This window comes from Emys orbicularis, chromosome 16, assembly GCF_028017835.1.
Source record: "Emys orbicularis isolate rEmyOrb1 chromosome 16, rEmyOrb1.hap1, whole genome shotgun sequence".
Lineage (NCBI taxonomy): Eukaryota > Metazoa > Chordata > Testudines > Emydidae > Emys > Emys orbicularis.
Window position 1 is genome coordinate 751784 of NC_088698.1, and position 69140 is coordinate 820923.

Here is a 69140-nt window from a genome sequence, read left to right on the forward strand (position 1 = left end):
TCTAATGTGAAGTGGCAATGACCAGAAGTAGTTTTATTTTACTGGGATCTTTCGGCAGAATTGGGAAACAATTCTGTATCTGCCTATTGTATTTTTATGGCCTCCATTACTGTAATATCTGAGCACCTCTCTCCCTTTTATGTATTCCTGCAAGTGCAGTAACTAGGGCCAGTTACTGCTAGAGAGCAGACAAACCCACATTCTCATTCACACAGCTTTTGGGGATTCCTACCGTAACTCCACTCCACAGACTGGGCAGATGCTCCTGCTTTGTAGTGTTGGCACGAGAAGTTTACTGTCTGGCTTTGACTCTCCATAGCATTTCTGTCACTCTGCTAGAGACGCTCGTTCTCCTGACTTGATGTAAATGGTGGATCCTTAGAGTTTTGTGGCCTCTAGTTCCGCTGCAGGATTGGGGTGGGCAGGCTGGGGCTATGCTTGTTTTTTGAGCAGAGAATGTGTGGATGGGGAGGAGTAGACAGGGGTCTTCAGGTCATTCAGTTCCTGGTGCTCTTCTATGGCTGCAGGACCCAAACAGGAAGCTACAGGCTGCATCCACGCTCCAGCATGAACTTGCGCGATCCAGCCTCGAGGTGCTTCCCCTGGGGCTAGTCTCTCATGAGGAAGAGCAGCCCCGCTGCAAAATAGTAAGTCCTGTGTCCACACCGTATGTGGCTCCAGGAATGCAGGGAGCACATAGCGGCAGCGTCTGTCCCCGGGAGCACCCTGCAAAGCTCAATTCCAGGGCCCTTAGCTGTGCCTTACACACACCAGGTGTGCGCCGCATAGAGGGTGGCATCTTCCAGGTAGGGTGTGTTCCAGCTCCACAACAGTGTTTGTCCCCATGGGATAAGTGATGTCACTCAGGGGTGTGAATAAGCCACACACACTCCCAGCAACATAAGTTACAGAGAGCTTCTCCCGCTGACAGGGGAAGAGTGGGATGCAGGAGCAAGGCCTCCGGGCGGAGTGTGGGTAGACCCACAGCCCCGGCACCCTTTTTGCAGCAGCGCTCCAAAGGCATCAGGCCTGCGGCATGCTGCCAAAGGGAGGGGCGCTGCGTCCTGTTTGGGGAGGCTGAGCTCCCCTGGCCTATTCTACCCCATGCCCATGGGCTGGAGTGATTGCGTGGCCAGGAGAGCTCTCTCCAGTCAGCTTAGAGTGTCTGCACTAACTTTTTGTGGGCCCAGTGCCAAACATATTTGTGGGCCCCCATGGGGCAAGGTGCAGGGGAGCGGGGTGGTCAGTGTCCAGAGTGAAGGGCGGGCTGGAGGCAATGAGGCACAGCTGGCAGGAGCAGCCCCGCTCTGCGCAGCCCAGCAGGAGGGCACTGTTTACAAACCTGCAGCTGCCAGACGCACACTGACCTGCCCAGCCCTCTGCTGCCAGCATGCTACTTCCCCTTGAGGGCGGGCCCGCACCACACCGCCCCCCTGCCCAGTGCCCCACCCTTATGCCCAGTGCCCCCTTGCCCAGAGACCTCCACCACAGATCTCTATGCCCAGCCCCCACCCCTCCCAGAGACCTCCCCCGCAGGCCTCCCACTACAGCTGCACAGCACCCTGCACCCCACACCGCTCTCCCAGCGCCCCCTGCCCATAGACCTCCCCACTGCCCACCACCTTCCTCACAGTCCCACCATCACAGCTGCACAGCACCCCATATTCCTGAGGGGATTCTGCACCAAAAAATTAAAAATTCTGTGCACAATATTTTAAAATTCTGCAAATATTATTTGTCAATAAATAAATGTGGAGACTCCAACATGGCAGTGGGGAGCACAGGCCACTGGTTGCATGGAGGTGGGAGATTACCCTGCAGCCTCCCCCCACCCCACCCCGGGACAGGGACTCAGCAGTGAGGCTGCACCTGACCCTGACACAGTGCAAGGGCCAGGCCTGCCCCAGAAACACCCTGGGGCCCTGCCCCCCTGTGCCAGGCGCACCAGGTGTGGGTGAGCAGGCTCAGCCCGGCAGCAGGATCCCAGTGCAGAGGGACTTAGTGTGGGGGGAGCCAGGTGGGGGTAGGAGAGTTCTCTGTGGGGCAGTCTGGGTGCAGATGGCTCAGTGGGAGATCTGGATGCACAGAAGCTCATTGGGGGGTTCCAAGTGCAGGGGAAATGGGACTCTGCAGGGATCCAGGTGAAGGTGTTTGGGGCTCAGCGGGGGGGTCTAGGTGCAGGGGAGGTGGGGTTCATTTGGGTGGGGGTCCAGGTGCAGGTGGTTGGGGCTCAGTGGGGAGGGTGTCTGGGGGGGGGCTCATCGGGGTGGTACATATGCAGGGGAGGTGGGGCTTGTCAGGGTGGGGGTTCAATGGGCCTGCTTAACAGGGGAGCCCCAGCTTCTGCCAAGGGGATGCCACATGCTGGGCTCCAGCTTCCCCCCTGCCCCCACTTCCCCCATCCCCTTCTCCTCCCCATCCCACCCCCTTTGTCCCCACTGCCTCTTTCCCCCAACCCCTGCTTCCCCCATCCCCTTCTCTTCCCCATCCCATGCCCTTCCCCACTGCCCCATCTCCTCCCCAGACTTGGGGGGAAGGGGGGAAAGCGCCCCCAGCACGAGCCGGCGGAGCAGGTTGGGGCTGGGTCGCTCCACTTCCTGCCGCCCAGTGAGTGCAGGGCATCCGACCCCTGCTGCAGTTCCCCAGGACGTGTAGCTCAGGGGAGGGGGTTTAGGGAGAAGGGGTGGAGTGGGGCGGGGCTAGGGCAGAGCAGGGGTGGGAAGAGGCAGGATGGGGGTGGAGGCAGCTTTCCTGGCTGGCTCAGCCAGCCGGGGGATCGGGCTGGCTCTGGCCCCTTCTGACTCTGGGCCTGGCGCCATGGTAAACCCGGTACTGAGTGCAGCTGCGCCTCCATGAACTCTAGTGTAGCCATAGCCCCCGTCTCATGCACCTCTGCAATTGTGTATAGGGCAAACAGCTGGTAGATGGCATCCATTAACTCCTTCCAACACTGCAGTGCCCCTGCTCATCCGCCCAACAGAATTTCATGTGTTGACACCGTGAATGACTTGTATCACCAGGCAGAATGAAGAAGAATGGGCAGGGCAGGGGGAATGGACATAGCCCTTGACATGGAGGTGGCACGGCAGTAGCATAGCTAGTTAGGTGCAGGGGAAGCAGCCGCTTCCCCTCATCACATTTTTCAAAAGCGGTGCCTGAGCAGGGCCGGCCGTGCCTAAAAGGGCCCCGCAGCTGTCCACCCCTCCCCTAGCTCACTTCCCCCTCCTCCCCTCCCCTGAACGCTCCGCCCCCCCCTGCTCCTCCCCCTCCCCTGCTTCCCGCGAATCAGATGTTCGCGGGAAGTCTGAAAACAAGCAGGGGCAGGCCGGCAGCAGCAGGTAAACTAGGGCGGGGGGGGAACGCGAGGAGGAGGGCTCCGGGGAGGCGCGGCACGGCGCGGCCCTGGCTGAGCGGCTCCCTCCGGCCCCGGCCCCGGTCCCGGCCCCGGCCAAGCGGCTCCGGCCCCGGACAGCCCCAGCGGCGCCAGCTCGGCTCGGGACCTGGGGCGCCGGCCCCGGCTGAGCATGCCGGCCCCGGCCCCAGCGGCTCCGGCCTGGCTCGGGCCCCAGGGCGCTGGCCCCGGCCCCAGCCCCAGCGGCTCCGGCCTGGCTCGGGCCCCAGGGCGCCGGCCCCGGTTCCGGCCGAGCGCACCGGCCCGGTCCCGGCGGTTCTGTCCTGGCTCGGGCCCCGGGGCACCGGCACCGGCCCCGGCCCCAGCGGCTCCGTCCTGGCTCGGGCCCCGGCCCCAGCGGCTCCGGCTGAGCGTGCCGGCCCCGGCCCTAGCAGCTCTGGCCGAGCGTGCCGGCCCGGTCCCGGCCGTGGCCGAGCGGCGCCGGCCGAGAATCCCCGCCCCCGGCGGCTCCAGCCCCAGTGGCTCCGGCCCGGCTCGGGCCCCAGGGCGGCGGCCCCGGTTCCCGGAACGCGGCCGGAGCCATGCGGCTCTCCCCCCACCTCTGCCATGAGGAGCCCTCCAGCCTCCCCGAAGGCTGTGCCTGCTGCTCCGCCGGGGGGAGCTGCCAGCCCCAGCTAGCCCTCGCCCTGGACCGCCCCGGCCCCCTCCCCCCGGACCGAGCCCCTCCGAGGGGGGGGGGCACAGCATGGCCGCAGCGTGGCTGGAGGAGCCAAGGGGAGGGGGCGCGGCGCGGCCGCAGGAGCCAGTGGGGGGGGCGTGAAGCGGCCGGAGGAGGAGCCAAGGGGAGGGGAGGGGCCAGAGGAGGAGCCAAGGGTGGGCGCCTTTTTTAGGTTTGCTCCCCCTGCACTTAGGACCTGGCTACGCCACTGTGGCACGGGGGTCCCTGGTATAGGGAAAGGGGGGAATAGGACACACAGAACCCCTAACCTGGAGGAAGGGTGGGAATGGGGGACAGAAAGAGCCTCTGACATGGGGGGAGAATGGGGGACCAAGCTATGTAGGGAGAGGGCAAGGGGAGAACACAGAACCCCTGAGAGGGGATAGGGGGGACCTGGCTGGAATGGGGATATGTGGTAAAGAGGGGAATAGGGGTGTACACAGAGCCCCTGGCATGGGAGAAAATGGGGGACCCTGGCTTTTGGGGATTGGGGGCACACAGAGCCCCTGCCATGGAGGGCATGGGGGAGGTGGGAATGGGTGTGCACACAGAACCATTGGTTTGGGGGGAGGATGAGGGACCCTGATACGGGAGGAGGGGAAAAGACGGTTACTCACCGTTGTAACTGTTGTTCTTCGAGATGTGTTGCTCATATCCATTCCAGTTAGGTGTGCGCGCGCCGCGTGCACGATCGTCGGAGAAATTTCTACCCTAGCAACACCCGGTGGGTCGGCTGTGGAGCCCCCTGGAGTGGCGCCTTCATGGCGCCCCAGCCGACCCAGCGCCCCCTCAGTTCCTTCTTGCCGGCTACTCCGACAGTGGGGAAGGGGGGCGGGTGTGGAATGGATATGAGCAACACATCTCGAAGAACAACAGTTACAACGGTGAGTAACCGTCTTTTCTTCTTCGAGTGCTTGCTCATATCCATTCCAGTTAGGTGACTCCCAAGCCCTACCTAGGTGGCGGGGTCGGAGTGAGACATCGCTGTGTGCAGAACCGCTGACCCGAAAGCAGCATCGTCTCTGGATTGTTGCACCAGCGCATAGTGAGTAGCGAATGTGTGTACGGAAGACCAAACTGCAGCTCTACAAATGTCCTGGATCGGGACTTGAGCCAGGAAGGCAGTCGAGGAGGCCTGGGCCCTCGTGGAGTGAGCGGTGAGGCGCGGAGTCGGGACACCGGCTAGGTCGTAACAAGCACGAATACAGGACGTGATCCAAGAGGACAGGCACTGCGAGGAGACCGGTGAGCCTTTCATCCGGTCGGCTACCGCAACGAAGAGTTGTGTCGTCTTCCTAAATGGCTTTGTACGGTCAATATAGAAAGCCAGGGCCCTGCGTACGTCCAAAGAATGCAAACGCTGGTCTTGACGAGTAGCGTGTGGCTTTGGATGGAAGACCGGGAGAAATATATCCTGGTTCACATGGAAAGGAGAGACCACCTTTGGAAGAAAGGCAGCGTGGGGGCGAAGCTGCACCTTGTCCTTGTGGAACACCGTGTATGGGGGTTCGGACGTGAGCGCTCTGAGCTCAGAAACGCGCCGTGCTGAGGTGATGGCTACGAGGAAGGCTGTCTTCCAGGATAAGTACGGGAGTGAACAGGTCGCCAATGGTTCAAACGGAGGCCCTGTGAGCCTGGAGAGAACGAGGTTGAGGTCCCACGTCGGAACCGGCTGGCGTTGCTGTGGGTACAGCCGGTCTAAGCCCTTGAGGAATCTAACGACCATCGGGTTAGAGAAGACCGAGGACGCGAGTTCTCCTGGGTGGAACGCCGAAATAGCGGCGAGGTGAACCCTGATTGAAGATATCGCCAAGTCCTGCTGTCTTAGGGACAGGAGATATTCCAGTATGAGAGGAATAGGCGCCTGCAAGGGGGACGTAGCTCGTTGCTCACACCAACAGGAGAAACGCTTCCACTTGGCTAAGTAAGTGGACCGTGTAGAGGGCTTTCTACTTCCCAGCAGAATCTGCTGGACAGATTGCGAGCATTGCCGCTCTGTCCGATTCAGCCATGGAGCATCCACGCTGTGAGGTGGAGCGATTGCAGGTCTGGGTGACACAGCCGGCCGTGGTCCTGAGAGATGAGGGCGGGGCACAAGGGAAGCGTGATCGGTGCTTGAACCGAGAGCTCCAACAGTGTGGTGTACCAGTGCTGTCTCGGCCAAGCTGGAGCGACGAGAATTACCCGTGCCTGGTCTCTGCGGATCTTGAGCAGCACTCTGTGGACCAGTGGAAATGGAGGGAAAGCATAACACAGGTGGCCTTTCCAGGTTAGTAGGAACGCGTCCGATAGAGAGCCCAGCGCTCGCCCTTGTAGGGAGCAGAATGCGTGGCACTTCCTGTTGGCTCGAGATGCAAACAGGTCGACCTGGGGAAATCCCCACCTCTGGAAGATGGAACGGATGACGTCTGGACGAATTGACCACTCGTGCGTCTGGAAGGACCTGCTGAGACGGTCCGCTAGCGTATTCTGGACTCCAGGAAGGAACGATGCCGTGAGATGTATCGAGTGGGCGATGCAGAAATCCCACAGGCGAATGGCCTCTTGGCATAGGAGAGATGAGTGGGCTCCGCCTTGCTTGTTGATGTAAAACATGGCCGTGGTGTTGTCCGTGAGAACCAACACGCAACGGCCCTGCAGGAGGTTGAGAAAGGCCTGGCAAGCCAGGCGCACCGCCATCAGCTCGCGAACGTTGATGTGCAGGGCGAGTTGGGGTGCAGTCCACAGGCCCTGGGTATGGTGCTCCCCTAGGTGAGCGCCCCATCCTAGAGAGGAAGCGTCCGTGACCAGGTGTAGGGAGGGCTGCGGGGCGTGAAATGGCACTCCTGCGCAAACCACCTGGCGATCCAACCACCAGGTGAGGGAGGCCAGGACCGAGTTCGGAACCGTGACCACCATGTTTAGGTTGTCTCGATGAGGACGGTATACCGATGATACCCAGGCCTGAAGTGGGCGAAGTCGCAGTCTGGCATGCCTGGTTACGTAAGTGCAGGAGGCCATGTGACCCAGCAGGGCGAGGCATGACCGTATTGTGGTAATCGGAAAGGTCCTGAGCCCTTGAACGACGCTTGTGATGGTATGAAAGCGGTTGTCTGGTAGAATGGCTCGGGCACATCTGGAGTCTAGGATTGCTCCGATAAATTCTATCCTCTGGGTTGGCACTAGCGTGGACTTCTCTCTGTTGAGTAGAATGCCCAGCTCGTGGAAAGTTTGTGTCACTATGTGGACATGAGCTTGCACTTGGTCTCTGGTGCGGCCACGTACCAGCCAGTCGTCTAAATACGGGAACACCTGTATCCCTTGTCGACGAAGGTATGCCGCGACGACCGCCACACACTTTGTGAACACCCTGGGAGCCGAGGACAAGCCGAAGGGAAGGACTGCGAATTGGTAGTGCACCATGTTTACTACAAATCGCAGAAAACGCCTGTGAGGCGGATAGATTGCTATATGGAAATATGCGTCCTTCATGTCGAGGGCGGCGAACCAGTCTCCAGGATCCAGAGAAGGGATAATGGTCCCCAAAGAAACCATGCGGAACTTCAACTTTACTATGAATTTGTTGAGTCCGCGCAAGTCTAAGATAGGCCGTAGACCCCCTTTTGACTTGGGGATCAGGAAGTAGCGGGAATAAAACCCCCTGCCCCTTAACTCTGGTGGAACCTCCTCTATGGCCCCCATAGAGAGGAGCCCAAAAACCTCCTGTGTAAGGAGTTGCTCGTGAGAAGGGTCCCTGAAGAGGGACGGGGAGGGGGAGTGGGAGGGGGGGGGGCGAGGAAAACTGGAGAGCGTATCCCCTCTCCACTGTGCGAAGGACCCAACGGTCCGAGGTTATAAGGGACCAAGCACGGTGGAAACGGGAGAGGCGATCCCGAAAGGGGGGAGTTGAATCCTGGGTACTGGTTGTGGTGCCGTCCTCGACCGCACCTTCAAAAGTTCTGCCTAGGGCCTGAAGGTGGCCTAGGCGGTCCCTGGTTTTGGGCCGGTTGAGGGCCAGTCGACCTACGCCTACCACCCCGACCCCGCCTTCTGGCAAAGTCCTGTCTCAGATGAGGCGGGGGAGGGTAGAACCTCTGAGGCTGTGGTCTAAAGGGCCTGCGCTGGGGCCCTGGGACATGCATCCCCAGGGAGCGCATAATCGTCCTTGAGTCCTTAAGGCTCTGGAGCCGAGAGTCAGTCTTTTCTGAAAACAGGCCCTGGCCCTCAAAGGGTAAGTCCTGCAGGGTTTGCTGCAGTTCTGGCGGCAAGCCCGACACCTGGAGCCAGGAGATTCGCCGCATGGCTATGCCCGAGGCCAAAGTTCTAGCGGCCGAGTCCGCGATATCCAAGGAGGCCTGTAAGGAGGTACGTGCCACCTTCTTACCCTCCTCTACCAGGGCCCCGAACTCCTCCCTGGAATCTTGGGGAACCAGTTCTTTAAACTTCCCCATCGATGCCCATGAGTTGTAATTATATCGGCTTAAGAGCGCCTGTTGGTTGGCCGCTCTAAGTTGTAACCCCCCAGCCGAATAGACCTTGCGTCCAAACAAATCGAAGCGCTTAGCGTCCTTCGATTTGGGCGCTGCAGCCTGCTGGCCGTGGCGCTCCCGTGCGTTCACTGACGATACGACCAGTGAGCATGGCTGGGGATGGGTATACAGGTACTCATGGTCCTTAGAAGGAACAAAGTACTTTCTTTCCACCCCTCTGGCTGTGGGTGGAATGGAGGCCGGAGTTTGCCAGATCGTATTGACATTGTTCTGGATAGTCCGTATGAGTGGTAACGCCACTCTGGATGGGGCATCCGCGGAGAGGATGTTTACTATCGGGTCGTGCACCTCCACAATCTCCTCCACCTGGAGGTCCATATTGCGAGCCAGCCGGCGCAACAGGTCCTGGTGGGCCCGAAGATCTATAGGAGGCGGGCCCATGGCGGATGTACCCGCCACCGCCTCATCGGGGGAGGAGGAGGAGGATGCCTCCGGTGGCAAGGGGTCCAATGGCGGATCCTGCTCCAGGTGTTCGTGGAGCTGGGCATCGCCTGTCCCCGGGTCCAGGGCCTCCGCCGGTGCGGGCACTGGAGCCTCCATGCCCCCAGGGGGGGGGCGGGAGACGGTGGCCTCCGGGGCCCTGGGCTCGGAACGTGCCGAGCGGGAGGCAGATGGTGGAGCCCCCTGTGCTTGATGGTAGGCCCAGGGAGTCCAAAAGGACCAGTGTGCAGGTCCTTGTGCAGGGTCCTCGGTCGTCTCCTGCCAGTGGCCGAAAGCCGCCGAAGCCACCTGCCCCTGAGGAGGGTAGGCCGATCTAGAGGCCCCCTCAGAGGAGCGAGATGCTGATCTCGACGGCCACGGCGGTGCTGAGTGCGATGCAACCGGCTCCTGATGGGACGGTGCCGATCGGTGCCGGTCATAAGGGGATCGGTCCCTGTGCGGTGCCGGCGAGCGGTACCGGGATCGAGATCGGTGCCGGTAGTCGCGTCGGTGCCGAGACCCGGATCGTGAGCGGGACGACGACCGCGACGAAATCTGGTACCGGGAGCGGCCCCTGGAGGTCGAGCGGCGCTCATACCGGTGCCGAGAACTCCGCCGGGATCCCGATCGGTACCGGTGGCCGCGCCGGTGCCGAGAGGTAGACCGGTGCCGCGACGAAGATCTTGGCCGCGAGTACGACCGGTGCCGAGGTGATAGTCGGCGCCGGGACTGCGAGCGGCGTCGGGAGCCACTCCGGGACCTGGAGCGGTGCCGAGAGTCCACGGCCGGAGACGGTGGGCGCACCAGGGCAGGCTTGCCCCTGGATTGCACTGGGCGGGGTGCCGGCGGTGCCGGAAGTAGAGGCGGTGCCGACTCCGTGAGGGCAATAAGGTCCCTCGCCATTGCGAACGTCTCCGGGGTGGAAGGCAGACAAGGCTCCACCACCAACCGAGGTGGAGATTCAATCCGCACCGGACTCAACGGCCTCGGTGCCGGAGTCGACGGTGCTGTTGGCCCTTGCTTTGGGCGGTCCAAAGGTGGACGCGGCTCTACCCCCGGCACCGGGGGAGCCGGCGTCTTCAGGGCAGCAGTGTCCTGAGCCTTACGGGCTTTCTTGTGGCCCGGAGAAAGAGACCGGCGCCGAGTCCCTTGAGACGGCCGCGGTGCCGAAGTCGGCCGGTGCCGTGCGGACTTGTCTGCAGTGCCGGTAGGCGCCGCCGGGGCGCTGCGTACCGAGGCGCTCGGCCCCGGGGCTGGGCGCGCCGAGGGAGGTACCGGGCTAAGTGCCGCCTCCATCAGGAGCTGCCGAAGCCTGAAGTCCCGCTCCTTTCGAGTTCTAGGTTTAAAGGCCTTGCAGATCTGGCACTTATCTGCCTGGTGGGATTCTCCGAGGCACTTTAAACAGGAGCTGTGCGGGTCACTGGTCGGCATAGGCTTCGCGCAGGACGCGCACTGCTTAAAGCCAGGAGCCTTGGGCATGAGCCCGGCTGTGCGCCGGGGGGAAAAAGGGGGGAACAACCCCCTTCACCCCCGCTAACTACTTACAACTACAACAAAGTAAAATAAATCACTATCTACAGAATCTAACACTATAATACAACTATCTACACGTAACTTCAGAAGGGTAAGCTAGGGAGAGTGGAGAACAGCTATGCCGCGCTCCACAGTTCCAACGACCGTCAGGGGCGGTAAGAAGGAACTGAGGGGGCGCTGGGTCGGCTGGGGTATATATCCAGCGCCATGAAGGCGCCACTCCAGGGGGCTCCACAGCCGACCCACCGGGTGTTGCTAGGGTAGAAATTTCTCCGACGATCGTGCACACGGCGTGCGCACACCTAACTGGAATGGATATGAGCAAGCACTCGAAGAAGAACATTGAGGTACACAGAGCCCCTGGCATGGGGGAGTTCCAGTGAAGGAAGCTGGGAAGGTGGCCAGGGAGCTGGGGGGGTGGGAGCAGGGGAATGGAGGCAGGGCCGGCTCCAGGGTTTAGGCCGCCCCAAGCAGCCAAAATAAAATAAAATAAAAAAAAAGCCGCGATTGCGATCTGCGGCGGCAATTCGGCGGGAGGTCCTTCGCTCCGAGCGGGAGTGAGGGACCGTCCGCCGAATTGCCACCGAATAGCTGGACCTGCCGCCCCTCTCTGGAGCGGCCGCCCCAAGCACCTGCTTGCCAAGCTGGTGCCTGGAGCCGGCCCTGAATGGAGGGACGCAAGGGGCCCTGGGTTTGTGCAATGAGCTCAGCCCACACAGGTGACAACGTGTGCAACTCCCTGGTAGAGGTGGCCAAGAATGGGGGCCTCACAGGCTTGTCAAGGCTGATTCCCCACTCTGGCATTTCGAGGGCAGAAGGTGGGGGCCTGCAAGGACTCTAAAAATTAATACTGGCCACTCCAGGCTTGTATTAAACTCCCAAGGTTACAGCTTCTCTCTGACCTTGGATTGGTAGATGCTGCCACCACCCAAGTGCACGTGGGAATTCCTTCCTGTGGGGTACCCTCAAGCCCTTTCACCCCCTCTGGGGAAGAGCTAAGAAGAAAAACAAAGGAAATTAGCCGTTGCCACCAGCTAATTAAACAACATGTGCACAAACCTCTTAGGACACAAAAATCCAATTCTGTTCTTAAAAAAGATACATTTTATTAATTAAAAAACAAAAGAAGAAAATACATCTGGGACTTAGGCTTTCGCTAGATTTAAAAAAAAACAGTTATAAGGATTAAGCATCAAGAATAGCTCTCTTAAGGTCCAGCTTAAAGGTTACAAGCAAAACAAAAGCACCTGGGGTTAGCACAGAGGAATCCACAAGCCATAAAGAAATAAAAGAGAGAAACCTAATCGCGTCTTCCTAGACATTTCCTGATCTACTTACATATCTGGAGTTTTAGATGAGTAGTTTCTAGGTATGATACTGATAATTTTTCATACCTGGCCCAAGCTTCTCACAGCATAACTACTCCCTGTCTTCTTCTCCCCGAGAACAACAGCCAGACAAAAGGGGATTCTTGTTTCAATTTTTAAAAGTTCTAGCCTTCCCATTGGCTCTTTTGGCCAGGTGCCCACTCACTTTCTTTTACCTATGCATCGCAGTGAGACTTTTAACCCTTTACAGGTAAAGCAAGTAGAGAACAGCTACTAAGAGGGATTTTATAGCTAACTGGCTGGCTGGGTCCATAAAAGGGAGCTACTCCCACCCCTGCTTCATTTATCACAGGGGAGTTCCAGCGAAGGAAGCTGGGAAGGTGGCCAGGGAGCTGGGGGAAGGGGAATGGAGGGATTCAACAGTTTGAATTTAAATTGATCAGTCGCGACTGAGAGTTGGGACCCTGAGCTGGCTGTTTGGTGCCTTCTTTGATAACTGACTTGAATGGTGTCTGTTAAAGTCCAGAGCCAGCTCTTTCCAATCTGACCACTTCAAATCTGCCCAACTCGGAACATGTTTCAGAGGTGTTGAAGTCACAGGGAGCTGCGGGTGCTCAAGCTCCAACAATCAGGCCGAAGTCTCCAGTTAAGCACCCAAAACCTGAGGCACACATCACTAGTTGCTGATTCTGAATCTGGCGCCATGTGTCCACTTCCTGGAACTCACTCAATACCATGTTGGAGAGGCCAAGGCCTGAACGGGACACCGAGACTGAGCTATCTTCCCAACCCTACAGACAATGGCAGGACGGTGGGAGGAAGCCTCTACCCACTGTGTACCACTCATTCAATGGATCAGGGGAGGCCTACAGACTCCAGGGCAAGCTGTCCAGCACTTTCCACCAGGCCAAAATCCACTTGACGCAATGGGAATGTACACTTGTTATACCAATAGAATAAAAACCAGCAGGATCTTATTAAGAGGGGTAAGGCAAAGATGCCACATTTATTGTAAATATAATGATAAAGCAAAAGATAAAAGTAAACAACGTTGTTTGAATACTTATTCCTATCACTACTTATTCCTTATACACACACACACATATATATATATATATATATATATATATATATATATATATATATATATATATATATATATTCATTCACACAATCATTCATTCAAGTTCTGTATAGGTGTTATAGTTACCAGCCTAGAAGTTGCTCATGCCAAGTTACTGGCCAGGTATCTTGGTCATGAGGATGGAGCCGAGTCTGTGTCAGGTGCACCTGATGCTCCTGGAGGTTGGCAGCAGAACCAGAGACTCAAAATCCTCAGTCTTGAGAGTCCATTCTTATAGGAATTAATTCCTATGTTAGTCTATGGGAGCTGTTTCATCCTGCAGTTGCTGACTCAATCAGCAGATGGCACATTCCTGGGCACATTCCTGGTGGCTCCACACTGTCCAAAGTTTGTGTTTCTCATCCTTCCAGGTGATGGGGTGGATCCCAGTTTACCCTCCGGGGGTTTTGGTGGTCCACTTTACACATTCTTCGGCCGATGGATACTCCCTTTCTAGGCTGGCACCTCCCTAACCATTCATGTACATCAAGCATTCATTAACATACATTCCATATCTTAACCATATTTTAATTTACTGTCTCCACCACTTTCAGGGTGTGTGCTAATTCATTTGAGACTCCCGGCCCTTTAATCACAGAGGGTGGGGGTCTGTTCCTAGGAGCCGTTGCTGTTACAATGAAGTGAAAGTCACTTAAAGGCTTATAGCATTTGTTTACATTGTATTAATTACTTCAAGAACAAAGTCAATTAACTTGTTTGTAAGTTTTACATAGTGATAAAGTATCTTTCACAGGACAGATACAATCAATGGTTTCTACAGACAGTAGCTTACAAGTTTTAACAGAAGACCCAAGAGATTTTTGTACTTGGTGAAACTGTTGGATTTTAAAGTGTGGGGGACAAATTATTGGGGGGTCACTGTCACTTGGGGGAATCACTGTTAGTACCTTCTTTAATATCCCTACATAATGGGAGGGGAGTTTGGTCTCTGTTGTCCATCCAATCCTTAGCCTCTCAGCTGCGATTGCCAACAAGAGGCTGATTAATGGTGATGACTTTGTACCGTGGACACTTGTCCACTTGAGACTTCTAAGATAGCATTAATGGTTGTTTTCCACAGTCAGGTGCCTCATATTGTGGCTGCCCAGTGATTAGGTTCCTGGTGAAGTGGTGTGTTTAACTGCCCCTCAGTGGCATTCTCCTCAGCTGGGAGTTATTGCTCTGTATAAACACCCTGTTTCCCATAACATTCTGCCCATGTAATCCAGGCATCAGTCTCCTTTCCAAGGTAATCATCATACATACTAACCATCACTCAGCATAGCGTGTGTGTTTCAAATGAAAGCAAATACAAGCAAGATGGATGAAATACCAGAACCCTTTGGAATTTTGATTACAGAAATGTTTCTTCAGCGTCTCAGTTTCTGACGAACATAAGCCAGGGGTTCTCAAACTGGGGGTCGGGACCCCTCAGAGGACCACAGGATTATTACGGGGGGGGTCGCAAGCTGTCAGCCTCCACCCTAAACCCCGCTTTGCCTCCAGCATTTATAATGGTGTTAAATATATTTAAAAGTGTTTTTAATTTATAAGGGGGGGTCGCACTCAGAGGCTTGCTGTGTGAAAGGGGCCACCTGTACAAAAGTTTGAGAATCACTGATATAAACCATTCCCTCCCTTCCTCTCCCACACTGCCCTGGCTGATTTTGCTGAGGGGGTGGGGTTTCAGGCAGGTCAAAGGTCAATGTGCAGTTCATACTGCAGTAGCACCCACTGGTGCCAATCAAAGATCTGGGTGCTCTGACACTCCCTCAGGAGTTACGTTAGCTGCCTACGGTTTGCAGCCGAAGGAAGCAGGTGTTAAGGACATTATTGTACTCTTTCTTCCTTCCCGTGAAACTTCCACGGAGTGATACTAAAATTAGAGCTGGTTGAAAAAATGTCAGTGGAACAGTTTTAAATGCAGCTTTTTCACAATCTAAATGTTTTGCGGGAACATGTTGATTTTGATAAATTTTAGATTAAACGTTTCATTTTGACAGTCAAAACATTCAGACTTTTATAAGATTATACATAATCTATATTAGGAATACATAATCTATATTATATTTAATAATTCAGTATAATATACAAGATTAAATTAATCAAAACAACACTATCAAAGCAAAGCGTTTTGGAATTTTTGTTTTGCAGGAAATTTTGTCTTTTTGTTTGGAATTGGAAGGGAATTTTTCCCAGATGTTGGCATTTGCTGTGGAATGGAAATTCTGGTTCATGACCAGCTCTCGTGAACATCATAGCTCTAGTGTAGCTGGGCTGCAACACCACTCGCCCTCTCCTACTGGTTTTTGAATGTTATGATTCCTGATGTCAGATCTGTGTCCATTTATTCTTTTGCATAGAGACTGTCCGGTTTGGCCAATGTACATGGCAGTGGGGCATTGCTGGCACATGATGGCATATATCACATTGGTAGATGTGCAGGTGAACGAGCCTCTGATAGTGTGGCTGATGTGATTAGGTCCTATGATGGTGTTCCTTGAATACATATGTGGACAGAGTTGGCAATGGGCTTTGTTGCAAGGATAGGTTCCTGGGTTAGTGTTTTTGTTCTGTGGTGTGTGGTTGCTGGTGAGTATTTGCTTCAGGTTGGGGGGCTGTCTGTAAGCAAGGACAGGTCTGTCTCCCAAGATCTGTGAGAGTGAGGGATCATCTTTCAGGACAGGTTGTAGATTATAACATTCAAAAACCAGTAGGAGAACACTTCAACCTCTCTGGACACTCAGTAACAGACTTAAAGGTGGCAATTTTGCAACAGAAAAGCTTCAAAAACAGACTCCAACGAGAAACTGCTGAACTTGAATTAATATGCAAATTAGACACCATCAACTTAGACTTGAATAGAGCCTGGGAATGGCTGAGCCATTACACACATTGAATCTATTTCCCCATGTTAAGTATTCTCACACCTCTTGCCAAATTGTCTGTAATGGGCTATCTTGATTATCACTACAAAAGTTTTTTCTCTTAATTAATTAGCCTCTTAGAGTTGGTAGGACAACTCCCACCTTTTCATGTTCTCTGTATGCATATATATATCTCTTTACTATATGCTCCATTCTATGCATCCGATGAAGTAGGCTGTAGCCCACAAAAGCTTATGCTCAAATAAATGTGTTAGTCTCTAAAGTGCCTGTTCTTTTTGCGGATACAGACTAACACAGCTGCTACTCTGAAACCTATTTCTATATACTATTTGAAATATACTATGGGCAACTGGGTGTAAATTAGAGAGTCCTGAGACTGTTTTGCCGTGGACTGTCCCAGGTCCCATCCAGTCTCAGGATCAGGGAGGGTAAAAGTGCTTAAAATCACCTTTGCCCCTCACCCCTCTGGCCCTTTGTTGAGTCCAGCTCAGCCAGACCAAATAATTTGGTATCTGGTGTCTCACGCTGGGTACCCAAAATCAATACCCACTTTATTGAATATTTTAAAAGTCTGAGTAAAAATTACTTCCTCTTCCTATTCATCACAGGTTTCTTGCGTAGTATATCTGCTGTCACAGTCCTACTGGATTTCCAGCTGCCCACAGTCTGCCAGGGGCAAGGCGACCTCATTTAAAAAAAAAAACACAAGTAGAAAGAAAATAAGTTTTGATCCCAACAGGTTTCATAAACGACCCAGCTCTCAGCTGCGCGAAGCCCCAGCACCCATTAGCTTTAGATTAGTACACTTCTCCCTTCAGCAAAACAAAAGCACACATTTGCTTTATCCTCAGATATCTGAGGACACTAGATTAGCCATAATTCCCCTCCTAATCTATATCAGCCCCACAAGTTCGTCTGCACTCACGAAACCTGCTGCTGCTGCTGCATTACCATCACTGCGGCTTCACCGGGGGCACTAGACTAGATGGAAAAGAGGTGTCTTTATCACCTTGTTGTCTATCCCTGCTCAGAGTAGGTCTAGATCTGCAATTCTCAATCTTTTCCATGCTCCACCTCGCTTTTCCATAGCGACACACCTCACCATAGATCTCCCCTTCCAGGCTTTCCAAGATCTACCTGAATTCTTCTCCCATTTAGTAATATGGGAATGACAGAACGGTCATGACTCACGGACACCTGTTTGCAACTCCCCCAGGTTGAGAACACCTGGTATCAATGACACAGTGGTTAAAAGCCCCATCTACACTAGCTATAATGGCATTGCAACAAGGTGAATTACAGGTCCTAATTTTGCCATGTATTTCATGTGTCTTCCTACTGACCCTGGTCTAGACTGGGCAAATGTCTTACCTACTGTGTATATGGCTGATTGTAAGCAACTCCTTTCCCAAAGCTTCATTAAGGCATCCATCAAAAAACAGAGTCTAATGATGTGAGGGAAGACCAACCTACCCTACAATTACAATCTAGCCAATTACAACACAATTGTGCCATGGCCCAGTTACAACCCCATACCAAACGTTAGTGTACATGGCCCTAAGCTGCATTTTGAAACCTGAATTCCAGGCTCACAGCTAAGGTCTTAGCTTGGTTACAGAATGCATCTGAATGCCATCTCACTACAAACCGGGCCTGTGCTGGACCCACGTCCCCTGACTTGAATGGAATGGGGAGGGATAGCTCAGTGGTTTGAGCATTAGCCTGCTAAACCCAGGGTTGTGAGTTCAATCCTTGAGGGGGCCATTTAGGGATCTGGGGCAAAAATCTGTCTGGGGATTGGTCCTGCTTTGAGCAGGGGGTTGGACTAGATGACCTCCTGAGGTCCCTTCCAACCCTGATATTCTATGAATTGGAAGTGGGGCCAAAGGTGAAATAAATAAAATGAAAACAACCCCTGTCACTTTTGAAAGTGACCAGCTGTCTGTAAAGAAGCTGCAGGGTGCTGGGCAGGGGAGGGCTTTGATGGCTGGGTGGGGGGTTCTTTGGCGCATCAGAAAAACTCTCCTGCCAGATCCTGTCTCCAAGTTGGAAGGGGGGAGTTACCAGTGGAGTGGGGGGATCCCAGATGGGAGAATGGGAAGATCGCTCTGCTCAGCCCTAAATAGCCATAGCAGGTGCTGATTGTGTCTCTTCCAGCTCATCCGCATGCGCTGGAGTTCCCACAGCTCGGCCCTGCCAAGGCTCAGCCATTGTCAATAAGACCTGCAGCAAGCTATACCCTCCCTTTCCTGCCAAGGCCAAAAGCAGGTCATGCCTGCCTCACTCCCTGCCCCCAGCATTTATCTCAGTCCTCCCTCCTGCTCCCCCCTTGCCAGGCTGTTTCCCCCTGGCTCCTGCCCTGCCCCTCAAGGCCAATCTTGGGGCTAATCCCTCTCAATCCACTGCAAATCCCTGCAGCCTGCGTGACACCTTAGAGCTGCCCTATGTGTGAATGGCTTGGCAGGGCTGAATGGGTCACATGTAGAAGGCACACGTGGCACAGCCAGGGCTCAGTGGGATGGAGAGGTGGGAATGGCCTCCTGGGAGAGTCAGCCTGGCTCACGGGGACTGGGGGTATCATCCCCTCCGGCCCATGCTCCACCAAAGAATGTTCCCTCTCATTGTTCCCTCTGACCCTGGCCCACAGCCTCCCCATCTGGCTCCGAGTGGGGTGCTCGGCCTGGTAGCATCAAAGGTTTCCCTCTCTCAAGCCCCCAAGGTCTGGGGGGCCCAAGTGCATCCCCTTGAGCCAGAGACTCCTCCGTCAGACGTAGTGTCTGTTCAGGCCAAAATGGGGGCGTCCCCTCCTCAGCCCATCCCCACCTTGCTGGACGACCCTCTTTGCTGCCTCACCGCTGTAGGTGTCTCTTCACCCCCTCCCCGTGATGCTGGGGTGTCCCTCTCCACCCTACCCCCAGTGATCCCGCCCTTTCCTCTCTCTCTGTAACCATGGAGTCCCTCTCTCAACTGTGGCTGTGGGGCACCTGCCATGATTGCAGGGTGGACACCCCCACCCATGAGAACTGCAGGGAGCAGGGTGCTCCCTCTCCCCCTGGGGACATGGCATGGCTCCCCACCAGTGGTTGTGGGACAGCTGATCAGGGCTGTCTGCCCTGTGACTGAGGGGGTGGCTGTCTGCGCCATGACGGGATTTTGGGGGGGAGGGAAGGCATCACTTTCCTGCTCCGACTGATGTGTCTCCCATAGTCTAACAGGGCTCTGGGGGGTTGGTTATTGGGGTATCTCTCCTGTGGGAATGTGGGGGTGGGGTGACTATCCCATTTGGGTTCTGGTTTTAGGGGTGTAGATCTCCATGGTACAGGGGCATGTCTCTACCCCACTATGGTTATGGGGTCTCTCCCCTCCCCTCTCTGCCTGGGGGGCCCTCTCCCACCCCCCGTGGCTAAGGGGGCTCTCTGCCTGGGGTTCCCCGGGGCTATGCCCCACCCCGTGTGGGGTGTCCTCCGGAGGCCCGGGGAGGCATCCGGCGGCCCGGCGAGTCCTCCAGGCCCAGCAGAGGGAGCGGGCGGGCGCGCGCGCGCGCGCGGCGGCTACTCGCTCGGCGGCTCCGGCTCCGGCTTGTCGCCCCACTGAGCGCGGCCATGGCCCGCCTGCTGCTGCCGGTCCTGCTGGGGCACGTGGCGGCGCTGGGCCCTTCGCTGGCGGGGCCGGCGGCCGCCCGGGTCGAGGTGCTGGCGCTGCGGGAGCCGGAGGAGGCCGAGCCGCGCTCCCCGGCCGCCGGGGGCTACACGCTCCAGGGGGCGCTGCTGGGGGGCCGCCTGGACCCGGGCCCGGAGCGGGGCCCGCCGCCGCGGGAGGAGGCGATAGAGGGGAGCCTGCTCCTGGTACGGGTCTGGCCGCTCCGCGCCGGGGGCCCCATGCAGCCCTGGAGCGCGGGCCGGGGGGAGCGCGCTCGCTGGCTGGCTGGCTGGGGAGCGGCTCGGAGGCGCTGTCACCTGTAGGGCACACTGGCTCCAGCCGAGCCCAGGCAGGCTGGGGCGGCCAGTGGCTCCCGGGCAGGTCCAGGCTGGGTTTGGCCTTTGGCCTCTTTTCTCTTGGGTGGCCTGGGAGCCCCGGCATGGCCCAGACCCTGTGGTGCCAGGTGCTGTACAACCCAGCACAGAGAAGGGCCCTGCCCAGGAGCAAGCACCGGACAAGAGACAACAGGTGGAGCCAGCCAGACTCAGGGACACAATGAGACAAACTGCCGGGCAAGGCGGGCAGCGGGCTCAGCCCCCACGGCCAGCCCTTGCCAGTTGTCTGGCAGGCAGCGAGGCAGAGGACACCGCGTGGCTTTGTGGATGGTACATGGAGCCCCTGCCAAGAGGAGCAAAGGGAGCATGATGCCTTTCTCATCGGGCTGCATTTGAGGAGCTAGGAACCTGCAGGCGAGTGGCTGGGCCCAGGGCCCTGAGATGGGCTAGGCAGCCCCCTGACAGCTTCTTCTTCTCCTGCAGATGGGAGATGCCGAGCCTGAGCTGGAGGGAGAGGACAGCTGGATTGCGGTGGTCCCGGTGCGGGAGGAGCATGCGGAGATCCCGAGGGGCAGCAAGGAGGAGTCCTTCACCGTAGCCGTGGTCAACAAGGTGACTCACTGCTGCCTCAGTGGGTCATCCTTGGGCCACAGCAGTGCCCTCCTGGGGACAGCGGCAGCAGTAGCTTCCCCATGGCATTGCCCCCTGGGTACCCACTGTGGAGTATGGCAGTAGGGATTTCCTCCCCATGTGCCCCTTTGTGTGTGCCAGACCTCTGTGAAAGTAAGCCGGACCGGTCCGGTGTACCGGCAAGAGCCAGTACGCTGTGCCGGATCGCACCAGCTTCCGCAGCTGGGATTAAAAGGGCTCTGGGCTCCCCGCAGCGGTGGGGAGCCCCGAGCCCTTTAAATCCCAGCTGGAGCTGCGGTGGGGATTTAAAGGGCCCGGAGCTCTGCGGCGGCCGGAGCCCTGGGCCCTTTAATTTGCCCATGAGCCCCAGGGGCTCCCAGCCACCTCTGCAGCTAGGAGCCCCGGGTTGATTTAAAGGCCCTGAGGCTCCCAGCCACAGCCGGTGCCCCAGGGCCTTTAAATCTTGAGAGGCCCCGCCTCTTCTGATTGAGGCCACGCCTTTTCCGGATGAGGCCACGACCCCCTCAGGACTCCGGCAGTATCGGTAAATCCTGTAAATTACTTTCACCCCTGGTGCCAGGGTCTCTAGCACTGGGTGTGCCCTATGACAGTGCCCCCTTGGGACCTGCAGTGTGCCCCTCTGGCAGTGGCAACCCTTTTATCTAGTCAGTCCCATGTTCCCTAGGACTCTGCCTGGCAGCAGGGGATCCTTGCAGCCGCTCAGCGAGGGCAAACTGGAGCCAGGCTACTCCTGCCTTGGAGTGACTTCCTGGAACGCCAGCAGCGGGCTGGAGACCAGGACCCCTCTTATCACCACAGGTTGGCTCACTGAGCCTGAGTCAGAGGGTGACCCTCAGGAAAATCTCCTGGGTTTGGGGGGGAATGGCTTGGTTGCCCACCCACCCTGTCCTGAGGCTGCTGGGCCCAGCCTCCTATCTCCTTCCCTTGGCCTCCATGTTTGTGTGTGGTCCATAGCGTGTGCAACTGTGTCTCTCCCTGGCCCTGTGCACTCTCCCCCCACAGATGAAGCGAGCCCTAGTTCTGGGAGCATCAGCCCTGCTCATTCTCGCGCTGAATCAGAACACGATCCGAGAGGTAGGAGCGTTGCACCGGCTCCCCGTGACCCTGCCGTGGGGGCTCAGTGGCTGGCTCCATGGCCTTGCTGACATGTCTGTCGTTTTCCATCCTGCTGCAGATGGATGTGTCCCAGGTGCTCTCCAAGCCCGTGATTGTGATCCAGACCTCAGACAATGTCACCCGGCTTCTCGGGGCTCTGCTACGGTAAGAGACCGCCGGCGGGAATGGGGGGGGGGGGCAGCTGGAGAATGCCGAGGCCTTGCAGGGCTGGGGGTGTGTGTGCATGCACAAGCACTGTCAAGGGCTTCAGCAAAGCCCTGTGTGTGTGATCTTTAGCCCTTGTAGTGTGTGTGTGCGCATGTGCACACGCATTACCCCGAGCTCCAGAAAAGTGTGTGTGGGGGGGTGAGCCTTAGCCCCGCAGTGCCTGTGCTGGTATACACACGCTACCCTGGGACCCAGCCAGGGCTCTGTGTGTTCTCCTCTGCCCCCTTGAGGGCCCTGCCAGCCTGTGTGTGGTGCTGTCTGGGCTGCATTGTCGTCCCATTCACATGTGTGTCCCTTGGGTATGGTGAATCTGGGTGACCGCTCCGGGTCCTGTGCTTTGGGGGGACCTGCGCTTCAGTGTGCATGTGTCATGCGGGGGGGCACTAGGCCAGCTCGGGGGGGAGGGGGGAGTTGGGGGGCCAGGCCGGCTCAGGGAGTTAGTGGGGGGCCTGGCACCATCAGCAGGGCTCGGCCCCGCACTCACCAGCGGGAAGCACATGTTGTATTTCTTCTTCTTGCTCGCCTGCCGCTGCACTGGCCACCAGCATCCTAGCGCCGCCAGAACACACCAGTGCCAGACTGACCCCATCCATTGCCCTTGCGCCCCGAACCCTCCCTTTTCTGGGACCCCCCCAACACAGGGGGCCCCCTCACCCCTAGCATAGGTGCCACCCTGTGAGACTCCATCGTCCCTTGCCCCCCAGTACTGGTGTCACCTCCTCACACCAGATTTCACCTGTATAAAAAATGTTAAGGGGGGCCCATACAGGCTGTTTTGTCCCGGGCCCCACACCCTTCTAGGGACAGCCCTGTTCATTCTCCAAGCCATTCAAACCTGGTACAGCGCCCCCAGAGGCCACCTTTGAGAACTGGGCTTTATACAACAAATGCTGAAAGGCACCAGGAGTGGCCAGCTCTGCTTCCTGCCACCGTTTTTGTAGCAGGCATCTTCTGAAGTGGCAAGAAAATGAGGCCCAGAGCACTAGTGCTGAGAGGATCCAGCCCTGGACCGTGATGCTCAGCTGATGGGCTAAGATGACAAAAGTTGTCCTCCATGTTCTTCATGGAGCCTGGCTTTGCTTAACAGCTGCCTCCAAGTGTTGGTGGGGCCTGGGAGAGCAGCTCCCTTGGTGATGGGGCCTCATGACTGCCTTGGGGTGGGGGCCCCATGGGGTAGAACACTGAGCACTTACTGCACTCTGCAGACATCTGTTTTACCTCTCAGCCCCCCCACAAGTGGGGGGGGGGGGTCAGTGTCGTTGCCACCATTTTACAGGTGGGGAAACTGAGGCACAGAGTGACTTGCCCCAGGTTACTCAAGGAGTCAGTCCCAGTGCTCCATTCTCTTACTGCCTCCCTTTTGCTCTCTGTGTATGTGTCTTGGGCTCCATTATTTCCTATGTGGGTTCCATGGCTTCCTGGGGGCTTTTGTGCTGTCCTGTGACCCATAGCTCACAGGCAATCCTCTACATGAGAGGCAGGCTAGGGGACATTCCTGAGGCACCTAAGCTGCAGCCTGGGTGGCAGGATGAGGTTGTGGGCTGGGATCCCCCGCCCCACAGAACGTTGAGCTCTCCTCGTCCATGCCCCTTTTGGCTGCATGACTGAGGTGCCTGTGCCCAGGGAACCTGTGGGACTAACGCTGTTTTCAACTTTTGCTAACAGGGGGCTCCGGGTGACGGCCAAGATCACGTACCAAGCGATGCTGCTGGAGAACCTGGTACATAGTCTCAGCAGGGAGGGGATGGCGTGCGTACATGCATGCTCAGGGCTGGGTGCATGTCGGTGCTCAGACTGGGGAATATGTGTGTGAGATCATAGCATCCTGGCCTCGTGCTTTCTCCAACCCAGTGTGAAATGGCCTGGCCCTGCTGGACTTCTACCACTTCCCTTGGGAGCTGATTCCACAGCCAGACACACCTCACTGCCAAGGAGCAACTGTCTACCTCGATACGCAATTTATCTGGGCACACGTTACTGAATGTATTTATCCTCAGCCTCCTGAGAGATGGGGAAACTTTTACAGATGGGGGAAACTGAGGCACATAGTCGCTTGAATGACTGACCCCAGGTCACAGAGCCTGGGGCTGAACCGGAAATTGAACCTATGTCTCCTGAATCCTTGGTCAGTGCCTTACCCACTAGGCCATCCTTCCTTCCATCTCAGCCCCAACTTTTCCTTAACTTCACCCCATTACCCTACTTTCTGTTCCCCAGGGCGCCCCAACTAACTGCAGACTCATGTCCTGTTGTCACTTAGCCACATTATAGACAGACATAGGCTCCCTCCTAACTTGGCCGCTTTCACTGCTCTACTCCAGGCTCCCTTTGCTTTGTCAGGATCTGTCTGGTAAAGCAGTGCCCGTTGAGGTGACCAGATGCCAGGCAAGCCACTTAGAGCAGGATCCTGCCCTCCTTGCTCTGTGACATGATGATGTCTGTGTATGGCCTGTTCCCAGTGCCATCTCGTGCTGCTATCTCCTGTTGCCCCTCCGTGGTCTCATTGTTGCCTCCATGTGTTGGTGTTGCCCTGCCCTGTCGCTGGCTGATGCATGGTGCTGTGTTTTCTCTGCAGGGAGTGACTCTCACCCTGTGGTCGACCTGCGGCCTGTCCCGGGGTGGGCTGTATGGAGAGTGGCAAGGAGTTATCTGCACAGGCGAGAACAGCTCGCGGGTCCAGGTTTGTGTTGCTGCTGGCTGAAGGGTGTCCCTGGGGTTCCAGGCACGCAGTGCCTGCAAGTGGTTACATGTATGTCCCTGGGCTCCAGCAAGATAAAGAGCTCCATTCTATCTGGTGTCTGGAGCAGCCCATTGGTTAGTGTGGTGCTCTGTCAACCAGGGGACCAGCTCTGACTCCCGTCACGGGGCAGAGTCCCAGCCTCAGGTAGTGAAGGGAGGGAGAGATGTTCCTCAATAGCACCCCTAGGGGTGAATGAAAGAGCAGTAGAGCCAAGTACCAAAGGGGATCCCATCCTAAGGGGGGTGCTGCAGCTGAGCTAGGGGAGAATGGAGTCCCCAGTGTGTCCTAATGGCTCCTGTGTGCTGGCCCTGCAGAAGTACCTTCAGCAGCTGTGGAACACCATCCTGATCATCGCCCTGATCCTGTGCACGGGTGTGATTGTGCAGGCCCAGCGGCAGTCCCGGCAGGGCCAGCAAGACCAGGACACCGAGGTGGGCTCACTCCTCTGCTCCTCTCCTCTTCGCTCCCATTGGGGACGTGCAGCTGGGAACTGACTCTGTGCTCTGCTTTCCCAGCTGGACCTCAAGCAGCACATCCTGCGGAGGCTGTCGGCACTGAAGACCCGGCGCTACCACCCTGGCAAACACCCCTGGAGCCAGGCCCGTGACATTGATAGCTGTGCTGTCTGCTTGGACCAGTTCCACAAGAACCAGGTAGAGCCTGGCTGGGGTGAGACGTGCTGGGGTCTTGGGACCAGTGCCTTGTGCACCAGCCTTGCCAGACTGCTGCTAGGGACAGACACAGGAGATCTGCGAGAAGCCTGCTAGCCAGTGGCAGAAGCTGGGCTGAAAAGTCATAGGCCAGTTAAAGCTATCGCCCCTAACCCATGGCAGAACCTGGGTATGGATTCTCCTCTGGGCACAAGAGTTCCTGCCTATGTTCAGCTCCATCCCAGTGCTTCCTGCCTGGAGCAATCCCCACCCTCTGCCCTCAGCTAGCAGGCTGCCAGCAGCTCCGCTGTGCCTGCCCCTTTCAAATACTTGCATGGTGGTTAGATGTCTCCCCAGCTGGCCTATCAGTGCATTCCACTGCAGCAGGGAGGCAGATACTGGGCTATCTGGCTCGCTGCTCTGGCCTGACACATCTCCAAGGCAGGGTGCTAAGATGGCTGCTGTGATGCATGTATTTGTCCCGGACATTCATTGCTTCGCCTCCTGCCCACAGTGTTTGCGGGTGTTGCCGTGTTCACACGAGTTTCACCGGGATTGCGTGGATCCGTGGCTGCTCCTGCAACAGACCTGCCCTTTGTGCAAGCACAACATCCTGGGTGAGAGCGGAGGGTGGCATCAGAGGGTGGCCCCCTCTACAGCTGCCTGTGCTGGCCCTGAGGCTTCAGGCCTCTCACTGCAAGTTCCTGGGGGCGGCTGCTGGAGGGCAGTGACTGTTGGGCTTATCCCAGCACAGCACCATCAGACTGGGGCTGACCTGGCTGTGGATTCCTTTGACACCCCCCCGGTGACATGCAGAAACGGGACAGACCCAGTAAATGAGCCTCATAGCTGGGATAACAGGCTGTCCACACATTGTGGCATAAATATGAGGCCAGGTCTCCCAGCCACTGCCTCCCCAGGCCCCACCTTGGTGATCTCAGCATACTTGCAGTAGGGGGTCTGGGAGGTTTGGGGGCTGTGGGCTCTGGGAGAGGGGTGCGGTGTCTGGGGAGGTGTGTTAAGTACACAATAACTGCGTGCTCGGGTTTAGGATCCCGTGGCAGCTTCTTGCCCTGTTTTCCCTAGAGAGAGCTCACTGGCAGTGAAGGGGTTACTGACCCTCTTGATCTCCCTTCCAGGTAACTGCTGCGGTGAGAGCTAGCTGGCCTATGGACATACTGCGGGGATAGAGCCACCTGCACTCCAGGGGACGGGGGCACCAGGGAAGTGGCTCTATCAGCACAGCAGGTGGCTGAGCAGGGGGAAGCAGCAGCACTGTGCATCTGTCCCCAGGGCTGGGCAGACCCACAGGGCTGTATGCTCAGCTCAGCAGTTATCCCCAGGCAGCAGAGAGCGAGAACCTGAGCATTGGGGTGGAGAAAAGGTTCTGCTCCCTTTAGAGTGCACTCAGACGGCCCTGTTTGGCAGGGGTAGAAGGCAGGGTCAGTGTGGGGATGGATGTGACCAAATTCTGACCTGTCTTAAATCCATGCAAGCCCCCCAAGATCAGGGAGGGCAGAACTTGGCCTCTGAGTATGTGTGTAGGGGGAGGGGGTGCATCTGGGCAGCTGATCTGTCAATATTAGTGTAGCGTCTTTGGAGGGGTGGGGGTTGTGGGGGGCAGAAGCTAAGGAGGCATCTGAGACCCCCTCAGGGGAATAAGGAGGGGATGCCAGACTTCTTAGGCAAAGTCTTAAAGGGTTAGTGGGGAAGCTCCAGCGACGATGGGAGAGGCTGGTCCATGTGGCTGGTGCGAGCACTTTGCTGTAAGTCGATTTCCCTGTGCTCCCTGGGGCAGGCTAGTCTTCCCCCGCCCAGTGCTCCTAAGGGACAATTACTCTCTCCTTTTATAAATCTCTATTTTCTATACTCCCAGGACTGCTGCTAGGAGCCCCTGGGCTGGCTCAGCTCTCGGTTACTCCTTGGCTATCTCAACAGGGTGGCCTGGGTGTAACCGAAGGCCGCGCTGAGCCCCTCTCATCCCTCACAGAGCGGTGGCCCACACCTGGAGCAGGGGAGGGGGCCTGGAAGCTGCGTTGATCTGCCATCTTTCAACGTGCTTCCCTTCTCACTGGCCCTTGGGAGATCACCTTGCTGGAGGGCAGGGGCAGGAAGTGGGGAGGGTTTGAATGCTTGCTTTATTTATACTAACTTATTAGAGAGAATGGCATGAGGTAGCTGCAGGGGCGGAACAATATCCGTGGATGTGTTGCAGTGTCCAGGTCTCTGCTGGGAGCCCTGGCTGGGTCCCAGCCCCACTCAGCAGCCAGAGATTGCTGGATTTGATGCACTGTACATGTCTGTAAAGCCACCTGCGCTATTAAATCTAGAGCAAGGAGAAACCTGCACTGCTCTTGTTGCTGTTTCTTTTACAGAACAATCCAGCACTGATTCCCTCCCTACTCCCTGCATGGGTTCAGTTTCCCTCTGCCTGGCTAGCAAGCCCCTTTCTCTCCTAGTCTCCAGCTGCCATTTAGAAAGGGTCCCTCCCAAAAGAAAAGTTGAAAGGGGTGTGTGCCATGGAAAAGAGCCTGGCTTGATTATTGCTGTGAGTTCAAGGTGGTGACCTGGTTACTGCCTTGGCTGCAGGTTCAGGGTCCATACAAATATCAGGGCATGATACATGCCAGACAGTAGTCTCTGCTCACAGCGCAGGGATAGTGTGATCTCCAGGTTGGACACAGCAGTCCAGTAACTTGCCAGAGGATGGATGTGGCCAAGCTGGTATCAGAGCTCAAGAGGCCCTGACTCCCAGTCCTATGCTTAGGCTGCTAGCCCATGCCTCTCTCCTAGAGCAAACCTTTGGGCACGTAGCCAGCTCCCTTTGCCTCCCCTGGCTTCATCTGGGTGTGCAAATATACCTACCCAAGGGCCACACTGGTGAGGACTACAGGAACCTGCATGCAATGCAGCCTGGCTAGTCCGATGAAGGATCATGGATTTCAAGGCCAGAAGGACCGTTACTTTCATCTAGCCTGCCTTCTGTCTAGTATAGTACAGAGAATTCCACCAGAAGCCCACTGCATGCTGGACACTTAGTTTCCACAGGCTGCATGCCATGACTCAAGCCTGGGAGTGTGGAATGTAGAGTAGAATGCAGTGGCATGGGCTTAGTCCTCTAGACTGAGGCTAGTGAACATCTGCTGAGCCTCACTTTGGTTCAGTTTTTAGGCATCTCTGCTGATGATGAATCTTATTGTGGGTTCCAATGACATTTAGTCTCCCTCAGTCCAGTAAACTGGTGCTATGGCATGAGATATGAAATGGGCACATGCCCCCTGCAGATGCACAGAGCTCTCCCTGCTGCTAATCTGTGCTGTTGGTTGTGCTTTGTTAAAAGCCCTCGGACAAATGGTATTGCCTAATGCGGGATAAAGGAGGGAGGAGAAATTGCACATGCAATTTCTTAAGAGAGTGTTGACCAACATAAAATAGGTGGTGGGAAGCCTCACGAATTGTAATAAAGTAATTGTCAGAGGCTCTTTAAGGAGTGGCTAAGCTTAAATGTAAAATACTAGTTTACTAACAGCTCTGTCCTCTCTCTGGAAACCAAGTCCTTTCCCTGTAGGAGCAAGGACGGTCTGATCTAAGCTAGTCTTTCATCTCTAACTTCTCAGAGCCTAACTTGGTAACAGAGCCATTGAAAAGGAATAGAACAGTGGGTGCTTTTATATAGCAGTCACTCAATACAGTCCTTCCTGTTCTCCCCACCCCTTTTCTCGCAGTCATTTGCCAACGGCAATCTTATTGGTTAAAAGTCTTAATTCTTGAATCTTTTATTGCAATTCAACTCCCTGCTCTGTTTCCTCCTGCCCTTGCAGCACAATGTGCTGTCAAAACCCAACCAGGATGTGGCAGGGGTGTGCAGCGAGCACTGGATGTTAAACCACAGGAGGGGGGTATGATCCAGGCTGTGATGGAGCTCTTGATTCCTAGCCTAAGGGGCTCCTATGTGGGAATAGAGTGATCTCTCCTGCTGGAAGGTGGGAAAGCATACAGCCTTTTATATGGGTTCTGTCTTCCAGAGATCCTCTGGATCCCTGAGAAGATCCCTCAGTCCTTTCGTCCTTCCCACCTCCTCCTGGGCAGCCTCCCTCACAGCAGCCATCCTGCTGCTCCGGGAGGTCCGGCTGGTTCTCCTTGTGGCGCTGCCAATGCTTCTTCCTCCACCAGAGGAGATGCTGTTTGCAAGGCGCGGCATCATAGAATATCAGGGTTGAAAGGGACCTCAGGAGGTCATCTAGTCCAACCCCCTGCTCAAAGCAGGACCAATCCCCAACTAAATCATCCCAGCCAGGGCTTCGTCAAGCCGGGCCTTAAAAACCTCTAAGGAAGGAGATTCCACCACCTTCCTAGGTAACCCATTCCAGTGCTTCACCACCCTCCTAGTGAAATAGTGTTTCCTAATATCCAACCTAGACCTCCCCCACTGCAACTTGAGACCATTGCTCCTTGTTCTGTCTTCTGGTACCACTGAGAACAGTCTAGGTCCATCCTCTTTGGAACTCCCTTTCAGGCAGTTGAAAGCAGCTATCAAATACCCCCTCATTCTTCTCTTCTGCAGGCTAAACAATCCCAGTTCCCTCAGCCTCTCCTCGTAAGTCATGTGTTCCAGACCCCTAATCATTTTTGTTGCCTTCCGCTGGACTCTTTCCAATTTTTCCACATCCTTCTTGTAGCGTGGGGCCCAAAACTGGACACAGTACTCCAGATGAGGCCTCACCAATGTCGAACAGAGGGGAATGATCACATCCCTCGATCTGCTGGCAATGCCCCTACTTATACAGCCCAAAATGCTGTTAGCCTTCTTGGCAACAAGGGCACGTTGGTCGACTCATATCCAGCTTCTCGTCCACTGTAACCCCTAGGTCCTTTTCTACAGAACTGCTGCCTAGCCATTCGGTCCCTAGTCTGTATCAGTGCATGGGATTCTTCCATCCTAAGTGCAGGACTCTGCACTTGTCCTTGTTGAACCTCATCAGATTTCTTTTGGCCCATTCCTCTTATTTGTCTAGGTCCCTCTGTATCCTATCCCTACCCTCCAGCGTATCTACAACTCCTCCCAGTTTAGTGTCATCTGCAAACTTGCGTCCCCCACAAGCTGACCGCCCTGACTCCAGCAGGTGGCCCATCCCAGTTAGGGAGCAGTGAGTGGCAGAGAAGCCCTGGGCTCCCATGTGGCACAGCCCTTTTGCGGCTCTTTCACTGTCACAGACAGCAGCCCTGCACTCGGAGGGAGCCTTGGGGATGAACAGTAAACAGCTTTATTTGTGTCCCTAGCTGAACACCTCCAGCAGGGGTTGCTCTCCTGGGGTTCTATTTCTGGTGGTTCCTGGGGCTGTGAGCTGAGCGGGCCTGGACTCTGGCTGCGCTGCCTTTCCCTTTCAGTCTGGCGTAAGTGTTGATGGTCGAGTTCTCGACTGGAAGAGAGACGCAGGACATTGCCTTCCACGTGGCCTCTGCGGAGGATGGCTTTAGATGGCTGCTTGGCGGTCTCTGGAGTGCTGTGCTCTGGCTGCTGGCTTGGCCACTCGCAAGCCGATGGGGCACTGTGCTGCTTGGAGGTCTGTGTGCGAGGGCAGGGTTGCTGTAGGAGAAGCAGGACAAGGCATTAGAGATGCAGCCCCTGAGGCAGGGAAAGTCACATAAGAATGGCCCTACTGGGTCAGACCAAAGGTCCATCTAGCCCAGGATCCTGTCTTCCGACAGTGGCCAGTGCCAGGTGCCCCAGAGGGAATGAACAGAACAGGTAATCATCAAGTGATCCATCCCCTGTCACCCATTCCCAGCTTCTGGCAAACAGAGGCTAGGGACACCATTCCTGCCATGCAAAGTCTCCATGCAAACCAAGCCCTACAGCTCCTCGCTGGGGAGGGACGGGGGGTGTTTAGAGCAGGCCTCCTCACCCTGTGGAAGCCTTGTGGGGGTCCATCATGCCGTCCTTGGAGCCAGTCCTGGAGGAGGAGCAAGCCCAGAGCTGGGTCTGCGGGATGAGCTGGGGAGAGGAGAATTCAGGGTTAGAACCTCTCTGGTCACTGCTTGATGCTGGGAGCTCCCCCTGCATCTGCAGGAAGCCATGACTGGGATGCATCAGAAAGAACATTCCTGCCCATCGTGCACCTCGTTCACGGCGCTATCATGGCTGGTGTCTGTCAGGGACTGACTGAGAACTGGATGGGTGACATCTAGGCCCCAGAGGCCTCCAGTGCTTGTGGGTGCCTGCGTTATCTAGTGTCAAGTGCTTTCCTTGCTCTGGGCCCAAGGAGCTCCAGGGTGTGAGGAAAGTCTCTCCTACCATCTGTCTGGCGAGAAACCACTCCATTCTGGGCTTAGTCTTCTCCCAGCTGGAGGCCGTGGCTTTGGATGCTCCTGTTTGATGACCGGAATGGGCTGGGCCATCGTGGAAAGGGCCTTGCACTGACGAGATGACTGAAACTTGGCCTTGTGTAGAGGGCCAGCCCAAGGCCTGTGCTCCACTGGTCCAGAGACGTAGGGCTAATTCTGCTGGATCACCCCAGCAGGCTGGGACCAGTGCAAGAGACGCTGTCTGGACACAAGATGGAAACTGGTCTCAAGAACAGACCTTTACTGTTGTTCTTGTCTACACAAACCAAGTTCTCAACAAACCCGGTGTCAATCTCCCTTGCAATAGTCCACCATGCACTGAGCACCCCTGTGGACCCTGCTGCTGTGGACTAACTGTTCCACAGAGAGCTCTGATTCATCCTGTTTCCATGCAAAGGGAGTTTGTGCGCAGCAGGCTAGGGCAAGGTAGATTCACACCCTGACTTGCTGCGAACTTGGGCCTGGTCTAAACCTAAAAATTAGACAGACCTGGCTAAAGCTCTCAGGGCTGTGAAAAATTTTGCACTCTGCAAATCCTTCCGTTGACCTAGCTACCGCCTCTCGGAAAGGTGGCTTAACTACATCGATGTAAAAGCTTCTGTCAACGTAGGAAGCTTCTACGCTACAGTGGCACAGCTGCCATGCTGTAGCTGCTGAAGTGTAGGCATGACCTTCGTGTTCCTTTCAACAAGCCCTGAGCCTGATTGCTATGGCCCATGACCGGACCACACAGCCTCCCCACTGCTGTAATGCTGGGCTCATCTCCAGGAAGAGGCTCCAAAAGGCCCAAGGTTTTCTTTCAGCTAGGACTTAATTCTTAGCAGCTGTGGGCATCTCCCAGCAGCAGTGCGCTAGGAGCAGGGTGCTGACACGGAGGCTACCATTGCAGAGCTTGTCACCTCTTCAAACATGCTGCGCCTACCTCCCCATTGCCTTGCTCCTTATCCAGTGCAAATGGGTGTGAAATGCTCCCCGTCTGGTAGCATTTGGCACTGGTGAAAGTGACAGCGTAAGGTGCAAGCCAATGGTGAGTCAGGCCTGCCGAGTCTCATGCCTTCAGCCTATTGCTTGCTCTTTTAACAAGGAGAATGTTAAACCAACCCTTCCTCGAGGAGGCAGTCTACAGAACACATGATGCAACTGTGGCCCGAGGGATGGCACAGGCTCGGAGAGCAGCAGAGAAGCAGAAGCACTTGCTAGAAAATATCTTACATTAATATTCTTCTGCCTTGATAATAGAGCTAAGGAACCCTTAATCACTAGGCTTGACTAACATGCAACTCCATCATCTGGTTGCAGCAGCCTTTTCCAAGAGTAGGGCTCAGGTTTGAGTTGAAAAGTGGGAGGGCTTAAATGAGAGGGGTGACCGTCCTATGTGCAATTACTGGGGGGCCTCAGTCTGGCCAAACCTGGTATTCTTATTTATTTGTATTGGTATAGCACTGTCCTGGTCTGTGCCGCCCCACCAAGGGGATCTCTGCCCCAAGATTTACAAGCTAAGTAACGATGAGTGGAGAGGGCCAAGTGTACAGCATGAAGGGCTGCTGTAGGGTGTGCCTGGGGGGCACTAGTAAAGCTGGGTGGAGAGGCCAGGATGGGAAGAGCCGGAGAAGAGCATTAGCTTTCTCTACAGCTCCTGTCTTACTGCTCCCTGTCCCGAGGGGTGAGATTAATTCCTCACTTTTGTGAGTTCCAAATGAGATCACAATTAAAGCTCAGACAGATGGACAAGCCCCCTAGCAGTGTTTCTCTAAAGGCCTGGACAGATCCAGTAGCATAGCTGGGAGGGAGCAGGGGGAGCGGCCGCTCCCACTGAGCACATTCCCCAAATGTGGCGCCTTTCTAATTTTTACACTCACTCAGGGGCGCTTCCCAGCAGGGGCGGCACATCCGGGTCTTCGGGGCAATTTGGCAGCGGGTTCTTCAGTCGCTCTGGGTCTTCGGCGGCACTTCGACGTCGGGTCCTTCAGTTGCTCCGGGTCTTTGGCGGCACTTCGGCAGCGGGTAATTCAGCGGCAGGGTCTTCAGTCTTTGGCGGCAAGACTTGGGTTTTTCTTTTTTTTTCTTTTCTTCGCTGCTTCGCGGCGGGTGGCGCCTTTTTTTGTGTTCGCTCCCCCTGCTGTTAGAACCTGGCTACGCCACTGGACAGATCCCCCCCCCCCCTACCCCTATGGGTTTTGGGTCAGGCGCTGTATGTGTCTTCGCTGCACTCCAGACAGGGGTTTTCTTTGCTGTTTGTCACTGAAAATAGCCGTAGTGTCCACGGCTACCAGAGAACCACTGCCCTGTGCATCTGGCCAGACATTTAGCTGGAAGGGTCTTCCCTTTCCAAAATCAGAGGGAAAAATGAGGAACTGGACTAAGCCTAGCAAAGAACAGACTGTACTGACAGTCAGACATGGCCTGAGCTATTGCAGTGTATTGCAGCCCATGTCCCGTTCCCAGGCAGAGCAAGGCATGGGTTCAGCAGCACTCATTGTCTGCTTTTCTATGCAGCCTCTAGGAGCCTGCTCTGGGAAGAGAAAGGCTGCTCTCACCACAGCCTACAAACAGCTCCCTGGTCATGGGAACCCCAGGGCTGCCCTTAGGCTTTTGCTTCGACTGAGTGAATGACTCTATTGTAACTCCTAATTCTGCTGGGCCTGCTGGCGCTCAGCCAGCGCAGTGAGCATGCCTAGAGCCTGGTTTGGCAGCATGTGCTGAGCAGAGCACAAGGGCTTACGTGTCACATGCTAATGTGGTGCTGACCCACTTCAGCTCAGCTGCTCGCTCTTTCACGTGCTCTGCCAGGGCCTGGGAAGAGGGGTCAGTCCTAGCACCCACTGCTCGTTTGCCAGCACAGGGTTTTGTTTGTGAAATACAAAACTGATGCTAAACTGACTCAGCCCCAGGGAAGGACCCCAGAGCCCCCCTGTGATCCCAGAGCCCAGGATCGGCTCCAGGAAGGACCCCAGAGCCCAGGATCAGCCCCAGGAAGGACCCCAGAGCCCAGGATTGGCCCCAGGAAGGACCCCAGAGCCCCCCTGTGATCCCAGAGCCCAGGATTGGCCCCAGGAAGGATCCCAGAGCCCCCCTGTGATCCCAGAGCCCAGGATCGGTCCCAGGAAGGACCCCAGAGCCCCCCTGTGATCCCAGAGCCCAGGATTGGCCCCAGGAAGGACCCCAGAGCCCCCCTGTGATCCCAGAGACCAGGATTGGCCCCAGGAAGGACCCCAGAGCCCCCCTGTGATCCCAGAGCCCAGGATTGGCCCCAGGAAGGGCCACAGAGCCCCCCTGTGATCACAGAGCCCAGGATCGGCCCCAGGAAGGACCCAGAGCCCCCCTGTGATCCCAGAGCCCAGGATTGGCTGCAGGCCCACATGAAGAATATTAATACAGTAATTGCTCTCTGGAACAGGCGCCATGCTCAGCGGAGAGCCTTGCTCACGCCCCCCGCCTAGGCCCATGCTGGGGAAGTGACAACAGAGATTTCCAGACTTGGGTTATTCAGGAGACCTCAGTCCAAACGCAGTGGCTCTTTAGATCCAGTTTTCCAGCTGAGCCAGCTATAGAGCAAGGAAGTCATGTGACTTCCACCCAAGGCCTCACAGCAGTTCTGGCACATTCCAACAGTCTGCACTCATTTCTATTTTAAATTAGAGCCCAGACTCATACTGGTTCTGACCTACAGCTGTGCTCTTGTTACTAGACTGCATTGCCGCAAGGGGGAATGGAATGGGGCATATAAGCCTCACTGAGAAGTACAGGGAGGCAGAATCAAACCTTCAGCTGTAGAGAACAGAGGTAGTGGGATTAGTCCTGGAGCACAGGCTGTGTGAAAATGGTCCTGTGCTTCTAGCCCCCAAGAACAGTGGGGGGGTGTCCCTCAGCCCCCATAGGGATCACGGGACGGATCGCCTATTCCTCAGCTTTCAGGAGCCACAGGACACGTCTCCTATTCCCCAGCCCCAAACGGGATAGGTCAACTATTCCCCAGCCCCACCACCTCCAGGAGCCACAGGACGGGTCTCCTATTCCCCAGCCCTAAAGTCTACTCAGAGTGGGATGTGTCCTAAGTCCCCCTGTTGTACAGTCTCAAGGGAGCACAGGATAAGCCTCAATTCCCCCATCCCCAAAGTCTAGAGAGACCATGGGATTGGCCTCCAACCCCTCTGCTCCAGAGTCCCAGGGGCCATGGGATGGGTCACGGACCCTCCATGTCCAGTAGGGATCCCACTGTTGCACTGACCCCCGATTCTGCCTGCACTGCCAACTGCCTATTGATATTTCAACAGCTGCCCCCCTTGCACTGAGAGGTGCCCTCTCCACCTGTGGTCAGACTCACTCTTAACACTCCTTGCTGGGCCGCTTCTTTCATTTTGGCTAGTGCGGTCCTGAGCCGCGAGTTCTCTTCCTCCAGGACACTGATGCGGATGTTGTTCGCCTGCAGCTGCTTTTCCATGTCATCAGCGATGTCCCCAGTGCCTGCAATGAAACAGGATTCCCCTGCACAATGGGGCAAGGGGAGTGGGTGTGCACAAATCCTCTGGATACAGCAGGGCTGGTGCATGCATGCGTGCATGTCTGTCCCTAACTCCTCCTGAGAAGGACATTCCCCTTTGCCTCCTGGCACTGACAGCCCTGGAGCATGTGCAGGTAACCACTAGTAATTCTGTAAAGCAATGGTTCTCAAACTTTTGTACTGGTGACCCCTTTCACACAGCAAGCCTCTGAGTGCGACCCCCCCCCCCAATAAATTAAAAACACTTTTTATATATTTAACACCATTATAAATGCTGGAGGCAAAGCGGGGTTTGGGGTGGAGGCTGACAGCTCGTGACCCCCCATGTAATAACCTTGCAACTCCCTGAGGGGTCCCAACCCCCAGTTTGAGAACCCCTGCTGTAAAGCACAAGCAGACTGGCTGGTCCAGTCCTCTCATGTAGTCTAGGAACGGTAATTATGCCACAGACATTGCAGGGCCAAAGCAGAAAGGATGCAGCAATGGTAGCGAGAAAGCTGTACTCTCGTTAACCAGCATGTGATTCCTCTGGTAACTAAAGTGACCGCTTGCGAGTGCAGGGTCTGTGCTGTGTGTAAAGCAGTGGGGAAATAGAGGAGGAGGAGTGGGAGACCAGCCTCCAACCAGTGACTTTCCCATGGGTACAAAGCTAGGAAGAGAAATCGTATCCCAGGGGCAGCTAGTCACAAGCCACATGTGACACAACCCTCCTGTGATGGGGTGTTCACCCCACACTGGCATTGAAGGGGTTAAGGTGGCAAGGAAGGCCAATTAGCCATAGGCTGCACCTGTGAGGGAGCTAACTGACAATGATTCTAATTGAGAATGAAGTTCACCTGGGCAGGAACGGGTGGGAGACTCTACAAAACTGAGGAGCTGAGGCTAGCAGAGGTGGCAGGGAGACAAGCCTGCAGATGCACCCCTGATACAAGGGGGAGAGCAGGAGCCTGAAAAGGCAGCACAGGAAGCTGTCCAGGGAAGGAGCAGTAAAGTCCAAGAGAGCACAGACCTGGACTGTGGGTTTGAGGGTCCCTGGATTGGAACCTGGTGCAGAGGGTGGGCCTGGTTCCCCTACCAGCTGCTGTGGGAGTGGTGCAGTGGAGATGGAGACTGCCTGAGACTTTGTGGGAAGAGACTGATGAGACCCCAAAGGGGAGGATGATGGTGACTTGGCCAGAGAGAGGCTACAGCTCCTGATGAGTGAGAAAGGCTGTAGAGCAAGTGACTGAGGCAATGGAACAGACTATGGTGAGCTAATTCCCCAGCTGAACCAGGAGGAGGCACCGCTGAGCGGTGAGTAGCACATCCCATTACACCTCTGACCCTGCCATGCTACTCTGAAGGACAGCAAGAATTGCAAGGGTACTCATTCTTAGCTGAAGTTTGTCTCTGCCACTTTGCCAGGATATTGTTGTCCTCACTAATCTCCCATTGTGCCCATCAGCCACCCTCTAACCCAGGGGTTCTCAACTTTTTTCTTTCTGAGCCCGAGCCCCCTCCCCCTCCAAACATGCTATTAAAAACTCCATGGCCCACCTGTGCCACAACAATGGCTTTTCTGCTTATAAAAGCCAGGACCAGTTAGGAGGTAGCAAGCAGGGCAATTGCCTGGGGTCCCTGTGAAGCTAAGTTGCTCAGGCTTTGGCTTCAGCCCCCAGTGGTGAAGCTCAGGGCCCTGGGCTTCAACCCCATGCAGCGGGGCTTCAGCTTTCTGCCCTGGGCCCCAGTGAATCTAACATTGGCCCTGCTTGGCAGACTCCCTAAAACCTGTTTGAGGCCCCCCAGGGGACCCTGGACCCCTGGTTGAGAACCACTGCTCTAACCCACAGCCCTCACCCATACCCAACACTCATTCAACTGTCTGTCAGTGGCTTCTGCACTTCACCTCACCTTCTGGGCATTAGTGTCAGCACTGGAGACCAGGCTGTGTTCTTGAACCATAGACCAGTCTCAGCTCCAAAGGGCCAGCCATCTTACCTGGGTGCCCAGCAAAAGTCTCCCCTGGAAGCATGCTGTTGGCTTCCCCTTTTAGTGACGTGACATCCCACCACAAAGTGGAACATGCTGAACAAGTGAACCGAGATGCATCCTCCCCCACCCCATTACATTCAAGCAGCTTCCACATGTCCTCAGACCAATCTCTTCCCTTAGCTGGAGGCTTTAGGACAGACTCTTTGGCTGATATGGTCACTTAGTACCTGCACCAGCTGCATCCCACGCCCACACTCCAGCACTAGGGGCATGTGAGGCCAATGGGTCCTATTGGGTGATGGAGGTGGGCTGGGAGGAAGAAGGGGACATGGTAGAGTGGCGCTCCACTGGCATAAAGTCATTGACTACCTTACACTGGGACTAGGCCTGCAGGGTGGTGGAGCTGATGCTCACTTCCTGAGGATGCTCCCTCCTTCCCTGCACCAGACCAAGCTTGGATACAGTGGAGAACTGAGCTCTGTTATAAAAGGACATGGGGTAGCAAGAGGAACTATGGAGGGCTGTGCCCAGTTACACTTCACTAAGCACCATGCAACCCGTCAACTGCAGAACATTGGGGTAGGTAGGCTGCTAGCAGAACCTTTCCAGGTGGAATTATCTTGTCCTGCTGTACTAAAAACATGCCATCCTGATCTGCAGGGATGTTGTGTGACCAGAGGAACCTCTATTCCAGATCCTACCAGACATCTCTCCTATGGACACATGGCCAAGATCAGCTGTATCTGACTGTTAGCCAAAGGTGGGTTTAGGGGGATGTAGACAGAATCATAGAACATCAGGGTTGGAAGGGACCTCAGGAGGTCATTTAGTCTAACCCCCTGCTCAAAGCAGGACCAATCCCCAGACAGATTTTTGCCCCGATCGCTAAATGGCCCCCTCAAGGATTAAGCTCACAACCCTGGGTTTAGCAGGCGAATGCTCAAACCACTGAGCTATCCCTCCCCCCCCTCCAATACACAGCTGCAGTCTGTAAAGGGTTAAGATGACCCCATGACTCTATGCTATGTTATGGGTCACATCTCATAGTCACTTGTCTCATGGGCGATCCCTCTGGACTGCAACTCTGATTTTTTTTCAGTGGGATAGTTTTCTATGTTTAATTGAAAGTCTGATTTTTATATTTGTGTAATTCTAAAACAGCTGCTGGAATCACACACTCCCATGTATATGAGCTGGGGGATACGTGCCCTCTAGGGCACTCAGTGCATGAGCACTATTGAGGTGGGGGTGGGAGGGTAGAAGTCTGTTGCTGTCCATTCTGGTGTGTGCTACCCCCTCTTACTGTCTGCTGCCCCACCCCATGCCCTCTCTTACTCTCAAACTGCGCCTCAGCAGGGATGTGGAGGTCTGGAAAGGACACCAGCAGCCTCTCCCTCTCCTTCAGCTCCTGGAGCAGCTCATCCAGCTCGGAGATGTTCCTGAGTAGTTCGGATGTGGACTGCTCGAAGCTCAGCTTCTCCTGCTGCAGGTTCTCCATTAGCTGCTGCACTGGACAGGAAGAGTATGGCTAGGTTTCATCAAGCTCCTTCCCTGCTGTGGTCCCAGCTCAGAGTGATTCTGTCCAGGGGAGAGGGAGGGGGAGGGGGGTGCTGCAAAGTGGCTAGGAGGGGAGAAGAGTTCATCATGCAGCTGTAACATTGCCTTCAGGGCTGAATCTGATCTCCTTGTCCAGTGAGCAGCACACCAATGTGATGAACCATTGGGTCTCCGTGTGATGTGGGAGCACCAGCACCAGACAGAGATGTGGCACTTGTCCTGGAATGCCCACACCTTCAGTGCCTAACAGGGCTCTGCTGAGAGGGCCAGTCCCTGAGGCCCCTGCTCCTTGCTTGGAACAAATTCCCATCAGTCAGAGGGAGAAGGACTGAGTAAAATGGAGTAGCATTCTTAGGAGTGGCCCGGCGATGCTAACCATGGACAGACGGCCTGGCTGAAGCCAGTGCAAGAGGAAGCCATCTCAATGCTCTTCACTGTTTTCTCAACCCTCCATCATTGTGCAGTGTAGCCTGTTCACCCTCATCCCACCCCCAAGCACACTGGCACTCCATGGTGTACCCAAGGGGGGGCATTCATTCTGAACCCCTTAATGGCCCTGAGCCCCTTAATGGCCCCCCTCCCCCACTGGAGCTCAGCAGTTCAGCTCTAGCTCCCCTTTCACTGCCTCTCAGGGGAGCCCCTACTGCTGAAGGAACTCCTTGCTGCTCTGGGGACATTAACGCTGACCTGCTGGGCTTCGAGCTGGCCCTGAACCTGCCGCTTCTCAGCCTGTGTCTCCTTCAGCTGTTGCTCCAGCTTAGCCTTGTCGTCCTCTGCTTCGCCTAGGCTGGCCCTCAGCTCCTCACACTCTTGATCCAGGCAGTCCAGCTGTTGCAACAGGGCCCTCTGCTTGGCCTGGAGCGACTTCACAGAAAGAGGAAGGCAGATAATATGTACAGATGTCACCCTCAGCGGCCCAAGTACTTTAAAGCAGGAAGGGTAATAATAAAGAAGGGGGGCAAGAGTGTGCGATGGGGGGAGGCAAGAGGAGCCTACCTGGGTGTTCAGCTTGGCCCACATTACCAAGGAAGTGTGTGACCCACTAGTATGCCACAGCCTGTGACATAAGCACCAACTCCGTGGGTGCTCCGGGGCTGGAGCACCCATGGGGAAATATTAGCGGGTGCTCCGCCCCCACCAGCAGCCAAGCTCCCCCCTCCTAGCCTCCTTCTCTCCCCCCCACGTGGCGTCCCTGCTTTCCTCTTTCCCCCCCCCCCCCCCCCGTCCCGCCTAACCGCTGTTTGGCAGTGCTTAGGACTTTCTGGGAGGGAGGGGGAGGAGCGGGGACATGGCGTGCTCAGGGGAGGAGGCGAAGAGGCAGGGCAGGGACAGGGACTTGGGGGAAGGGAGTGGAATGGGGGTGGGAAGGGGGTAGGGCTGGGGTGGGAAGAAGCGGGGTGGGTGGGGACTTTGGGGAAGGGGTGGAATCGGGGTGGGGCAAGGGTGGTGTACGGGTGGGGGGGGTGGAGCATCCACTGGGCAGAGGGGATGTTGGCACCTGTGATATGTGTAGGTAGCAGCAGAGGGCACCAGAGAGTTTCCTCTGCCTGCAGCACCAAATGGGCACCGGTGGGCACAGTTGCCAACTTTCACATGGTAAATAAGCACCCCGAATTGCACAATAAGCCAAAAATCAAGCTAATCCCATTTCAAAACAAGGCCAAAACAAGCCAATCCCTAAGAACCCCAATACTCTGTGACTAGATCCTCCCAGTGTGCAGTCTGGGACCATGGTGGGCCCGTTGTGCACCCCTGATTCTCTTCCCCCACCTTGCCCCTGCTTGCTGGGAGCTAATAATAATAAAAAAAAAAGCAACAAGCTACAAGCCAAAAACTAGCCAACAAGCAACTCACAAGCCAATTAAGCCAAAAACAAGCCCAATTTCTGCAGTTTTTTGCGGGTTTGGCATGTCTGCCAGTGGGCCTGGTTCTAGGGGAGATCAGGCTTCTCCAGCTTTCACCAAAAGCATGGGGCCCTGTCCACCTGTGCCTAGAGCGCTCCCTGGAATGCTGGAATTGATCAGTGGCCATTTTCAAAAGTGAGCTTGTTACTGACAGCAAGATGCCCCTGCGCTGAGGGTATGAAATAGGCACAGAGGGGATACTGACGAAGGTAAGTAAGTTGCAACCATCCATCAGACAGGCTGCTTTCAGAAGGCAGCTCCCCCGCAGGTAAGGGTGACGGTGCACAAGTAAGATGGCAACATTGCTCAGGTGCACAGCTCCTCTCTACCTGTCCGATACTCACCTCTTGAACAAAGGGATAGCACAAGGTATTGCCAGGGAAGTACAAGCAAAGCAGGGCGGGGAGGGGAGCAGGAACACTGAGCTGAGCCCTCAGCTTCCCACAGAGACCCTGTTTACAATCCTGGCATAAGTCTTAAATGAAAACAAGGCTGGGCAGCAGCAGAAGGAGCAGAACAGAAGAGACGGGATGACGGGAGAGGTATGGATAGAGCAGCATGGACCAGGACCAGCCAGAGATGGCCTAGTGGAGAGTAGAAAGGAGTTAGATTCGGGTAAGGTAGGGAGCAACAGGTCCAGTTCCTCCCATGGCCACACCTCCTCATGCCTGAGCATGCTTTCCACTTTGGCCTTCTCCTTGTCCAGCTGGGTGGTGGCCCCACTGAGTGCGTGGCTTGCGTTCTCCAACTGGCTGGTTAGCAGCTGCACTTGGTCTTCCAGCTTCGTCATCTGGCTCTTGTGGGCCATCTTAGTCCTCATCTCCTCCAGCAGGGTGCTTTTGGTCAGCTCTGTGAATACGCAACATCCTGTAACCAATGCTGTGGATGGGGGGAGCTCATAATGGGGGAAATGGGAAAGATGGGCTCTTCCTTCCCCAGGTTCCATGATCCTGTGGGAAGTGGATGAGCGAGGGGAGAGGAAGCTTTCTGGCATGACTTAAATTCTCTAATAGATCCCCTCCCAGAAGGCTAGCCACCGTCCTCACCTGGGCCTGCAACCTTGTGAGTCCCAACACATGGTGCTAGCACCCCAGGGCAAACACATTCATGTATCAGCCTGGTAGACAGGCTTCACTGTTAGTCTTTAAGGGCCACACTGTGGCTGGCTCTGCATGGGTGCATGAGATGGGGGAAGGTGGCACATGGAGCCTTCCCCTTGTGTAAGCAGGAAGCAGAGAGATTGCATCATGCTGGCATTAGTCTTCCCAAAGCCACGGGCCTACCTCTGTACCAAGAGCTGGCTTGGTGCAGGGGGAGCACTGCTATACCCATCTGATGGGTGGCAGAGAACAGTCAACCAAGAGCCCTGGGAGGAATTTTGGAAGTCAGCCAGGAGTCCATTTGTGGCTCCCACTGCAGCACAGCTTCTCCCCACAACCTGTAAGGAATAACCTAGCCCCAAGGCTTCTCTTCCTAGGTATTTCAAGTTTGCTGTTCCCTGTGCTGAAGTGGCTGAGATTCTGAGAGGCTCATGGGATCTTGCCCCAGCCCCCAGGATTCTCCCTAGTGTGTTACCTGGGCAGTGGAGGTTAGAAGGCACTCAGATACTACAACGATGGAGGTCATTTCATAGATTCATAGATTCTAGGACTGGAAGGGACCTCGAGAGGTCATCGAGTCCAGTCCCCTGCCCACATGGCAGGACCAAATACTGTCTAGACCATCCCTGATAGACATTTATCTAACCTACAATGTATTTAAATACATTGGTGCTGATTCTCCTCTCACTTACGCCAGTGCTAATCGGGAGCGACCCCACTAAAGTCAACAGAACTACACTGGTGTAAAAACAGCGTGAGAGGAGAATAAAGTCTATGGATGAGATCAGTTGGATGGATGAGCCCATGAGAATTCTTACCCAGCTCTCGCATGGTAGCTTGCTGTGACAGCAGCTCTTCTTTCAAGGTGGAAATTCTCTCCTCCAGCACAACAGCTCCTAAAGCAACCAGAACAAACGACTTAGCAAGGACCTCCCAGGTCCTTTACAGCACTTATCTACACATAACAATCACACCATGGCATTTCTCATCAAATGAGTGCATCACTCTATGCTTCACAAATGGAGGAGCCAGGAAAAACGACATCGCTGATCATCTTTATTATTTACTGAACTTCTGGTCTTAAGATGCCTGACCTTCCAGCCAGAGGGATATGGAAAATTTATGTGTTTAAAAAACTCTTGAAAAAAGTTGTGAAATAGTTTTTCTGAAACAGATGTGACACATACAGAACACAGGATGGGATGGGGCCAAGGTTTTATTGACACTCATTAGGGTCAAGCTACATAATGCATCACTCATCACCAATGCCAGAATCCCAATAAACACTTCATATCATCACACCAAGTGTTTGGTGGGTAAAGAGAGCGAGAGAGAGATGTCACCCACTGGCACAGCTGCACCAACAGACTCAGGTCACCTGTATTCTCACTCTTTAGGTTGGTGAGGATCAGGTAGATGATCAAGCATATTGTGAAGATACCATATTGACCCCTAGGGAGGATTTCTCCCTCCCTTTGAATGGCCCCTTTATGAGCTAGTGAGTTAGATACATTACAGCAAGGCCTGTTGTACTGTTCTGAAAAGCCCCCCGCCCGCCCCATCAGCTTGTATGTAGAGCATTTGCGGCTTGCCAGGCGCAGTCAGCAAGCACTGATGACCAGAGGATGGAGAGCAGCAGGGAATAAAAGGACCCAGAAGGTGAGAGTGAGTAGGAAACAGCCACCCCTCCAGAAGCAGAAGTGAAGTAGGGAGTCTGCAATATCTGCCCTCTCGGCCACCAAAAATACAGAGAAAGAAGAGATTTGTGAACAGAAGAGTTAATTTAAAGGGAATAATCAACTATCAAGGGGTGAAATCCTAATCCCATTGAAGTCAATGGCAAAACTCCCACTGAGTTCCATGGGACTCTGGTTGTGTCTAATGAAAACACCTATTGACTAGGGACAAGCTGGGACTGGCACTGCACCTGTCCGTAGATCTTCCTTGTCCTTCTCCAGTTTGGCTGTGATCTGCAAATTCTCTTTGATCTTTTCCTCCAAGTACTGCTCAGCCTCCTTCCTCTGCCGTTCCTGGGTCTCCTTCTCCTTCTGAAGAAGCTTGTCAAAGTCCTCAATCTGCTTCCTCAGTTCATCCTTCTGTTTCTCAGATTCTTCCAGCTCTGCCTTCAAAGGGTTTATCAGCTGCATCAGCCCCCCAAGATGTTTGTTGATACGGGAGAGGTCTTTGCTCTGTTCTGATGCCCAGAAACTCATGTCCATAGCGGTGAGTGGCTTGTTGCCTAGGGTCTCCTCAACCATCTCTTGGAATTTGCCCAGGGACGAGGGGATGTTCTGGCTGTGGCAGATGCTGATGATGGCTTTACCGACCTCCTGGAGGCTGGCCTGGCCACTTGCACATGCATCACAGGGCACCAGAGATGACTCAATTGTTTGAGAATGGACACTACAGACATTCTTGGTGACACCATATGCAGACCGTGGCTGCGAGGTGTCTGAGAAATCACAGTCTGGCGCATGGATGGTTTGTGGTAGACATGAGAGGGTTGACTGGGCACTGGCTAATGATGCACCTGATTCTGAAATCATGGGTGAGCAGCTTTTCAAACGCTCATTCTCAGCTTTCACGTCTTGCAGGGTAGACTTCAGTGCAGAGATGTCCCTCCTGTTAGTTTTCTTCTATTAGAGAGAAAACATAGGAGAATGAAGACATTTGCTATTTTGCTATCACGTTTAAACAAATTATTCTCAACTATCTTCACAGAACAGATGCTCCAAAATTGGTCTGGAAAGCCTGTAAAATGGTGCCCATTTTTAAAAATGGAACACAGGAAACGGGAAACAAATAATTCCTCTAACTCAATAGAGACCCCTTTGCTTCACTGCTGGTGACAGGACCAAAAGTACAACACCAATAAAGCCTGACTGAACCCTGGCACATCCTCACTGGAGGGAATGTCAGTGGGAGTCTGCGATCAGGTTTGGTAGCTTCACCTTTGCTACATTTTTCTGAGATTGAATAGGTTCAAAGAGGGGCTACAAAGAGACCTGGCCGGATTCCCTTGGGAGGTGGTCTGGCAAATACTGGGACTATTTATCCTGGGAAAGAGAATTATTCCAGGGAACGTGACTGAGGAACAGTGTTAAGGTTGCAAAGGGGACAATGATTAGTGCCCCTTTTTTGCCCCATAATAGGAGAACAAAGGGTCACTTGAAAAAAGTAAGATAAATTTCAAACAAAAGGCATTACTTGATCACACTGCATGTAGGCAGCCAGCAGACCTCCCTGCTGCAGCAGGCCAGAGAGCTAAATACAGTAGCTGGATTTTAAAAGGGGCTGGCTAATATTTACAGCCATTAATATCATTTTAGCTAGTTCTGAGGATTAGATGAGGTTAATCAAAGCCCATGCTTCGAAGTGTAATCTGATCACTGAAGGTTCAACCACGATCTGGTTTAGTATAGCAAATCCTATATGACATAGGTCCCAGCATCGCTAGGGCACATCCTACCTCAGTCACTAGCTGCTGATGGAGCGCTCCCAGTTTCAGTGTGCTGTTCCAGTACTTCCTCACAGCCAGCCCAATGGACATGCAGGGTCCCACTGCCTGGGAGGGGGGCACAGCTTGTTCGCTGATGAGATTCTCCATGTAGCCTGTGAAGCTCTGAAGCAGCAAAAGCAGCCTTTTTTGACAGAAACAAACCGCGGCTTAGAGCTGCATGAAATTTCTCTCTGGGAGCGGGCTTTTTGCTGTAGGTCACTACTACCCTGCAAGTTGAGGAACGATATAAGGAGGTGGCCCAGGGTTAGCATTTGGCACACAAAATACCCCAGAGGGGAACCCCAGCTTCCTAGGCTGTTGAGGGGTGGAAACAAGGCAGAGGGACCCTCTGTACCCCAGGGGGCTGGACAGTCATGGGTCACCACTTGTGCAACTCTCCAGTTTTGGGTCACTCTATGGAGCAACATTCCTCCAAGTTCAGGGCCTGACTGTCCTCTCCCAGTGGCACAGGTTCAAAGCCATGCCCTCTGCATGTAGATGGGGTATGTGGGGGTAGGTCCCCCTTTGGCCCAGTGATTAGGCCTTCCACCTGGTGGGTGAATTCAAGGAGATCCTAAATGAGCCTTGTCATAAACATACAGCTAAGGGTAGCATAAAATCCCTCCTTACCCTGTAAAGGGTTAATCCCTCCTTTACCTGTAAAGGGTTAAGAAGCTCAAATAACCTGGTTGGCACCTGACCAAAAGGACCAATAAGGGGAGAAGATACTTTCAAATCTGTGGGGGAAGGTTTTTGTTTTGTGTTCCTTTGTGTTCTCTCCGGGTCAGCGAGGAACCAGGGCAGGGAAAAAAACATCTCCCTAAGCCATATCTGAACTAAGCATCTTTTATTACAGAAATAGTAAGTAATAGCAAGGAAATGTGTTAGATTATCTTTTGTTTTAGCTTGTGAATTTTCCCTGTGCTAAGAGGGAGGTTTATCCCTGTTTTTGTAACTTTAAAGTTTTGTCTAGAGGGGAGATTCTCTGTGTTTTGAATCTGATTACCCTGTAAATTACCTTCCATCCTGATTTTATAGAGGTGCTTCTTTTACTTTTCTTTATAAGAAAAGTAAAAGAAGCCTTCACAAAGGTAAAGCCCCAAAGCTCCCATACAGGCCAACCCCTCGGGCCCAGCCTTGAGAAGCTGCACTGAGAGTTACTTTTTTAAAATTAAGCACCATTTTACTTCAAGACGATGGAAAAAAGCACCTTCACTTCCCAAATGCCTAGTGATTAAGCCATGATTAAAAATATAAAACTGACATCTGTATTGATAACTATATATGCCAAAAGTCAATGCAGGCTAGTGGATGAGGTACTCAAGAAATGCAGTTCCAATCCCCGCTCTGCCATTCACTAGCTGGGTGGCATTGAGCAGCTGAGTTCACTTGTGCCTCAGTTTCCCAATTGGCAAAGCGGGGATAACAACACTCATCTACAATAAGTAAATGAGAGGCTGTGAGGATTAATTAGTTCATGGCTGTAAAACATTTTGAACAAATTAAGTGTTCTAGAAATACAAAGTAACTGTCAAATCTCTACTCACAAACCCTCTGTACATTGCACACAAAATCTATGTTAAAAGAACATTGTCAAGGTTGCAAAGTCAAGCACCCAAAAGTTAGGAAATGCCAAAATGAAGGTTGTCTGCATATTCTTAATTTGGCCCCCTTGTGCCAATGCACAGTCCTTAATTACATGATCTCCTGCCATTTTTTCCATAGAACCTCTGCCTCATTCAGTGTACATGATGCACAGTGCTCACTGGGTGAGCTGTTACTCAATATTTTGTTTTATCCTTGTTGTTCAATGTGTGGCCCCAGGCCTTGTTCACTGCACATCATTCAAACCCTGCTCTGAAGACTGAATTATTAATTTCCTCATAGACTTTTCTATGACGCTCAGCACGACAGTAGCTGCTGTGCAAACATTCACTTTTCTTCACAAGACTCCTGCAGAGCTGAGACACAGGGCAAAAGTATCCACTAGTTTTAAGTGCCCAACTTGAGACACCTACGACCTGATTTTTCAAAATACTTATTATATAGCACTTTAGATGTTCAAAGCACAGCTCCCATTGACGTCAGTTGCAACTGGGAGTGCTCAGCACTAATGCAAATCAAGCCCCAGGCTCTCATGTTGAGCACCCCGAAAATGAGGAGCACACTTAGGGACCACCTGTGAAAACTTTGGTTTAAGTGACTTGCCCAACACTGCATAGGAACTCGGTGGGAGAGGGAGGGATAGAATCCAATTCTCCAGGGTAGCATTCAACTCGCTGAACCACCAAGCCCTCCTTTCTCTTCCCACAATCCTCTGCCTCACTCACTAAACACCTTACGACTTCTTCCACAAATGAGACAACAGGCTCCTTCATTATACAGTCCTGATTCATCCCCAGAGCAGGTCCATTCTGTCCACTGAATGAGGCATGCACAGTCCAGTCACACTTGGGAACTGTGAGGGGATGGAGCATGCTCAGTCACTCTGTAGATATGACCCGTGCACAGTCTGGTCAGCACCAAAACCAGTGATGAGCTGGAGCATTCTCAGTGAGAATGGAATCTTCAGAGATTTTAGTTAAACTCTAAAAAGTCTCCACTGAGCATGTGCAAACTGAGATTTTTCAAGGACTTATAACAGCCAAATTTGGGCAGATTTTCATATGAAGAGCAAAAGGCACCTCCCTGACACAGGCCAAATTTCAAGTCCCTACTCCAAAGTATGGGGATGTCAGAATTTCTCAAAGGTCAACAATTGTTTTTGCCAAAACAACACATTTTCCCCTATTCTTGGAAATGGCTGAACCATTTTGGCTGAAACTTTCCCAAAAGATTTAGCCTGAGGCAGACATCCAATACAGGAAATTTCAGCTCAAACCATTAACATTTGGTAAATTTATAACTAACTAAAAACTCAAGTATCAGAGGGGTAGCCATGTTAGTCTGGATCTGTAAAAAGCAACAAAGAGTCCTGTGGCACCTTATAAACTAACAGATGTATTGGAGCATAAGCTTTCCCATCCCAACGTGTAGAAAGAATAGTAAATATGGCAGGCGACCAGCTTGGCTTAACAGTGAAATCCTTGCTGACCTTAAACGCAAAAAAGAAGCTTACAAGAAGTGGAAGATTGGACAAATGACCAGGGAGGAGTATAAAAATATCGCTCAGGCATGCAAGAGTGAAATCAGGAAGGCCAAATCGCACTTGGAGTTGCAGCTAGCAAGAGATGTTAAGAGTAACAAGAAGGGTTTCTTCAGGTATGTTAGCAACAAGAAGAAAGTCAAGGAAAGTGTGGGCCCCTTACTGAAAGAGGGAGGCAACCTAGTGACAGAGGATGTGGAAAAAGCTAATGTACTGAATGCTTTTTTTGCCTCTGTCTTCACAAACAAGGTCAGCTCCCAGACTGCTGGACTGGGCAGCACAGTATGGGGAGGAGGTGACCAGCCCTCCGTGGAGAAAGAAGTGGTTCGGGACTATTTAGAAAAACTGGATGAGCACAAATCCATGGGGCCGGATGCGCTGCATCCGAGGGTGCTAAAGGAGTTGGCGGATATGATTGCGGAGCCATTGGCCATCATCTTTGAAAACTCATGGCGATCGGGGGAGGTCCCGGATGACTGGAAAAAGGCTAATGTAGTGCCCATCTTTAAAAAAGGGAAGAAGGAGGATCCGGGGAACTACAGGCCAGTCAGCCTCACCTCAGTCCCTGGAAAAATCATGGAGCAGGTCCTCAAGGAATCAATTATGAAACACTTAGAGGAGAGGAAAGTGATCAGGAACAGTCAGCATGGATTCACCAAGGGGAAGTCGTGCCTGACTAACCTAATTGCCTTCTATGAGGAGATAACTGGCTCTGTGGATGAGGGGAAAGCAGTGGATGTGTTATTCCTTGACTTTAGCAAAGCTTTTGATACGGTCTCCCACAGTATTCTTTTCAGAGTAGCAGCCGTGTTAGTCTGTATCCGCAAAAATAACAGGAGTACTTGTGGCACCTTAGAGACTAACAAATTTATTAGAGCATAAGCTTTCGTGGGCTACAACCCACTTCTTCGGATGCATATAGAGTGAAACATATATTGAGGAGATATATATACACACATACAGAGAGCATGAACAGGTGGGAGTTGTCTTACCAAGTCTGAGAGGCCAATTAAGTAAGAGAAAAAAAAACACAGTATTCTTGCCGCCAAGTTAAAGAAGTATGGGCTGGATGAATGGACTGTAAGGTGGATAGAAAGCTGGCTAGATCGTCGGGCTTAATGGGTAGTGATCAATGGCTCCATGTCTAGTTGGCAGCCGGTTTCAAGCGGGGTGCCCCAAGGGTCGGTCCTGGGGTCGGTCCTGTTTAATATCTTTATTAATGATCTGGAGGATGGTGTGGACTGCACTCTCAGCAAGTTTGCAGATGACACTAAACTGGGAGGCGTGGTAGATACGCTGGAGGGTAGGGATCAGATACAGAGGGACCTAGACAAATTGGAGGATTGGGCCAAAAGAAACCTGATGAGGTTCAACAAGGACAAGTGCAGAGTCCTGCACTTAGGACGGAAGAATCCTATGCACTGCTACAGACTAGGGGCCGAATGGCTAGGTAGCAGTTCTGCAGAAAAGGACCTAGGGGTCACAGTGGATGAGAAGCTGGATATGAGTCAACAGTGTGCTCTTGTTGCCAAGAAGGCTAATGGCATTTTGGGCTTTATAAGTAGGGGCATTGCCAGCAGATAGAGGGACGTGATCGTTCCCCTTTATGCGACATTGGTGAGGCCTCATCTGGAGTACTGTGTCCAGTTTTGGGCCCCACACTACAAGAAGGATGTGGAAATATTGGAAAGAGTCCAGCGGAGGGCAACAAAAATGATTAGGGGGCTGGAGCACATGACTTATGAGGAGAGGCTGAGGGAACTGGGATTGTTTAGTCTCCAGAAGAGAAGAATGAGGGGGGATTTGATAGCTGCTTTCAACTACCTGAGGGGGGGTTCCAAAGAGGATGGAGCTCGGCTGTTCTCAGTGGTGGCAGATGACAGAACAAGGAGCAATGGTCTCAAGTTGCAGTGGGGGAGGTCTAGGTTGGATATTAGGAAACACTATTTCACTAGGAGGGTGGTGAAGCACTGGAATGCTTTACCTAGGGAGGTGGTGGAATCTCCTTCCTTGGAGGTTTTTAAGGCCCGGCTTGACAAAGCCCTGGCTGGGATGATTTAGTTGGGGATTGGTCCTGCTTTGAGCAGGGGGTTGGACTAGATGACCTCCTGAGGTCCCTTCCAACCCTGATATTCTATGATTCTATGATTTCGTGGGTGAATACCCACTTCGTCATGCGTCTGACGAAGTGGGTATTCACCCACGAAAGCTTATGCTCCAATACATCTGTTAGTCTGTAAGGTGCCACAGGACTCTTTGTAACTAAAAACTGGCTCTTAAAATGGGAAATGTCAGGCAACCTTAAAATATGTTGCTACCAAACCCCCCCCCCCCCAAGAAAAGAATTTCAGGGAAATGCTGATAGATAGCTAAAAGCCGTTCAAGTTCTTTGAATATACTGCACATGCAGATCTATGCTCATGGTGCCAGGGGCAGATATCCTATCAGTAGGGATCTGCAGAGACATTTCTCAAAGAAGAAATACAGCTGCTCAGACATCGATAAGTGGCTGCATACAGAAACATCTTCCGTGCTTTCCAGATGCATGTGATTCTAAAGACCTGAACACAGATATGTGGTCTGTATGAATGTAGTGTTTTCCCAACAGGCATTTCTGAAAGGAATTGGGGATGTCCATTGATCAACCTTTTAACAGATCTGAGATGTATTCATCCTCTCACCTGTCAATCACCAGTTCGAGGAGCATTACATGGGAATGCTGGGTAAATTCAGGGTCATTCTCCACATAGTCATAATGCTCCAGCAAAGCCACCAGATCCAGATCACAGGACACTTTATGGGGAAACTTCCAGGAGGGATAACGCACTGCCCCAGCCCGGGAAAAGACATCAATGATGGCTCCTTGTAGATCGGTGATGTCCTTCCTCAAGCTCTCCATACAGTTTGGATTGCCCAGCAGGTATGCCATTCTGTCAGCTGACTTTAGGCCACCAATAGGAAAAGGCCCCTCATTGGCAGGATGGATAGATCTGCAGCAGACAACAACATTGAATATCAAATTAACTAGCAGATCCCCTAGGGAAAGAAAATCAAGGCAGGTCAGACTCATTACTGTACATCTCAGCTCTTCATGACTATGGGATAAAGTGCTGTCACTTTTGCTAGGGCTTAAAAGTTATGGCCCCGTGTACAGCATTGTAACAAGTCCTAAGACTTAACAGCTGTATTATACTGCATGCTGTGCCACTGGAACTTCACAACAACAAGGGGAATAAAACTCATTTCCTGTTGTTCCAAATCACAGAATCCCCTTTAGCTGTGTTGATTGTATAGAGCCTATGATACTAGTCCCATAGAGTTTAAGGACAGAAGGGACCATTAAACCTAGTCTGACCTCTAGAATCTCAGAACTATTAAAGTTCACCCAGTTACCCCTCTATTGAGCCCAAAGACTCTAGGTGGAAAAAAGTATTTCAGTCCTCAGGAGCCTAACCTACCAGAGGCAGAGAACAGGAGAGAGAAAGGTGCCAGGCATCACACATAGGTGAGGAGTTCTGATTCCATCCAGTAGACAGCAGTGGCATGCAGACATATGTCAGAGACAAGTATTACACTTCACACGTGAATACAAGTAAGGTGTGTGTGTGTGTGTGTGTCTGTGTGTTATACATGCAACAACTGGCATTGACAGTGCCTTTTCCCATCTTTTCCACTTTGCCTGCCTCTAGCCATTTCCAACCAAGGGTCTCAAGGTGCTCTAAAAACATGACTGACTTAAACCCAGCCCCACTGGGAGATACCAGAGGACGGTATTATTACAAGGGGGAGCTGACATACCGAGCCAGTCACAGCCAGAGAGAAAAAGGGATGGAACCCGGAGTCGTAGCTCGGAAGGCCTCGCTCACTACGTCCCTCTCGCTAGAGGTGCTGTGCAGCCCGTGTAACGCTCACAAGACACGCCGAGAGAGATCCTTAGCTACACGACGCTAGACAAGGACAAACACCCGATGCCCCAAGCCTGGCAGAGGGCTTGGATGGGGAACCCACGGACACGGGGCCCGGGCCGGGGAGACGGGACCCCATGGTTACGGGGCCCCGGGACGGTCCGGGGAGGGGGTACCCACCTGCCGAGCGGCCGCCGTCCCCCGGCTCGGAGCGAACCCGCAGCCTCGGTGCCTCTGTTACCGCCTGCCCTGCGCTACCCGTTACCATGGCAATCGCACAGGCCCTGGCCCTCCTCTTTGCGAAGTGAACCATCTGCCCAATAGAATGTTAGGAGCGCTTCCTGCTCCTTCCCCCACAATAAAACGTCACGAGAGTACCCCCCAGTTCCCTCAGTGGAACATTCCGAGTTTGCCGCCCTCGCTCCCTATGAAATACACTAACACTGACTTGCTGGGAACAATCCCAGTGACACGAGCCCGATGAGTTGTGCGCGCATGCTTTACGACTGTACCAACCCCGGCTGGTATCGCTGGACTGCGGGCACCCCCTCTCCGTCCCCAGAGTAGAACATGCCAACTGGGCTACGCGCGCAGCCGCCACAACCCGCTTCCTCGCCTGGCCTGTGTTTTTGACGTAGGCGAGCCCGACCGTGCTGCGCGCGCAGCCGGGGGGGGGAAGAGAGTCGCTGCCATTTTGTGCGCGGCGGTGTCGGTCACTCTGTGCTGTTCGGTTCTTGCCACCCCAGGACAAGCAGAGACTCCAGCGGGCCGCTGAGGAGGCACCATGCCGGCCGGTCCGGTCCAGGTGCTGCCGCCCGCGCAGCCAGCGCCCCAAGAAGGCAAACAGGTACTGGGCTGTCCGGAGGCGGGTATGGCGGGCCGGGGCCCGGCGAGGAGGGAAGCCCCGCTCACCACAGCCGGCCCGGGTCACCATTGCGGAGCCGGGTCCCGAGTAGGCAGCTCCCAACATGCAAAGCGGCGCGGTGCGTGCTGGGAGAGAGAGTTTCCTTGGGCACCAGGGGTCTGTGATCCGAGTAGGCTGTCAAGCTAAGCAGGGCCTGGCCCATCAGGGCTGGGATGGGATCCTGGCCCCTCTCCCTCCGCCAGGGAAACCCCCACGCGGGGCTGTGGTTAGTGCCAACTCACAGACTTTAAGGTCAGAAGGAGTCTGATCTCCTGCACATCGCAGGCCACAGCACCTTGCCCACTCACTCCTGTAATAGACCCTTTACCTCTGGCTGAGTTATTGAAGGCCTCAAATTATGGTTTAAAGTTACAGAGAATTCACCATTTACACTAGTTTAAACCTGCAAGAGATCTGTGCCCCATGCTGCGGAGGGAGGTGAGAGAACCCTCAGGATCACTGCCAATCTGACCTGGTGCGAAATTCCTTCACAACCCCAAATATGGCAATCAGACCAGTGGTGCCCAGGCTTTTGATGGTTGTCCCCACCCCCTGCAGGGATGGCGTAAGGGGGCCACAGCTGGGGGTGGATCTTGGGCCGAAGCCATAGCCAGGGACCAAGGCAGGAGCAGCGCCACAGCTGGGCTGCGGTGGGGGCCGGGTGCAACTCTGCTCCCAGCTTCAGCCCTGGCTAGGGGCAGGGCTGGGAGCTGGGGGCGGGAAGGGGCTGGGTGGCAGTCCCTTCCTTCCCCCCATGGGGGCTGGGCTTGCCCTGCCACACACCCCTCCAATGTTCCCCCGTGCCCCCCCCCCCCAGGGGAAGCACCCCACTCATTTGGGACCTCTGAGAGACCCTGAGCATGTGGGCAAGACCCACCAGCCAGACATCTGGGAAAGAATTCTCTGTAGTAGTCAGAGCCCTCCCCATCTAGTGTCCCATTTCCAGCTATTGGAGATATTTACTGTTAGCAGTTGCAGTTTGGCTATATGCCATTGTAGGCAGTCTCATCATACCATCAACTCAATAAATTTATTAGGTCAGACTTGAAGCCAATTAAGTTTTTTGTTCCAGTGCTCTGCTAGGGGGCGCTGTGCTGAGGTGTGCTGCAGGGAGTGTTGCAAGACTGTGTGTGTGTGGGGGGGGGGGGGGGTGTGCTAATTTCTCTCTCAACAAAGAAACCTAGGGGGTGCTGTGCTGCTGGGGCAGGGCATGAATAAAACTCAGGCACTGCCTCACTTGTGGGTATTAAAAGCTCCCGGGCTCCCTTTGCTTGAGTCCTGTGTCTATGGATCACTGCCATTTCTGTCTCGATGTCCCAGCTCCCCGAGTTCTTTGTGGCGTTTTAGTGTACAACATCTTCCTTATTTCTTGTCTTAAACTTTTGTCTAGCTTTGCTGTGCTCTGTTAAAAAGCTACTATCTTCTTCTAGAGAGGTAGTGTGGCCTAGAGTCTACAGCACTGGGACAGGAGACTTGGATTCTGTTCCTGGCTTGCTGGGTGACCTTGAGCAAGTCACTTCCCCGCCCCATGCCTCAGTTTCTCTATTTGTAAAAGGGGGGTAATGATACCAACCTCCTTTGTAAAGTGCTTTGAGATCCACTCATGAAAACCATTATATGAGGTAGCTATTATTACTACCTTCGAACTGGATGCATTTCAGCATTGTGTGAAGTGCGTTATCTCAGTGCTTGGCAAACTAAATAGGGAATTGCTTCACGCACCACTAAAATGCAACCCCTGAAGGCGGAAGCTGTTGAACAGCTCACTGCAACCCTATTTGATGCTAGTTCAGGACAGAATATGAAGAAGAATCGTTTATCCACTGGAAATTGAAGGAGGAACGGGGAACAGAATGTTAGTATCCAAATAGGAATTTGACAGGAAATCAGGATTTATGAAAAACTTATAATTGCTTGGGATGTTGGCTCTGTACTGGAGGAAGAGGGAGAATATCACCTACAGAATCTCCTATCCAAGTACTGATCTGTCCTCTCTTTGCTTAGCTTGTGGCAACTAGATATGGCTGCACACAGTGTAGAATGATTTGATATTCAGAAGAGAGGATCTGCAAACATCGCAGAGCCTTATGGTTGACTGAAGGGAGAGAGAAATTCATTCTGGTGCTTACAGTTCTGAAAAAAAAAATCTTTTTGGCTCAAATTACTTAAGCTTAATTCTCATTGTAAAGGTTTTATTTTTCTAGATTGGTAAAATTCTGTTTGGTGCTTTCTGCGCCTGCACAGTTGACAGTGTGGACTAAGGAGTTTCACTTTGGTCAATTTTGAAAACAGTGATTGGTTGCTCTTAAGAATGTTTTTCCCTGCCTGCCCATTTGCACTCCCTCTACAGACAACTGGTCCCCACATTCTTAAATTCATCTTGTGCCTAAGCTCCCAACAGACACCTGCAACTACTTATGAGGCAGTCAACCAGCTAGGCAAGCAAAAAATGCTGCATTTGTGTATGAGCCAGAATTCTTTCAGTGAAAGGCTCATGGTGATGCAGTTGCGATGGCCTCTCTTGCTTTTCTTTGAATCCAAATGAAGAAGTCCAAGGCTTGGAATCCTCTCTCCTTCAAGGCAGAAGGGTCTGTTACATCCTGTTACAGCAAGGCTCAATACCCTTGCACTGAGATTACTCACAAAGACCCTAAAAGTAGCAGCAAAAGCAAAATCCAAGTAATTCCCTACAATGCATCCAGTTGAGATGCAGTGGCCCAGGTCATTTGGTTCCTTTTCTAACCTGGAATTTGTGACAAACATGGAAGAAAGTTCTTGAGCTCCTTCTTGATATATTTCTCACCTGGAAGCTGTCATTAGCATAGCAGAAAGGAAGGTTGCCCAGTCAAGAACACACAAAGCTGACTTTCAAGGCCACAGGTCTTCAAGACTGGGGGATGCCAGAAGTAGATTCTTTTGACACTCAAATAAATTAGAAAGTTACCAAATTGTTTAGTAGGTTCAAGAAGCCACGGGCGCATGCAGTGGATGCTGCCTGTATGAGATGGGCAGGGAGCTTGAAATATGGATTTCTGCCCTTTCCCTCATCTCAGGGATCCTTCAGAAGATTAAAAAGAAAAGATGGAATACTTGTTAAACTCACCACTCCAATGTGACTGCGAGACTTTATGTTCCAACTTCCTGCTCCTAACCAGGAGCTTAAAATCATCTGTCTAGTTGCCCCCATTCCTTCTGCCTCAGAATTCTTTCTCTCCCCCCACCTTTCCTTAGCATTTTGGAGACTAAGTGGCACATCCGTTGTGATACAGGATTACCAGGTTTTGTCCCTGGGATGACTAGTGTCTAGTAGACATCCAGTTTTCTTCACACCCTTTATAGGCTGTGGGCAGCTCTCTCAGTGCTGCTTGGACACATACATTTCTCTGAACATGGGGCCAATTTGCTTGAAAGACCTGTAAGATTGAGTTAGAGTTGCATTTTGGGTTGTTGGCTTGAGCATTCTACGGTCAAATTCTTGTTCTCAGGGCAACAGGAAGGAAAGTAGAAGGGTTTATAGCAGAGTCTTATTACTGTATCATATGTTCTGTTTAGGCTCTATCCATCTGAAACCATTTTCACCCTGCAGTCCCTCTGTAGTCTAGAGTACTAATATTTTTAAGTCTCCTTGTTCCTCCCTTTTGAGTCTGACCACTCTCCCTCTACACTTAATTTTTCTAAAACAGCTTTTCTATGGCAATTTTTCCTTTGTTCAGGCATATTGGAGAGAGGTCTGTCCACTCCAGTAAATGACTGCTTCCGGTCTTCGACAAGGTTAAAGCAGTTCTCAGGAAGAGTTCCAGGGATGGTGCTCAAGTTAAGGTCTTTCTTTCATCTCAGTCAGGAAATTGACTTACAAGCTTTCTTACAGAAGGACTTTTGGCACAGTTTGGAGAGGGTCAAAACTCTTAAGTCTCATTTACATGGAATTCATCAGATTTTAGCTCCTTATTTGGGGTCTGAAAGTGTCTCCAAAAAAGTTTCAAAGCTTCCAGATCTGCCCTAGCTAGATGGTCAAAGTCCTGTATTCTGTATATGATGTTGGGACTTCTCCCCCAGCAGCACTTAAAGCCCACTCTACTGGGCTGTGGGCTGAAAGGGAAAGGGCTTCAGTGAGGATTGTTTAAGGCTGCCACCTGGTGGCCTTTCATATACGTCTTGAGTCGCTGTTCCCTTGATGTGTTATCCTCTGCAGCAGATGCCCTAGGCAGGTTGGTGCTCAGTATTGTTGCTTGGTAAAGAGCAGGGGAACCAGTTGATGCTGTTACTTAGAGCCTAATGGTTCAGATTGTTCAATGAGTAGGAGCAAAAAGGAAAAATCACTTTATCAGTAACCTGAGTTTGTTCAGCAAAGCATTTGACAATCTAGCATTTGATCCTTTCAGGCTTTTAATAATACCTTGCTGTTCTATAGAGCTTTCCATTGGCAGATGTCAATGTGCTTTCAAAGGAGGTAAGTATCATTATCCTATTTTATAAATGGAGAAACTGCGGCATCGGGAGGTGAGGTGATTTGCCCAAGGTCGCCCAGCAGGCCAATATCAGAGCTGGGAATAGAACCCAATCTCCTGAATCACAGTCCAGTGGCTTGGACTACTACTTGACACTGCTGATTCGTCTCTGTCTCCCAAGCTCAAACAGCAAAGGGAAACCTGTTGATCCAGATTGCTGTGCTTTGTCTCAGAACCTGATTAACAGATGATGAAAATCTCCCTTTCTGTTATCACCAGCTTTGATCTTGTTTGCTATAATTTAATATCCTGACATGCTGATTGCAAATTCTACAGTGAACAGAGATGCTTCCATACGTCATCATCTTATCTCCATGTAACCACTGTGTGCTGGGTGGCAGGACTATTGTTTTGGTTAAATGAGGTGGGAATATGGTAAGACTGTAAAAAACCTCTCATTTGTTCTTACTGCAGCCAGAAGATGAGCCAAAAGAGGAAGCGGCACCAGCCAAACCCGTTGTGGGAATTATTTACCCTCCTCCAGAAGTCAGGAATATTGTGGACAAGACTGCCAGCTTTGTAGCCAGGTAAGTAACACTACATTGGGCTCTCATTTAATAGGATTTTAAAGCCCTCTTGGGAATGCCACTCACTGCACTGATCCAGAAACGAGCAGGTCTCCATGTTAATTGGCATCAGAATGTGCTGTTCATTTGGTGGGGCTGGGGAATGTTTTTGTGCGGCCTTGCAAAATCCTAATGAAAGTTTACCAGTTGAGGTGCAAAATCTACTTACTTGTCTTTGCCACAAGGAGGATGGTAGACAAAAACAAGATTCTACTTCTCTGTCAAAAATTACACCTTCAAGGTAAGCTGGTGAGTAAAATTTGCTAAGGGTGCTATAGCAGTTTGTATAATTGTTTTTATGGTGGATCACTCAGAAGGGAAGAGGGAAGTTGGTGCACCAACATTACTTTTAGTGTTGATGCTGACTCTTCTCAACTCACTTTTTTTCGCCTCAGAAATGGCCCAGAGTTTGAAGCTCGAATCCGTCAGAATGAAATAAATAACCCCAAGTTCAATTTCTTGAATCCCAACGATCCCTACCATGCATACTACCGGCACAAAGTCAGTGAGTTCAAAGAGGGCAAGGCACAGGAGCCCTCGGCTGCCATCCCCAAGGTCATGCAACAGCAGCAAAGTGCTCAGCAACAGCTTCCCCAGAAGGTAAATTGTTCGTGTCTATTGTTAGCCGGGAGTTGGCTCGTAGAGTGTCAGTTCTGATCTTGGTCTTTCAACCTCCTTGCTTAAACAAGCTGTGGGTTTGATCTGTGTTCACGTTTTCACAATGGAAATCAACACTGAGAGACTTTGAATTCTATGAGTGCCCAGGCCTTTTTCTTTTGGTGCACATATGTATGTCCCTCGGTGCCCAGGGTTCATATGCCCTGAAACTTGACAAAGCTGCGAAGCCTGCTTGTATCTCAAAGAAAGGTAATTTGCTGCAGGTATTGATCACAATTGAATGCTGGTTTGACTAAGAATGTTCCTGATCAGATATTCATGTGATCGCTAGTCTTGTATATATCTAGAATATCCTGCCAGAAGTAAATTGCTTGATAGCACCCTGCAATCAGTGCAAGATTTTGCTGGGCTTGTTGTATGCATTGTTAATTCCAAGGAGTTTATTCCAAGACTGTTTTCTCCAGTTATGTTGGCGTCTCAGCAACATTTTGTACTCCATGCTTTGAGATAATCTCACATAGTAGGGACGTAGGTCAGGTATGCATTAGCTAGCAAGAGGCCACTCGCTGAACCTACCTGCTTTGTGTACTCTATACAGTCAGTGATCAGATGTTTTGTGGTTATGTCTGTTAGGAGATTATAGCTACATCCCATTTCTGCTTCCAGCCCATTTCTGCTTCCAGCTATGTTTTGTGTCTGAGTAAACTTTTGTCATCTTTTTGCAGTGGGCCTATTTAAATGACTCACTCATGAACTATATTATGTTAATACCTTTCCCTTCCTTGCAGTTATATTTTAGTCATTTTTTCCCTCCAGTTAATGAAAGCCACTGGCCTTCCCAAACAGTTACTTAGGAGGAGTGAGTAATGGCTTTCATGGGTGAAATTAGTGAGCTGTCCGAATTCCCCTCTGTAGGTACAGGCTCAGGTGATCCAGGAGACAGTCGTTCCAAAGGAGCCACCTCCAGAGTTTGAGTTCATCGCAGATCCTCCCTCAATCTCAGCCTTCGACTTGGACGTGGTGAAGCTGACTGCACAGTTCGTAGCTCGGAATGGCCGGCAGTTCCTGACTCAGCTGATGCAGAAAGAGCAGAGGAATTACCAGTTTGACTTCCTGCGCCCACAGCATAGCCTTTTTAATTACTTCACCAAACTGGTTGAGCAGTACACCAAGGTACTCTCTGGGCTTCTCTCTCTTCTTCTGAAAGCATTATTTCAGCATTATGAAATAGCCAGTCTAGAAAGAAAGAAAAACTTCTAGCTGTCCTCTTTTAAATGCCTGTCTTTGTGTACAGGGAGAGAACGTTTTGCTCATTGTCAGAAAAACGTGTATGGTGCCTAACACTGAGACCCCAAACTTGATTTGGATGTTCTGAGTGCTACTGTAATGCAGATAAAAGTTGTTCCTTTATAGCAAGAGAAGCAGGTGAAATGGCAGTGTGAGAGAATACTATACCTGAGTATTGATGATAGCTAAAAATAGGGTAACAGGAGAAATGGAGCTTAGCTTCAGGGGATCCAGTCATAAGATTCATTTTTGTCTAGTGTAGAAACAAGATAATTAGGACAGCTTCCTTAATTATGAACCAATTTATATGATAGTCATCAGTGATCTCCTGAAAATGTGTTTCAGATCTTGATCCCGCCTAAAGGCTTACTTATCAAACTCAAGAAGGAGGCTGAAAACCCTAGAGAAGTCCTGGATCAGGTAACTTGTGACTAATTTCCACAAAACAACTGAAGCATTTCAGTCTTGTTCTGAATTATTTCTGGTTTTGAGCTCAGCATCTTTCTAATTATTGACATCACGTGTAAGCACAACGAGAACAAAGTGTGGGAACAGGGCATTTCAAACAGTTTTCCAAGCATGGGAAAATAAGCTGATCTGATCAACCACTTGTGTAGCAGGCTTTATATCTTAGTCCTGTGGGGAATTCTGCACCAAAAAATTTAAAATTCTGCGCACAATATTTTAAAATTCTACAAATTTTATTTGTAAAAATAACACTATAGAATCATGAGTTTCAATTATTTTGATAATTTGTTTCAAAATACCTGTCAGCAAGTATGTCTGTAACAATACAGACACACACACAAATTCCCCCAGGAGTAAAGAGTAAAAGATATCCCTATGACAACCCAGTTCCTCTTTCTCCGCCCCCACCTCCCTAGAGCTCAGCCAGGGGGTGCCCTGGCCCAGACACTCATGCCCTCTATTTCCACCCTCTCGGCCCAGAGAACCAGATACTCACAACCTCTACCACCCCACCCCACCCCCCCCCGAGGCCAGCTGTGGGCCCCCCGCTGGCCCAGATACTCTCACCCCCTACCCTCCTAGAGCCTAGGGATCCAGAGGGAGAAACAGCCTGATGCTGGGTCCCGGATTTGCACAGAGTTTCCTGCATGCTGCCATCTCCTTCCTTCAGAGCATGCTGGGAATCCTCCAGTTCCTTCCCCATTCCCCCAGCCTTGTCTTCCATTTGCAAGTTGGGCTCTGCCAGGTCCAGCTGCCCCCACTGGTGGCCAACATCTCTGCAGCCCATTTCTGTGGGGGCGGGGGAGAAGGAAATTCTGCATGCACAACATTAATTTCTGCAAAATTCTGCATTGTGCAGTGGTGCAGAATTCACCCGGGAGTAATATCTTCATGAAGCTTTACTGCATAAAGCATTTTCCCATCCCAAAGAGCTTACAATCTAAGATCTCAGTTGCTACTCATAGGCAAGTCCTATTTGTAGGTTTCTTAATATACAGTACCTCATCTTTAAAAATTAAGGTTTTCCTCTAGCAGACTATATTTGGAGTTTGGAACATGACTGCATGTTTGTGAGAAGTATGTCAAACAGTTCCAGGTGTTAATCTGTCAGGATTTGAGATCTGTCTTTTGGAATTCTCACTATTATTAATCTAAAAAGTTTGACATCCGCACAGTGCTGAACCTGCAGCCCATACTCAAGCAAACCACTCCTTGAAGGCAGTGGGAGTTTTTCCTGGTTGCTGCAGGATCAAACTCAATTTCTAAATTTTGAATTAACTGACTTCCAAGGGTTGCCCTTGTGGCTGCCCTGGAGGCACTGACTATGTTGGGTCTTACATATTTTGGAGAATAGAGGTGAACACTTGTGGGGGTTGTGACTTGTTTTATGGTTCCTAATGGGTTCTCCTTTGTATACTGTGACATGCTTCCCACTTCTGTGACTCAGTGCTTTATGCCTCCTTGTGCAGGTGTGCTACAGGGTGGAGTGGGCCAAGTTCCAGGAACGAGAGAGGAAGAAGGAAGAGGAGGAGAAGGAGAAGGAACGTGTTGCTTATGCCCAGATTGATTGGCATGACTTTGTAGTTGTGGAAACAGTGGACTTCCAGCCCAATGAGCAAGGTAGGAAAACTAAGTGACATAACCGCTGTGTGACTCAGGTTCTGTGTTTAGTGGGGATGATACGTGCCTCTTGAGAGCTGCTGGAAAATGCTGTAAGTAAAAAATATTAGATGGGTGCAAGGTAGAAGCATATGATGTCCATTTTATGAAAAACTTTATATCTGCTGAGTTCAGGTCCTGTTTCTTCTGCAGTTAGTGATGTCACTGATGCTTAATTGGTACTATTTCTTTGTGACTAGCAGTGTTATCAACTGTTCCACTGAAAACCAAGACCCCCAAACTCTGTTGCTGCATTAACACCCCATTGTGGTAGCCGCTTCCCTTTCTTTGCTGCCTTCAGTTTGTGTCATCACATATCTTCATGTTGGTGTTCAGACCAGTCTTATCCCTAGCCTTTCCCTTCTATGTGCCTTTGCTCCCGTGAGCCCATCAGTACAACAGTCTGATTTCCCCCACCCCCCAAGTTAGTTTCATTAAAGGGGACTGGTGCCTGTGTCTGCATCTTGAGCAATGAATAGTACTAAAGAAGCCCTCATGTTTGCTTTTTTTCTTTGTTGCAGGGAACTTCCCTCCTCCCACCACTCCTGAGGAGCTGGGGGCTCGCATACTGATCCAGGAGCGCTATGAGAAGTTTGGTGAAAGTGAGGAAGTAGAGATGGAGGTGGAGTCAGATGAAGAAGATGAAAAGCAAGAGAAGACAGAGGAGACCCCATCTCAACTAGACCAAGACACACAAGTGCAGGATATGGATGAGGTAAGTAGCTGGTGTGATAAAGGGTACTTTCATTGATAGGACTTTAATGTGGCATATGGGGCTCTGCAAGCTCTCACTTCATAGCATCCCTGTGCTTCTTGGTGTTCAATGACTGTTATCCCTAAAAATGAGCTCAATCTTGGCCCATTAATCTGTTGGCCAGAAACCCTTCTCATCCATTGAACCAATGAGGGGGGCTGTGTTTGCATGTTCTCTAACAAAGTACAAACTCCATGAGAGAATTCCAGGAATGTTGCTGGAGAGAAAACCTAAAAGATTGTCCTATTAAATAGATCACTTTTCATTGTACAGTTGACGCATTCAGAAGCCCCTGAGATGTTAGTTGTTGTCAAACTACTAACTTAGCTGCCTTACGGGAGAAGAGATGAGAAAGGGCTATGGTTGGGGCCCTACCAAATTCACAGTCATGAAAAATGCATCAGGGACTGTGAAATTGGGTCTCCCCCCGTGAAATCTGGTTGTTTGTGTGCTTGTACCCTAAACTATACAGATTTCATGGGGGAGACCAGCGTTTCTCAAATTGGGGGTCCTGACCCAAAAGGGATCTGCAGAGGGGATCACAAGATTCTTTTAGAGGTGTCGCAGTATTGCCACTCTTACTTTTGCACTGCCATCAGAGCTGGGCAGCCAGAGAGCAGTGGCTGTTGGCCGGGCACCCAGCTCTGAAGGCAGTGCCCCACCAGCAGCAGTGTAGAAGTAAGGGTGGCAATACTATACCATGCCATCTTACTTCTGCGCCGCTGCTGGTGGTGACTCTGCCTTCAGAGCTGGGATCCTGGCCAGCAGCCGCCGCTGCCCAGCTCTGAAGGCTGCGCCCGCAGCAGCTCAGAAGTAAGGTTAGCAGTACTGCAACCCCCTCTACAATAACCTTGTGACCCACCCACCCCACAACTCCTTTTTGTCAAGACCCACACAATTACAACACTGTGAAATTTCAGATTTAAATAGCTGAAATCATGAAATTTATAAAAAGAACAGGAGTACTTGTGGCACCTTAGAGATGAACAAATTTGTTAGTCTCTAAGGTGCCACAAGTACTCCTGTTCTTTTTGCGGATACAGACTAACACGGCTGCTACTCTGAAACATGAAATTTATGATTTTTTAAAATCCTATGACCGTACATTGACCAAAATGGATCCTGAATTTGGTAGGGCCCTAGCTGTGGTAAACCATAGCCCCCTGGTGCCAGAACTAAAGATGAGAGATGCAGTTATTTAGAGAGAAATGGGGTACCTGGTTCCCTCTTTGGGAAATAATTAGACTCTCCACTCTCTTTAAATTACAGCAACACTAGTGCTGGCACCCTTTCCGCTATTTTAAAAATCTCTGTAGATACATAGTGCAAGCTGCTTGATTGGAGTGTGTTTAGGGTTACCATATTAAAGGTTTTTAAAAAGGACACACTCCACGGGGCCCCGGCCCCGCCCCAACCCCGCCCCCTCCCCTGAGCACCCTGCATTCCCCCTCCTCCTCCCTCCCAGCCACGCAAAAAGGGCTGCCCGGTTTGCCGGGCAGCCTCCAGACCCTGGGCCAGGCACGTCCCCAGCACAGCCGGAGCCTGGGAGGGGAAGCGCCCGGCTGGGGGCGCAGGGTCTGGAGGTCTGGGGGCTGCCCGGCAAACTGTGAAGCCGGTAGCGCTGGGGCAGCTCCGCTCTTCAGCTGCACAGAGCTGAGGTGTCTGGGGGGAGCTGTAGGCGGATTCCCCCGCAGCGGCGGCTGCTGCTGCTCCCCCCCAGACACCTCAGCTCTGTGTAGCTGAAGAGCGGAGCTGCCCCAGCGCTACCGGCTTCACAGTTTGCCGGGCAGACCTCCAGACCCTGGGCCCCCGGCACTTCCCCTCCCGGGCTCCGGCAGCACTGGGGAAGCGCCTGGCCTGGGGCACAGGGTCTGGAGGTCTGGGGGCTGTCCGGCAAACCGCGAAGCCGGTAGCGCTCGGGCAGCTCCGCTCTTCAGCTACACAGAGCTGAGGTGTCTGGGGGGGAGCAGCAGCAGCCGCCGCCGCAGCGGGGAATCCGCTTGCAGCTCGCAGCCGGAGCCGCTCAGGTAAGCAGGGGACTGGGGCAGGGATGCCGGCATTTTCCCGGACATGTTCGGCTCTTTGGCAATTCCCCCCGGACGGGGATTTGAGCACCAAAAATCCGGACATGTCCGGGAAAATCCGGACGTATGGTAACCCTAAGTGTGTGGATCTGACACTTCCATTTTTTGGAATGAGGTGGGGTCCCATGATACAACCTGCTAATAAAGATATTTCAAGTGGCTTGAGGTTTCCCATGGAGAAACTGTCAACAAATGAAAAATGAGACGCTTAGGTATGCAAAGAAGAAAGCCTTTTCACTTCTGTAATCTGTACTCTAGAGCCAAGATTGTTTCAGTCGTGGAGTGACTGTTCACTTGATACATAGATTTTTTTGCCCTATATGACTTTCAGTGCTGTTGCTACATATTCTGTGTTCTAAGATATTTGATCTGCTGTTAATAACTTGTAAGCATTGTTTTAATTTAAGGGCTCAGATGACGAAGATGAGAGTCAGAAAGTTCCACCTCCTCCAGAGACCCCGATGCCACCACCTCTTCCTCCAACTCCAGATCAGGTCATTGTGCGGAAAGACTACGATCCCAAAGGTAAACTAGAGTTTGGTGACAATGAGCAATTTAATTTCTTACTGAATAGTCACACAAGACCTTGCTTCTAAGATGTGCAGTCAAGTTAGGCATTTTTAACAATGTGGTTTTGTTCCTTCAGCCTCCAAGCCATTACCACCGGCACCAGCCCCAGATGAATATCTTGTGTCTCCCATCACTGGAGAGAAGATTCCTGCCAGTAAAATGCAAGAACACATGCGAATCGGCCTTCTGGATCCCCGCTGGCTGGAGCAGCGGGATCGGTCTATCCGTGAGAAACAGAGTGATGACGAGGTCTATGCCCCAGGTTAGTCTGCCTCTCACAAGGCTCCAAGAGATACTCATTTAAAAACCCAGTGTATAGTTTAAATCTAATTTAATCATGTCAAACTGATCTGTATCAATGGGGCCTTTGACATATCTTGAAATGCTGATTTGTGTACTGTGCTCGTTTAGTATACATATTCTGGTAGCCATCAAGAACACTGAAGCTTTCCTGTAAACATTGTTCTGCACCCACCATATTAACTGAAGTTCATTCTTTAGTAACAGTGGTATTGGACCCATTGGTACCGAAAATATTCTGTGAAACAAGGGATTAGAGCAGTGGTTCTCAACCACGGCTGTGGGCTGCTTGCAGCCCATAAGCACACAAATGCAGCCCATGTGACATTCTCTGGGCCATACAGGTAGTATATATATTGTGTGGATGCGGCCCACATAACACACACAAAGCTGCATATGAGATCCACAGTGGTAAATAGGTTGAGAACCACTGGATTAGAGAATTAAGCAGGACTCTGAGTCATCTTGTTCTGTTTTGTCATATGAGAGAAAATGTCTAACATCTTTTTTCCCTATCTCTGCCTGTCTGCAGGTTTGGATATTGAGAGCAGCTTGAAACAGCTGGCTGAGCGTCGTACCGATATCTTTGGTGTGGAAGAGACTGCTATTGGTAAAAAGATTGGAGAAGAGGAGATCCAGAAACCAGAGGAAAAGGTGCGGTTCAAATCCTGCTGTAACCTCGCCATCCGCTGTCCTTAACCTGTAGGAATGGGGTCTCCAGGGCCTTGTTCTTGCTGTGAAACAGCAGCCCTCACTCATCTGCTAATCTGATCAGAGTTTTGACAGTCTATGTTCTTCTGATTATCTTTTTCCAGGTGACCTGGGATGGCCACTCTGGCAGCATGGCCCGCACACAGCAGGCTGCTCAGGCCAATATCACCCTGCAAGAGCAAATTGAGGCTATCCATAAGGCCAAGGGGCTGGTGCCAGAAGATGACAGCAAGGAGAAGATTGGTCCCAGCAAGCCCAATGAGATGCCCCAGCCACCACCTCCCTCCGCAGCATCGAATCCCCCATCTAATGCTCCCCCAATCACATCTGTGCCACGCCCTCCATCGGTAAGCATTCTTATTGCCAAGGACAAACAGCTGCTTTGATGCTGAATTGGAAGTAGGTTTTACTGCTGCTGAAATGGGTCATGGTAGGGTGCTGCTTGGAAACGGGATTAGCAAATTAAGAGATCACTTTGCCAAATTAGCTGTAAATGATAACATTGATCCTAGAAGTAAATTTAAAATATATTAAAAATGGAAAATACGTTATGAAAGAGTTTTCCAGCAGCTGAGGTATTGTAAAGAGATGATGTTGAACTGGAGAGGAGAGAAATTCAGACAGTGACAAATCGGAGAGGAAGGAAACGTGGGCTGGGGAGGCGCTCAGAGAGACAGGAAGGTGAACTAGATTAAAGGGTGAAAGCCAAGGTGGGAAGTGAAAGTAACAATCATAGGCAGAGGCGTAGGCACGAGAAATGGTAATAACAGTGTGCAGCTCACTCGGTCAGCCCCACTGAAGTTGTTCTAATGTTTGAGGTTGGCAGCATTCTGCTCATGTGGCTCTGTTCAAAGAGCTTCTGTCTCTGAGACTACTCTCTTGTTTTATGGCTGTGCAATGTGGCTCCTGAGGGTGGGGGGAAAGTAACTACTGACTTTTGCTACTACTGAGGCTTTTACACCCAATCCCAAACTTCCTGGGAATTTGGAAGAATGGCAGTAGCAACTAGAAGTACACATACCCCCAACCACCTAAGCTTATATTCCTAAATGTGACCAGCCAAAAGATTCAGAATGTGACCCTCTGCAGCTGTTGATCAGCCCTTGTGAACAGTATAAGAGACTGAATCCCGGAGTGCCTGGAGCTGCACCTGGTAATAAATGTCTTCTTTCTAGATGCCGCCTCCTGTTCGCACCACTGTTGTTTCTGCAGTTCCTGTCATGCCTCGTCCCCCTATGACTTCTGTGGTCCGTATACCCCCAGGCTCTGTCATCGCAGCCCCCATGCCACCAATAATACATGCCCCACGCATCAATGTTGTCCCGATGCCGCCATCTGGTCCCCCCATGATGGCCCCTCGCCCGCCTCCCATGATAGTACCAACAGGTCAGTGAGTTGAATAATTTTTCAGCGTAATTGCTCCTGGAAGATGCTTATATGAATATCCCTGCTCTCCTTCTCTGGTGGGCCATCCCAGTGAAAATTAAAGCTCTATGGCGCTTTCTGAATGAGTCAGAAAGACCTAAGGGCCTGGCTCACATTTCTTGTCATTAAA

The 69140-nt window shown here is 52.4% G+C and overlaps 4 protein-coding genes across 4 annotated transcripts in view; 2 read left to right on the forward strand and 2 right to left on the reverse strand.

Annotated features, from left to right (window-relative positions):
* Positions 1 to 19493: 19493 nt before the first annotated feature.
* On the forward strand, positions 19494 to 26391 carry RNF215 (ring finger protein 215). Its single transcript, XM_065418051.1, has 10 exons — positions 19494 to 19736; positions 20349 to 20477; positions 21519 to 21590; positions 21691 to 21776; positions 23505 to 23559; positions 24415 to 24519; positions 24894 to 25010; positions 25095 to 25232; positions 25744 to 25846; positions 26369 to 26391. Exons 1-10 carry the CDS (start codon positions 19494 to 19496, stop codon positions 26389 to 26391), a joined length of 1071 nt encoding a protein of 356 aa, XP_065274123.1.
* A 4154-nt stretch (positions 26392 to 30545) lies between these two features.
* Positions 30546 to 46214, reverse strand: LOC135890524 (coiled-coil domain-containing protein 157-like). Its single transcript, XM_065417944.1, has 9 exons — positions 46077 to 46214; positions 44535 to 45243; positions 43426 to 43503; positions 42166 to 42386; positions 40248 to 40467; positions 39382 to 39555; positions 35899 to 36059; positions 31136 to 31224; positions 30546 to 30816 (listed from the first exon to the last, which is right to left on the reverse strand). Exons 1-9 carry the CDS (start codon positions 46212 to 46214, stop codon positions 30546 to 30548), a joined length of 2061 nt encoding a protein of 686 aa, XP_065274016.1.
* Positions 46215 to 51928: 5714 nt separating this feature from the next.
* On the reverse strand, positions 51929 to 52180 carry LOC135890257 (coiled-coil domain-containing protein 157-like). Its single transcript, XM_065417607.1, has one exon. It carries the CDS (start codon positions 52178 to 52180, stop codon positions 51929 to 51931), a length of 252 nt encoding a protein of 83 aa, XP_065273679.1.
* A 1639-nt stretch (positions 52181 to 53819) lies between these two features.
* Positions 53820 to 69140, forward strand: part of SF3A1 (splicing factor 3a subunit 1) — a 19304-nt gene continuing 3983 nt past the window's right edge. Inside the window, exons 1-12 of the mRNA XM_065417606.1 lie at positions 53820 to 54003; positions 58983 to 59095; positions 59530 to 59734; positions 60668 to 60925; positions 61385 to 61459; positions 62977 to 63127; positions 63688 to 63881; positions 66412 to 66529; positions 66651 to 66836; positions 67407 to 67528; positions 67690 to 67932; positions 68761 to 68971. Coding sequence (XP_065273678.1) covers positions 53941 to 54003; positions 58983 to 59095; positions 59530 to 59734; positions 60668 to 60925; positions 61385 to 61459; positions 62977 to 63127; positions 63688 to 63881; positions 66412 to 66529; positions 66651 to 66836; positions 67407 to 67528; positions 67690 to 67932; positions 68761 to 68971 — 1939 coding nt within the window. The 5' untranslated portion in view covers positions 53820 to 53940. The remainder of the gene's footprint in view (positions 54004 to 58982; positions 59096 to 59529; positions 59735 to 60667; positions 60926 to 61384; positions 61460 to 62976; positions 63128 to 63687; positions 63882 to 66411; positions 66530 to 66650; positions 66837 to 67406; positions 67529 to 67689; positions 67933 to 68760; positions 68972 to 69140) is intronic.

Bases quoted from the DNA above. Each gene is read 5' to 3' on its own strand.
- RNF215 (XM_065418051.1), top strand. From the start codon at position 19,494: ATGGCCCGCCTGCTGCTGCCGGTCCTGCTGGGGCACGTGGCGGCGCTG. The intron at 19,737-20,348 runs GTACGGGTCTGG...CTTCTCCTGCAG, and splicing joins TAGAGGGGAGCCTGCTCCTG to ATGGGAGATGCCGAGCCTGA. The intron at 21,777-23,504 runs GTAAGAGACCGC...TTTTGCTAACAG, and splicing joins CTTCTCGGGGCTCTGCTACG to GGGGCTCCGGGTGACGGCCA.
- LOC135890257 (XM_065417607.1), bottom strand. From the start codon at position 52,180: ATGGCATACCTGCTGGGCAATCCAAACTGTATGGAGAGCTTGAGGAAG.
- LOC135890524 (XM_065417944.1), bottom strand. From the start codon at position 46,214: ATGGAGAATCTCATCAGCGAACAAGCTGTGCCCCCCTCCCAGGCAGTG. The intron at 43,504-44,534 runs GTGCAGTGCCAG...TGGTTGCTTTAG, and splicing joins CAAGGAAGATCTACGGACAG to GAGCTGTTGTGCTGGAGGAG. The intron at 31,225-35,898 runs GTGAGTCTGACC...TCCTCTCCCCAG, and splicing joins CCCAGCAAGGAGTGTTAAGA to CTCATCCCGCAGACCCAGCT.